At 42.4% G+C, this 72,089-nt stretch overlaps 1 protein-coding gene across 1 annotated transcript; it reads right to left on the bottom strand.

The window, feature by feature from the left end:
- Positions 1 to 4,080: 4,080 nt before the first annotated feature.
- On the bottom strand, positions 4,081 to 42,117 carry LOC126234723 (farnesol dehydrogenase-like). The gene is made up of 6 exons (XM_049943470.1): positions 41,934 to 42,117; positions 25,460 to 25,622; positions 15,229 to 15,358; positions 11,718 to 11,847; positions 7,614 to 7,760; positions 4,081 to 4,301 (listed from the first exon to the last, which is right to left on the bottom strand). The coding sequence occupies exons 1-6, from the start codon at positions 42,063 to 42,065 to the stop codon at positions 4,263 to 4,265; spliced, it is 741 nt and encodes a 246-aa protein (XP_049799427.1). The 5' UTR covers positions 42,066 to 42,117; the 3' UTR covers positions 4,081 to 4,262.
- Positions 42,118 to 72,089: the final 29,972 nt, after the last annotated feature.

Consider the following 72,089-nt stretch of genomic DNA (forward strand, 5'->3'; position numbering starts at 1 on the left):
TAGGACTTGCAGCTTAATCATATTTTAATTGCTGTTGCAAAAAAAAACACTACATCTAGAACTGATGATATGCTTGGTATGTAATGACAAAATAGCTAAATCTAATTAACACCGTCCGGGAGCAATAGTACCCGCTGGGGGGATACTATTCGTCCGCTACCAGCACCGCTGTCTAGTACAGAAGAAGTAAGAAGTCTTAACGGTGTTTTAAAAGTGAAAACAAATTATTTATTCGAGGGGCTGGTATTTATAGATTATTCATAATACAAGTCAGTTACCAAATCCATCAACTGTCTAGGCATTACATATAAATCAAGGCACACTGCCCCCTCAGATGTGGCGCCAGCCAATCACAGATCTTGTAGGATATACTATTGTGCAAGATTCAAACCGAGTCTCCGGAACCTGCCTGACTGTACTGTGCTCAAAACACTGAATGTCATCTTCCTATCACTTTGATGTCTTCATTAAAACGTTCATCTTGTTCCTCACTTCAGTCACCCACATTATCAGGAACAAAATAAAAGTGACTGTTCAAAAACTCTGTTCTGAGGCTCATTAAATAGCCAGGCTTGCTGAACTATACCAGCACGTTAGCTACAACAGACATATAACGTGGGTCCTCTTGATTGCCTAAGAACTCAATAACAACCTGATTTAATGATACCTGAGCGTCCACTCACTCACAATCACGTTTGCTTCAGAGGTGAAACATAACATCGTTTTTATTCTGATCACCAAATTTATTTCCAAAGTGTGAAAAGTATACTTTCTTTACTATGTGATGCTCTTCCTTCACTTCATAATCACATGCTCAACAAAGGATGAAACAAAAACTGTTACAGTTGTTCTTACAACGACGCCTAACAATTGTCCTAATCAAAAGCACTAAAAGGTGGAAAAGTCAAAGTACTTTGATTAAATCTTCTCGAGTTATCAGTCGACTCGTGGAGCCGCGTTGTCGCAACGTTTCGACGAGTTTTCCGCTAGTGATCGTCAGGTGAAGTGGCGGCTGAAGACGACGAGCGGGAAACTTGTCTAAAATGTTGTGACTACACGACACCAGGCCGCGACTGATAACTCGAAAAGATTTCATCGAAGACATTCACAGAGGAAGCCTGAGACGACATTATTACAAAATGAATATCGAATCGTCAAAGATCTTGTTGCAGTAGTTACTTACGTACTAACCAGTACATATTTTTTCCACTGATATTTCAACTTCATATTATTGAAACAGATTATGAAATGTACATCTATAAGTTGTTAAAATAGACATTTTAAATATAGATTGATAATTGTAAAAATGCCGTGGATGTATATACGACTTGTTTGTTATCATATTAGGCTTCATCTCACTAAAATACACAATAAAAACCGACTGTTATTTAACAGGTCTTTCATCGTTAGCCTGTGAGCTTTGTCAACATTGCTTCCGAGGATAATCGCAGGCACACATATGTTGTGACCTTACATTTGGTGCTGCCTGTATCATTCAAATGTTTTATATGACTCTGGCATTGAGGACCTCCGTTAGTAGCCAGCAGCAAGTCAGCATCTGCGAAGCCTAGGAAGCGGCAATCAGCCTTCATTGGCCAGCAACGGCGCTGAGTCACGCCATCTTGCTGTTTCCGCTGGTCTGTGAGCTGTCTGCTGCCTACTTACTCAGAGGTGATAAGTAAAGCTGGAGCGGCCTTCTTATCTGGAAAATGTTGCTTTTTTGGCCTCTGTAACAAATAAGATCACATTATGTCGCTATTTCGCGATACTCTCTCGCCATTGATTTTAGGAACGTTTCTCTTGACAAGAAACGTGAAACGACAAGCAAATGCTGCAAGTTCAAGTTGTTCAAATGGCTCTGAGCACTATGGGACTCAACATCTTAGGGCATAAGTCCCCTAGAACTTAGAACTACTTAAACCTAACTAACCTAAGGACATCACACACACCCATGCCCGAGGCAGGATTCGAACCTGCGACCGTAGCAGCCCCGCGGTTCCGGACTGCAGCGCCAGAACCGCACGGCCACCGCGGCCGGAATGCTGCAAGTCATCGTGTGTTGGTGAATATATAGCCCTTGCTGCAATTATGAGTATTGTGTCATCGTGGTGAAACATTGTGACAGATTGGAAAATTTTTCATAGCAGTTCAACAGTATGCACTCGGGATACTGACACAGTTAATAAAAACAATAGTACAGGGTGTGATGTAACAAAATAAAAGTGATGTTGTTATTCAATGGAAAAGTTGGAAATTGAGATTTCGCTTACTGTTTTATCAGTCACAACTAGCGTAAGAATCATGGATTGACCATTCTCATAAAATATTGCATTATGAAATGTGAATAGTCTTTACTTGCAGTTTCGCGTGGCTTGAAGCAGTCACAGCTAGCGTGCTATTGATTAAGAAATTGCATTATCGTCTTTCTAATTACTTCATGATCGTACCTACGATCATACCCGGTTGTGAAGTTATTGTTACGACAAAACAATTTCCTAAGGGACCAGGAACATCACACAAAAAGGAAATTCAATATTAAAGCTGATGCAAGAAGACGATAAAACAGTTTCCTTTTTGTCAATGTAACACGCACATTGGACTGCTGACCTTGGTGTCTGTAATCTTAGCAAAATGCATAATTAAAATGAAAATAATACTGAGGAGATGATAGGAATGAGCACTGCTAACTGATTCAATATTTCCAGAACAAATATTTATTATAACTAAAACATACATCGTACCTTATGCTTAGTACTACAATGATGGTAGATTTTTATGTCCGTTTCATGTCCATTGAGCGCTCTTTTATATAGCCACTGTCCTCTTGAGTCGCCCGTGTGTCGTCACGATAAGTTATAACAGTTCTTCTTTTTACACTTCACTCAAACTTAGACGGAACACATTTTTTATACATTTAGTAAAAAAATTATATCAGATCGCCACAAATCTGCGGCCGTCTTACTTAAGAAAAACAGTACAAGTGTTTAACTCTCAAGGCTTCATTTGTTCTCCAGCGAACAAAATAGTGAAGGATCGCATATCGATCCGTATTCTTCTGTTTATGTTGCCGCCCAAAGACGACGAATTACATTATTTAGGAAATTCCACCGTCATTACGCGACATCTTATTATGCATACATTAATCATTCTTTATAAACAAGTATTTGCCTTATGGTTGAAAGTGTTAACTATTTGCTGTTTAATGAAGCCAAAAATAGCGAATATCACAAGGGGTTGCACAAATATATGGAGCAAATTAAGAATAATTTTTGGTTGGTTATCTGGCAAAAGAAATAGTCTAACGAAATGGTGATGGTAAAGATGTTTTCTTCATGACATACTTTTCTTTCGTTTTTACCCCTCAGAAAACTCTTTTACCAACTTACAGGTAATCACACCTAGGTTGGTAAGCACTGCTTAAGACGCACAATAAATAGCCTCGTGTTGCGGGTAATCGCCGCTGTTTGGAGTCAGCCGTCAGCTGAAGGTTTATCAGTCTACCTATTTTTCAACATGCTTCTATTGCACCACATCTCAAACTCTTCGATTCCAGTTTACACCTAGATGAATTATGCTGTGACTTACGAGCCCCTAACGATAGCACTGGCCTGCCATATTAATCCTTTTCCGTAATATTGACGGGTTTGTAACGAGCCTCTGGGATGTGTTAGCAAGAAAGACGCTCTCGCCTGTGAACAGGACAGTGAACCACTGTTCTTGGGCGCATGAGGATGGACAAAACAACACGTTTGCCCATTTAGGAGCTCCATTCTTTTTAACCTTGAAGACATTTATATTACGTGTTTCAATATATGAAATATACTGACAGAATGTGAAGATGGAAATGGCATGGAAACAAACACATAAAAACACACTACTGTCTTTTTTAAATTTTTATTTGTACAAGGATCTGTTTCGCCTGTGATTTACAACCATCTGCAGATAAATTGTGTGCGATTTCATACAGTACGTGTACGTGACCGAGAACGTGGCTGTAGATCACAGATGAAGCCGGTCGTTGTAAAATTAAAAACTGTGCATGTTATGTCGTTTTTCACATAACTTATTTCGATGTTTTTGAGTTTAATCGGATTATTTATTGTTCATTTAATACAAAGCTTTACATTCCTGGAACACTTTATACTGTATAATTAATCAAACAAGCACCATTTTCGTACAGAAAAACATAGAAGTCCCGAGCAAGGTGTGATCCAGGTTGTCATTTCAGTACTGGAAGTCAACCACTGCAGCAAAAGTGGCCGCTATTCAGAACCCGTGGGGTACATCACGATATCATACACCTGAAAACATAATAATACATTTTTGTGTGTGTGAATTCCTAAGGGACCAAACTGCTGAGGTCATCGATCCCTAAATTTAAACGCTACTTAAACTAACTTATGCTAAGAACAACACACACACCCATGTCCGAGGGAGGACTCGAACCTCTGTCTGGAGGGGCCGCGCAATCCGTGACATGGCCCCTCAAACCTCGCGGCCTCTCCGCGCGGCAATAATACATTTTTGTAACATATGCGATTTGTCAGTGTCTACTTTGCTTTTAAACAAAATATGTTCCGCATTCTTTGAACCTCCAATTGTTTGCCTGAACTCTGGGCGTGTATTGGATCTTTCCCATAAATACATTATCCTTAAGTAGCCACTCTGAATAGAGAACTCAATCATTTTAAAGTAAGTAATTTTACTCAGTATCGATTCCTTAACGGTCATTTGCGTTCTCACGCCAGCTGCTTAACAAGAGACTACACTGCTCGTGCCATTTGCATCCACGTGATAGTAATTTACAATACAAGAAACATTAGCCATTAATCTCCATTACCGTATAGTCGCCGAGTTCTTGGTTTATTCTCTTAAAATGAATCGAAAAATTACTTTAATGTAAGTATTTTCGTTATCTACATCTACATACATACTCTGCAAGCCACCGTACGGTGTATGGCGAAGGGTACTTTGTACCAACGCCCGTCATTGACTTTCCTGTTCCACTCGCAAGTGGAGCGAGGGAAAAGCGACTGTCTTTATGCTTCTGTGCTTCTCGCGATTTTTCTTACCTTGCCTTCGCTGTCCTTACGCACATGACTGTTCTCTAAATTTTCTCAATACTGTTTCGCGAGAATGACCTCTTCATCCCTCCTGGGTATCCGTCTGAGTTTACGAAGGATTTCCGTAATACTCGTGTTGATCGAACTTACCGGTAACAAATGTACTGTAGCAGCACGCCTCCGAATTGCTTCGATGTCTTCCTTTAATCCCACCTGGTGGGAATCCTGAACACTCAAGCAGCAATCAAGATCGCGTCACCAAGTGTTCTGTACGTAGTCTCCTTTATAGATGAGCTACACTTTTCTGGAATTTTCCCAATAACTCGATGTTCACCTTCCCTACTATCCCATCGAGCGAGGTTGCGCAGTCGTCAGCACAATGGACTCGCGTTCAGGAAGACGACTATTCGGATCCCAGGCTGGTCTTCCAGATTTAGGTTTTCCCTGGTTTACCTAAATCGCTCCATAGAAATGTCGAGAAGGTACCTTTCAAGACGGCGCGGCCGATTTCCCTCCCCATCCTTGAAACAGTCCAAGTGTGCGCTTCGTCTCTAATGACCTTGTTGCCGACGGGACTTTAAAATCTTAATCTTCCTTCCTTTTCCCCTTGCAACCAACCTTACGAGCTAATTCTATATCATGTCGCTTTGCAGCGTTACGCCGAGATCTTCGAGATATTCAATCATAGTGGTTGAGTCAAGCAGCGCACCTCTGATACTGTTTCGCACCTTACAAGGTTGTTTTTCCCACTCATCTGAATTAATTTCATTTTCCCACATTTAGACAAGCTGCCATTCAACACACCACATATAAATTCTATCCAAATCGTCATGTATCATCCTGCAGTCTCAAAGATGGCAGTTTCCCATACACTACAGCATCATCAGCAAATAGTCGCAGATTGCTGCCCACCCTACCCGTCAAATCGTTTATGTGCTTACAGAACAAGAGCGATTCTGTCACATTTCTCTGGAGTATTCCAGACAATAACCTTGTCACCCATGAACACTCGCCTTCCAGGACAACGTACTCGTTTTATTACTTAAGAAGTCTTCGAGACACACACGTATCAGGGAACTTATTTCCTGTGCTCGGCCATTTGTTAACAGTCAGCAGTGTTGCACTGTGTAAAACAATTTCGGAAAATCTGGGAATATGGAATCTACCTATTGTCCTACGTGTGAGCAAAAGGCAACGTGGGTCTAGATTTGCGGATAGAATTTAAAATATGCTTAACAATTAGGCAGGAAACAATAATTAAGGATACTGGTCTGTAATTTTGCGGGATTGTTATTATATCGGGAGTCACCTACGCTTTTTCTGTCACTTGGTACTTTCCTCTGAGCTATTCTTCTGCCATTGATTTTGCTTCATATTTTGTTGAATCTGTTCCATAAAATTAACTACCATTTCCTCTAACCTAGTAATTCGTATTTTCAGAGTCACAGAAATTGTAATTTTTGTCTCATTCTGTGTCCAAGAAATTGTTTAGTCGAAATTATAGATTACGTTTCGCTCTTGAGCTGCACACGCTTACAATTATGATAGGGGAGGTAATGACTGTGTAGCCTCTGCGTGACCGTAAATCATGTGACAGGCACCACCAAAACAGTGTGAGAACCCCTGCGAACTCTTCCCTACACCTACCATACTGACATAACAAACGTGAAAGTTTTGCTGTTCTTTACGTCATTCATTGCTACTGTTGTTTATCGAATCCATTATTTTCCACTGAAATTCTTCTTACTACAAACTATGTCTTCTGATCAGTCATGATAAAGTGACAATATGCTGCTATTGTCGTCCAAGGATGTCATTCTCGCTTATTTCCAGATCGAGTGTTCGAGTTTGGGCTACAGAGATGAGGACTCCATCCTTCTTCTTGATATCTGATACAAGAAATGTATCGGTTTTAATAATTGGATGCACAATCAATTAAATGTACAATAAATTTACTAATATACTTCTTTATTATAACGCAAAAGAAACTGTAGTTTCTTTCTTTCTTTCTTGAGGTCTTATTCCCGCTGCAATGTAGGGTCGGCCTTATTACTATTGATTTGGCAGTGTTAGTTGCAGAGGATGGATGGATGCCGTTCCTGCCACCACTCCGAACCCCCCGGGACGGAATTAGTGTTCCCCAGCTGTCTGCATTGAGTGTAAGCCATGGAATAGTGCGAATGTGTTTCAAATGTCCGCGAGTAGTGTAACTGAGGTGGAACGTGGGGACCAGCCGGTATTCACCTAGCGGGATGTGGAAAACCGCCTAAAAACCACATCCAGGATGGCCGGCATACCGGCCCCCGTTGTTAGTCCGGTGGGCGGATTCGATCCGGGGCTGGTGTGCCTACCCGAGTCCAGGAAGCAGCGCATTAGTGCTCTCGGCTACCCTGGCGGGTAAATTTGTACTTTCTCTGACAGACAAATAATAGGAATGTCGAAAGCAATGGGGCTGCATCGAATAGTTTTTCCAATCTATGAAGCACCCTGTCTCTTACTTCGTTAGGGGAAGTCCGTCTTAGACACATTACAAATTTAAATTCAACTCACCTGCACACGTGGGTGTCGGGATAGCATGAACAGGAGGGCATCTGCTACATCTTCTGGTTCCATATGCGGCAGCTCCTCAAAAATATCTGGCGTCCAACTTGTAGAGTTTGTGATTATCTCAGTGTTGACTAGCCCTGGCGAAATTTCCTGCAAATTAATGTATAGGGTGATATATACGAACGTTAGCTTCATCATCTCCTATTTGCTACCATTTCATATAGAAATTTCACAAACTAAAATTATTAAATCTTAAAGTGCAATATTCGGTTTTTGTTATTTACGGAAAAGACAACAGTCAATAAGGAAATTCAATTTATTTCTCACCTAATCTATAAACTAATTGGATTTTATTTCACACGTTACATGACTGTGGAAACGTGCGACTGTGAAACTAGAGATCGGCACTAAGCACTATGGGACTTAACATCTGAGGTCATCCATCCCCTAGACTTACTACTACTTAAACCTAACTAACCTAAGGACATCACACACATCCATACCCGAGGCAGGATTCGAACCTGCGACCGTAGCGGCAGCGCGGTTCCGGACTGAAGCGCCTAGAACCGCTCGGTCACAACGGCCGGTTAACTATAGTTTATTTTCTCTTATCAGAACAAGTGCCGCTGCCAGTCGCGACTCTTTTCTCAAATTTATATTACCGGGGACGCGTTTTGGATAATTAATTCCTACTGTTGACACTATTTTATCTTTTACTCTTCATTTTATCATTACGTTTAACGACTTGAATGTAACATTTGTTTTTCGTGAGCTACTATAGCACGAGTCTTTAGGAACAATATAAACGAAATCCCTGAAGATCTCTGCCGGCTGAAGTGGTCGAGCGCTTCTAGGCGCTACAGTCTGGAACCGCGCGACCGCTATGGTCGCAGGTTCGAATCCTGCGTCGGGCATGGATGTGTGTAATGTCCTTAGGTTAGTTAGGTTTAAGTAGTTCTAAGTTCTAGGGGACTGATGACCTCAGTAGTTAAGTCCCATAGTGCTCAGAGCCATTTGAACCTGAAGATCTCTCATCAATGCAGCAGATCGCACACAGCAAAACTCGCGTGTAAGTTGTCAGCTGTCATACACAATTAAAAAAACATTCGACATTTCGGTTATCACCTGATATGTGTAACGAGCAAGTCTAATGCAGTAGTAGAATATTTAATGATAAACAAAGAACCTAAGCTTCTTACGAAGAAATGCTGAAATGTCACCTAAATGAAGGGACACCTTAATAAGTTAAATATAATGCAATAAAATTACATCCAAGTTGTAATAACAGTCATAAAATGATAGACATGCACCATTCAACCGTTTATAAGTACGCTGTTTCCATGTACAATATGTCACAGACTTCAGAGCTATATAACTCCCTCTTAAATAGTGTGTATATAGTTCGTTAGATAGTTCCCTAGGCGTATGCAACTCGACAAGAATTTAGCTTTCTGCGGTGACTACTTGAGTTACATGATTAGAATATCGGTGGTTAAACAGGTGCATGTATCTCGCCACCAGTACATTTGTTTTTAATGTCTTCTTCACCCTCTTTAACATAAACAGGGTTTGCATGATATACTATAGCTTCTTATCTATTGCTTGGATAGTTATTTTGTTGACTGATCACTGAGATCGATATCACATTTTGCTTATAAATAGCAAAAGTAAAGATAGCTAAATTCAGTGTGCCAAGTATATATTAGTAATAAATATCGCTGAACGTCAAGAATTCCATTTGGTAAATTGTATCACACAAAAACTATAGTCTATCATGAATTAATGAAGATGCAGTCAACATTTACAACACCAAAACAATGAACTATTGTACAACTTTATTTGCGATTAAATTATTTATAGTTGAATGAAAATTACTTGTAAAAATGGCATAACAAACTTCTTCAGAGAATCCCAGTTCCTCATCCTCTCTAAATCTCCTAGCACATTATAAAGGTAGAGGGGTACAGCCCAGTGGCACTTCACATAAAAAAAAAGTGCAACCATAGTCTTCGTCCCTTCGCGCCTTGTCGTAGAGTTTCTTGGCGTACTCTTAATATCTAGTGACCACAAGTTTCTCTTTCTGTGACTCTTGTAGATAGTAGGAGAAGTAGTTCCAGGGCACATGGTAAACTCTTCTAAGTGCCTTGTTTTGCTGTCGCTGAATATTGTCCATGTGGGACTTAGCTGCAGCTCCCCAAACTGGGCAGGGGTAATCCATTAGCGGGCGTTTGTAAGTGCGAACTAAATGCAGGCCTCATTCGATGGCGAGACCAGGCTTCTCATTGAGTAGTCAGTATCTGACCGTCGTGGAACTGGTGAGGATCCCACTGATATGGGCAAAAGATGGCGCCTGATTAGCTGGATTACGTCACGGTGCCACCACGGAAATAGTGCGGCCTGAGGTGGCGCTCTGTATCCAGCGTCGCTTGTAGCGCCATCAGTCATATCGGACAGTAAACTACGAGGTCTTCCGCTGTGCTCTTTCTCTCTCAAGTGCACTCTCCCACGCGTTGCTAAGAGCATAGCCAGTGTCTCTATCGATGTTTTATCACATAGTCTAATTTCCATTGCTTCTCTAAACTCAGGGTCCCAATAGTTCGAGGTGTGGTCTCGGCTTCTAGTTTGTTCAAACATAATCGTGCATTTATTTTTACAGGTTGTGCTCAGCACTCCAGGCCCCCTCCCAGATGATGCCCTCTCTCCCTCCATTTATCACTCCTATCAACTCTGGTCCTCAGCTCCCCCTCCCTTCCTCTGTCCTTTTCCCAGGCTCCCCCCCTTCCATCCTGTTTTCTCCCCGTCCACCCTCTCTCTGCCTCCCTTCTCCCTCCCCCCCCCCCCCGAGTCCTTTTGCATTCCCCTCCTCTGCCTTTCCCCACTTCCTCTCGCATCTACCCTACCCCCACTTATGAGTCCTCTCCCTCCGTCGGTTCTCGCCCCCCCCCACTTCGTTTATCCTCCCCTCCCTCCTTTTTTTCCCCTCATCTATCCTAGTCCCCCCCTCCCCCCCCCCATCTGCCGTTGGCTGTGGTGTTTCATCTACGTGTCAAATTTTTAGTGCAGTGTTTCAAGTGAGTGTCAAGTGTTGTCTGTCTTTTGCGAAGTGCTGCAAACGGAATTCATACTGTCGATGGATGTGATTTTTATATCTCTTGCGAACAGAAACCAGACTGTTACTGTGTTTTTTTAATTGTCTGTCTCCTATTTTACCTGTCTGCTTCCTGTGTATTTTATTAGCATCGCCAACCCTTTGTTATCTGTTTTAACTTCCACAATTTTCCGCCATTTTACAGGTTAAGACACTGTTATCATCGCCTGCTTTTATTGTTTATTATTTTCTTCTTATGTTTTAAAAGTTCTGTAAGCTGAAGAGCGGCGTGCTAAGCTGCTGCCAGCCCGCCCCCTTCGGGGGGAATCGAAACTCAGTAAAGGAAAAAAAAAAAAAAAACACTTCAGGTGACGCTGATGTTCGACCCAGCGATCGGCAACGGTCCATGTCGACTGCCCCAAGTAATTACTGTCACACTAGAAAGGAATTTTATAAATCAGGCCGGAATTAAGTTTAACAGGTCGTAGTATTTCCTTAATTTTCCTGGGTGGGTAAAACACCGGTCTGATTCCTTGCATGTTTAAGACTCTATCTTATTAGTTTTTCCACCGCAGAATGGAAGACGACGCGAAGCTAGACAGAGAGCACAAACATACTCTGTTGACGTAGATGGCACCATCTCATCAAGCACCATTTCCTTGATGTAATCATGACGTAATAGAGCCAATCAGATACCGTACTTTAGGTTGAAAAGTGGGAGTCTCGGCAGTTTCGCGACAATCGTATATAGTCACTGAGGACGTCGAAAGCCTGGGGTTTTTATCCGAATTTAATACTACAAGTTTACCGAGAACTTTTCATCCAAGGACTCCGTCGTGAAAGACTTCGTAGCCAAATGTCAATATTTTTCTCCTTTTTTTAGATTGCTTTGCCTATAAGTTTCACATGAAGCTATCAGAACTGACGTGTCCGAGAGGTGGTTTTAAAGTTAATACTCGTACAATGAAGGATCTTGCTTGTGCTTGCCATGGAACAGTATGAATAACGTGAAAAATTACCCCAACTCGAATTTTGCTCTTCTTGGCGACGAGGTCCTTCCGCAGTCCATCCAGCAGGACCCTGACTGCATGCTTGCTGGCAGAGTACATCGCAGAGGTGCCGTCATCTGGTGGGCAATGTCCCGCTACACTAGAAGCACAGACACACAATCAGACGTAATTTCTTTGGGTTGAATGAAACGATCTCTGGCTTCCAGTCACGACCTTTCGACCAAGCTCTCTTTGGCCATTGTCCAGTAAAATGACTGCTTATGGGCTGATAATACATGTACTCTAGCCGCCGGCTGCAAAATTACTGGGGCCAATGGTATCGCCTTGTAAGGCATAGTTAACTTTGCGTTCGATGCGCCCGATTCATCTTCGTAATAGCTGTATCCCACGCCGCGTTGAGCTGAAGTTTGCTGTGTCTGTTTCAATGGCTTCTGTAACTACAAACTTCCAGAAGCGTTAGTGCGAGCCGCGACAGAGGTTTTGTCAATTATTAGTCGGTAACTGTTTTCTAGAGCATACTCAGCTAAAAAGGATTTTTCGGGGTATCGTTGACTATAAAATCTCTGATGCTCCTTCCTGCGTTGTTCTGCAGTGCGCACTATTTTACGACGTAAGAATGGCGACACTATTAGGATATCTTGTAGACCCCAGGTGTTCTGAGACCTTCCGCACGCATAACTGGTCTCTGTAACTGTCGGATGTTTGACAAGGCCTGAATATCGATCTGATTTCTTCAGTAGGCGATCTTACCCGTTACGGAGCATCAGAACGGGAAAAAATAAGTTTATTTTCCTGCTCATTGTCGGTGGTCTTACTGTGATTCCTGCATGAGATAACCTCATTTGTTTGGTGATCGTTGTAGCCGTTGTTCCTGAAAACCATGCGTAGATGGTTCATCTTATGGGGCAGGTTATTGGCATATATCATTCTTGCACGATGTACCAATGTTCCTAACAGCATGCCCTTCTGAGTTGGGTGATGATGGCTCATGGCACGCAAGTACAAATTGGTGTGAGTAGGTTGTCTGCAGACGACGTGACCAAAGCATCCATATCATTTGCGAGGACGAGAAGTCGAGGAAGGGCATTACATCTCATTTTTCTACTCCCATACTGAGAGGGATGTTTCTGTTAATGCTGCTGAGATGAGATGTTCCGAGAGCACATCAAGTTTTTCATGTTCGTGGGGTCAAATACAAAAAATGCCTTGAGGGTATCACAAGAAACAACTAGGGACTGCGTGATTAAAGAACCCAATGAAATAAAAATCACTGACAACACAATTAGACTGCTTGACAATTTCTATGGAACAGAGACATTGCTGGACAGGAGATGGACGGCATGAAACACAATACATACGTACTAGAGGTGGAGTGGTACATTTATAACGAGAAGTGTACAGATTTCACCACATGGGAAAGCAGCATAATGGACAAAATAACGTTCACGTTTAACACAGGTCAGACTCCCACATAAAGGTCGATATTAGACTCTCAGTAAGCAATATGCCCTTCTCGGGCATTAATGTACATTTTGCATCTGTTATTCTTGCTAGCTACCAAACCGTTGAGCTGTCCTTGTGGGATATTGTCGCACTCCTCTCTAAACGCGGTTTTCAGTTCTTGCACGGCTCGAGGAGAAGATGTTCGTTGATAGACATGTCTGCCAAGAGCATTCTAGACATGTTCGTCACGTTTTAGGTCCGGACAGTACGCAGGCCATTCAATACGTTCAATATCATCACTTTCCAGTGTGTCCGACACTTCATCCGTCCCGTGTGGGTGGGCATAGTCGCCCACAAAAAGAGAGCAGGGATCTGCGGCACCCCTAATCAGATGGACAGGATCCAGACTAATCTTCCTACAATACCGCTGTGCTGCAACACTACCTCACGCAAAGATATGCAGTAATGTTCGGCCATTGCGCATAATGCATGCCCGCACCATAACGCCTAGGCCATACGTTCCGCTCTCTCTCCACACTAACACTAACTGGCGGCCAGAATCACTTCTCAATACAAGCAGGATTCGTCGAAGAACATGACTCTGGACCACTGTTGCTAACCCCAATCAACATGCTCCCTATACCAAAGAACCCTTTCTTTTATATATATATATATATATATATATATATATATATATATATATATATATATATATATATAGGTGTCTCTACTTTCGGAGTTGTGGCATTGTGGCAAGAAGGCATCATTTTGATCTAGCAGCCACTATGAATCAAGGCACAAATTTTTAACTTTTTTTAAATCAATGACCACTCGAAGGCAATGTTTGTAATTCCTTTGTGTCTTGAACTTTTTCTTGATGATGGCGTGGTTGAAGTGGAATTCATTTCACAGGCTTCTCACAGGGTTCCGAGCTAATTTAATCGCCGCGAAATAGTTCTGACAGAGACACGCGAGCCGGTGATGGTTTTAGGGTCAGCAACGATTTGCCTATCGGCTCTAGGGCTACCTATCGATCTTCTTGTGGTGTGATGACCCGTCTACGACCACCGGCATGGTTTAGCATAGCATTTGCACCTCCAGCGGCCTTTTTTAATCTCTGGATGACACATTTGGAAACATCCATTACTGTGGCCACAGGAGTGACACTGTGACTGGCTTCGAAACGTCCAGCTGCTCATCCATGGTCGTAAGCACTCAAATAATGCATTGCAGACAAGTTGTCATGCCACACGGAATGTCGCACTAATCGATTGCACAACAACCCTCGTCAAATACCGTACTGCATGAACTGCCGAAAGCCTACAGAAAATTCGTGACTAGGCTTCGCTGCTGTTAAGACGTTCCGCCCCCTCAACCTTTCCTTTTACTATTTTTACTATCGTGGGTCGGTGTTGCATAGCAGTTGTCGATTGTTCCATAACGATTGGGAATTTTTCCTTAGTAAATGTCAGTTGTGTCTTGGCAACTGTCAACCAGAGTAGAGAAGGCCGTCTAAAGCTCGGTGCGGCGTGGGATCCAGCGATGGCGAGGTTGAAGGGGAGCGCATCGAATGTGGAGTCAATATGCGCACACATATGGCGATGCTGCGAGCACCAGTGACATCACATTCGGCAGATAGAGTGTATAGGAATGTACCAGCAGCCTCAGCAGTCTAAAATGGTGCAAATGGCTCTAAACACAGTGGGACTTAACATCTGAGGTCATCAGTCCCCTAGACTTAGAACTACTTAAACCTAACTAACCTAAGGACTTCACAAACACTCATGCCCGAGGCAGGATTCGAACCTGCGTCCGTGGCGGCAGCGATGTTCCGGACTGAAGCGCCTAGAACCGCTCGGCCACTGCGGCCGGCCCTCAGCAGTCATTTAACATGACTATGGTCAAGGAGTATTTGGCATTGCAACCACTTGACGTGGCTGGAAGCCCGAGGTTTTATTCAATGTAACTGTTGTGTAACTCTGCATTCTTACATTTCTTTGTACTGTTAGAAAAAAACATACATGACACTACGATGCACATATCTGAGATTGATACACGATATAAAGTCCATTCACACCTGCCAATATGAACGATGAATCCATCGTCGACGCCTCTGCGAAACATGTCCTGCACCGCCTCTCTTGTGCAGATGCAGAGGCCCAGCACGTTCACTTCCAGGGTACGTCTCCAGGCTTCCGTATCGGATACTGCACATAAAAACCACTCTAGAGTTTCTCCGGAAACTGTACCGTGTATTATTCTGCAAAGGGCTACACAAATTTAGTCACAAAGCTCGGCATGATTTAATCACTCAGACTCTTAAACAATGTGACGTGGTTAATGTAAATAAAAATATAAATAACAACGTAAGAGGTACTAGAGCATGCGTTTTCAGTGCACAATGAAAAAATAGGTAATTAAGAAATTTTCAGTTCCAAAGAAAACAGGAAGAAACTACCAAATTTGGGTGAGAGGCGTACAAGGCAACAAATGGAAGTTTTAAAAGTTGGAAGTGGCATCAGACAAGAACGTGATGAAAAAGATGTGTTTCACCTAAATGGAAAAAAATATTGTAATTGAAAAAGAGCATTAGTGTCTATGTACACAGATGCATGAAATAATCGCTGTTACTGTGGTCTCAAGTATCAATACTACCCAATGTACGTCACGGTTGGCAACGAAATTACAAGTTTCCAACTGACGCTGATAGCGGTCACACAAGATCTGGTGGAGCCAATGGTGTGTGCCTGCTGAGCCATGCCTGCAGTGGCTCTGGACTATGGGCGGCCCTCTGCCACCACAATATACACTCCTGGAAATGGAAAAAAGAACACATTGACACCGGTGTGTCAGACCCACCATACTTGCTCCGGACACTGCGAGAGGGCTGTACAAGCAATGATCACACGCACGGCACAGCGGACACACCAGGAACCGCGGTGTTGGCCGTCGAATGGCGCTAGCTGCGCAGCATTTGTGCACCGCCGCCGTCAGTGTCAGCCAGTTTGCCGTGGCATACGGAGCTCCATCGCAGTCTTTAACACTGGTAGCATGCCGCAACAGCGTGGACGTGAACCGTATGTGCAGTTGACGGACTTTGAGCGAGGGCGTATAGTGGGCATGCGGGAGGCCGGGTGGACGTACCGCCGAATTGCTCAACACGTGGGGCGTGAGGTCTCCACAGTACATCGATGTTGTCGCCAGTGGTCGGCGGAAGGTGCACGTGCCCGTCGACCTGGGACCGGACCGCAGCGACGCACGGATGCACGCCAAGACCGTAGGATCCTACGCAGTGCCGTAGGGGACCGCACCGCCACTTCCCAGCAAATTAGGGACACTGTTGCTCCTGGGGTATCGGCGAGGACCATTCGCAACCGTCTCCATGAAGCTGGGCTACGGTCCCGCACACCGTTAGGCCGTCTTCCGCTCACGCCCCAACATCGTGCAGCCCGCCTCCAGTGGTGTCGCGACAGGCGTGAATGGAGGGACGAATGGAGACGTGTCGTCTTCAGCGATGAGAGTCGCTTCTGCCTTGGTGCCAATGATGGTCGTATGCGTGTTTGGCGCCGTGCAGGTGAGCGCCACAATCAGGACTGCATACGACCGAGGCACACAGGGCCAACACCCGGCATCATGGTGTGGGGAGCGATCTCCTACACTGGCCGTACACCACTGGTGATCGTCGAGGGGACACTGAATAGTGCACGGTACATCCAAACCGTCATCGAACCCATCGTTCTACCATTCCTAGACCGGCAAGGGAACTTGCTGTTCCAACAGGACAATGCACGTCCGCATGTATCCCGTGCCACCCAACGTGCTCTAGAAGGTGTAAGTCAACTACCCTGGCCAGCAAGATCTCCGGATCTGTCCCCCATTGAGCATGTTTGGGACTGGATGAAGCGTCGTCTCACGCGGTCTGCACGTCCAGCAGGAACGCTGGTCCAACTGAGGCGCCAGGTGGAAATGGCATGGCAAGCCGTTCCACAGGACTACATCCAGCATCTCTACGATCGTCTCCATGGGAGAATAGCAGCCTGCATTGCTGCGAAAGGTGGATATACACTGTACTAGTGCCGACATTGTGCATGCTCTGTTGCCTGTGTCTATGTGCCTGTGGTTCTGACAGTGTGATCATGTGATGTATCTGATCCCAGGAATGTGTCAATAAAGTTTCCCCTTCCTGGGACAATGAATTCACGGTGTTCTTATTTCAATTTCCAGGAGTGTATGATGGCTGGCAACAGCTACTCATCCCACTCGTGCTTGGGGCCACTTCGCTACGCAGACACTGCCTAGTCGCGGCTCAGACATCTTCGCTGGTGCTTTAGTTCAGAGAGCCTCTTTCTTCTTGACATTGAGAACTGAACTCTGTATCTTGCTGTACTGTTTGTAATGAGTTTTCTATCCTTGGAAAATGCAAGTTAGGTAGATCTCCTGTTTACTGTGGTAACTTATTCACTAATCATTTCTGCTCCTGTACAGCTTTCCTAAGAAAGCTTACCGCACCTTTCTGTAACCCACCTCTCCTTACCACTGTTTACGATGTCGTACGCAAGAGTTCCATTGTTTAAAACCATTCTAGCATTCGACTGAAGAGATATAGGGGAACCACGACACACGCAGCGAATTCTCGTCCACAGAAAGGTAGTGTCTTCATGACAAAAAATTTTAAAAAAATAGAACTAGTATCAAATGGACTATTACTTAGACTGTAAAAATTATTTCGGTAAGATTTCGTGTTGCTGGAATGAAAAAGAAGAAAATACAAAGGAAAGGAATAAATAAGGGGAACGATTAAAATTGGGAAATATACATGAAAAGGTCAAACAATACTAGAACCTAGGTAACTATGATTCCACAGGATGAACGAATCAAAGACGACATGGAAGAAAACCTGATAATAGGCCGGCCGTTGTGGCCGAGCGGCTCTAGGCGCTTCAGTATGGAACCGCGCGACCGCTACGGTCGAGGTTCGAATCCTGCCTCGGGCATGGATGGGTGTGATGTCCTTAGGTTAGTTAGGTTTAAGTAGTTCTAAGTTCTAGGGGACTAATGACCTCAGATGTTAAGTCCCATAGTGCTCAGAGATATACTGCTGAGATGTTCCGAGAGCTGGTCGTAGGTTGTGTTCCAAAAATGAAGAACATAGAGACGGAAGTGATGACACTTCCTGCAGGACCTGACCATCGTTTTGCAGGACAATCCTCAAGCACGTACAGTGCAAGCTGTTACTGATTTGTTTGACTGATGGGGATGCTAAGTGTTATACCACCTACTGCATTCCCTTGACTTAAGCCCTCGTAAGTTTAGCTCGATTTCTAATCTGGAGGACCTCATTCGCTTCAGAGCTGCTACAAATTTGTCCGGCAATAGTCCGCGCCGCTCGAACCGTCAACACAACTGGCACTGCTAAGAGTATCCTACGACTTACACATCGCTGGCAACGGATTATACATAATGCTGGTGGCTACTTTGAAGGTCAGTAAAACTTTGGAACACGTATCTATTTTGTACGAGCTGTAAATAAATGGTTGCCACTATAAAAGTTCCAACCCTTGTATATAGTTATGTATCAGCAGCGGCTTGCCACCAAAAATGCAGGTGGTGCACCTTACACACAATGAAATCCATTCAGAAAAGAGAAAGAATTAGCTCACTGCTCAAGTTTTTGTAGAGCATGATATAAACAGATCGCTCACTCATGTCACTGCAGCACATAGTCGTAATAACACCGAAAAGTGTACACAAATTAAAGTATTACTTTGCAGAATAAAAGAAATTAAGATGAATTGCAAAAAGTAGTACGGCTGTCTTACTGACATTTTTTCAGCAGGACTGATGTTAACGCTGTTCGATTGTAACTCTGCATTTCGATGTAGTGGTGGTCACTTGTACAGGAACTCCATTACTCTTTTCTTCATGTTTACAAATTTTTTAGTCACTCTTTGACGGAAGTCAGGAATCCCTAAAATGAGGTCTCGTTCAGTAGAGAGCATTGCGAGCGTTAATAGTCTTTCTTGGTCCATAGTATCCTGTATGAAGGTTCCGATGCTTTTCAGTGATGACAAACAACGTTCTGCTTCTGATGTGGTCACTGGAATCGTAATTATCGCATTCGGGAGTTTCAAGAATTCGTTCAATGTATCAGTAAGATTGTAACCTGTTACGTAATCCAGCAAGCTCAAAGCTCCATTCACACTTTTGAACTCCTCTCTTCCATAAATAACAGAGAATTCTGTTCGAAGTTTCTTTGCTTCCAAAAAAGAATAGCATTCAGTTGTAGCTCTGAAAGAAGTTTGTGGAAAACTGGAAGAATAAGGGGTGGATTTCTCTGGTGGAAAAAGAGAGGCTGGAACTAGATGCCCAGTGAATGTAATTCTTTCTTTTGCCTCGTAACTTATAACATCACATACTTCTTCTGCCTCTCGCCGTAGGCTGCACATCACTCCTCCATCTGCAGTTCTTCCTCTTTCGTGATGCTCACGGAAATCTGTTGAGTTTTCAGTCAATCCTCTAATTTTTGTAATTTCACGCTCAAAAGCTGTCAACTGATTTCGTGCATAAGTTGAGTTAATAACCCTTTTTTCAGTTGGTTATACAAAATATACACATAGATCATAAATTTATGAAAAAAAGAGAACAAGAAAATTAATCTATCATCCTTTAAAATCGTTACTAAACCAAAAGCTGCAGGATGGTGTTTTCATTACACAATGTTTCCCCATTGCTCATATTACTTATGCATTTGATAAAATCTTCCCTGTATTCGAAAATAGTATTGACAGTCCTTGACTGGAATTTCTATCGATTAGGTACTGAACATGGCAGTTGTTTTAGTACTATTTCGTCGAGAATAGCTGTTCGTTGTGGAGATATTGAAAAGCATCTGCAAAGTCTCTAAGGATTATTGAAAAATATTCGCACAGTTTTATTAATCGAACCGACTTTAAGCGTAATGAGATGCAGCTGGTGTGCATAGCGATGAATGTTTGAAGTACCGCTGTAATTTACCGTCGAGTAAGGTCATCCGAAGACCAGTATCAGTTGCAAAGCGATTTAGAAAAGATTGCTGTATGGTGTGGCAGGTGGCAGTTGACGCTAAATAACGAAAAGTGTGAGGTGATCCACATTAGTTCCAAAAGAAATCCGATTACTCGATAAATAGTACAATTCTCAATGCTGTCAATTCAACTAAGTACCTGGGTGTTAAAATTACGAACAACTTCAGTTGGAAAGACCACATAGATAATATTGTGGGGAAGGTGAGCCAAAGGTTGTGTTTCATTGGCAGGACACTTAGAAGATGCAACAAGTCCACTAAAGAGACAGCTTACACGACACTCGTTCGCCCTCTGTTAAAATGTTGCTGCGCTGTGTGGGATCTTTACCAGGTGGGATTGACGGAGGACATCCAAAGGGTGCAAAAAAGGGCAGCTCGTTTTGGATTATCACGTAATAGGGGAGAGAGTGTGGCAGATATGATACGCGAGTTGGGATGGAAGTCATTAAAGCAAAGACGTTTTTCGTCGCGGCGAGATCTATTTACGAAATTTCAGTCACCAACTTTCTCTTCCGAATGCGAAAATATTTTGTTGAGCCCAACCTACATAGGTAGGAATGATCATCAAAATAAAATAAGAGAAATCAGAGCTCGAACAGAAAGGTTTAGGTGTTCGTTTTTCCCGCGCGCTGTTCGGGAGTGGAATGGTAGGGAGATGGTATGATTGTGGTTCGACGAACCCTCTGCCAAGCACTTAAATGTGAATTGCAGAGTAATTATGTAGATGTAGATGTAGATGTAGATGTACTGGCAAATTTTTCCTTAACGATAGCCTATTCCCCACTTGATGAGCCACTCATGACTGCTGCACCATCATATATTTGTGCTATCAGTTTGTGTGGGCAGTTCTCCAAATGTTGATTCATCTGTTCTATGACGTACATTGCCAAAGACTAAGTATTATGCTTTTCTGGTGTTATGAAGTCCCAAACTCTTTCAACTGGTCTTCCATGAATGATGAACCTACTTACTGTAACGTAAGTTTTTCGAGAGCAAGGAAATTACTTAATCCTTTATTTCGCGTATCCACTTATTATTTGAGCCTCAAAATTCACTACAGTACATGCTGAAATAACGAAACCAGAGCACAGTAAATATTTACTTCATTTGCAGCTACTCTTGAACAGGTAAGGAACTGCCAGAATCGCACTTTTTTCGAAGATCTGACATTGCGCTTGTCTTTGGGAGAATTCGGATCCTGTTTCTGCTACTCAAAGTTTGTCTACACACACAAAGGCCGTACACGAAAACAAAGTTGCCAACCATCGCCTCCGCACCCCACACCTCCCCTCAGACGCCACTGAAATCCCAACTCGCCATTAGCACATTTCCGTCCCACTCGTCTGCGTTCAGCGCTTGGAGAAAGAGCCGAGGCATTTCAGAAGAGGTTAATGGTGTGTAACTTCTCCACTTTTAAAGATAGATCAAAAAACAAACACGGCTGAAGAAAATTATTCCGGGGGTAGTGCAAGCCTGCGAGGATCCGCACCTGGTATGTATCATGCTGAGCAAACAGTTTCAAGCTTGACGCAACTCCACAATCAGCAACAGTTTTAGCCGAGCGCACCAACCTTGGTCAAAAAGCAAGATAAGCAAGGTCCCGTGATCACAGTTTAAAGTAAACTGTCTTTAAAATGTCTTCGTGGTACAACAACGTTAATCGCCGTTCCGCAAGCTGTCGTCAGCTAATCATGGACCTGTCTGTGGTTAACTCCGTGGATTACAATGGAAGGCGATCTGGCGATGGAAAGATGTTAATAGAGACATGAATGTGTACACAGCTGCCTATGCACATAAGACTTCTAGACAGTCGCAGGTGAGTGACTTCATTGTCACATACTCTCACTCTCACCAACAAGAAGTGTGCTTGTATCTTACTACTAGACCGTTGGTTTGTTTGTCGAAACGAAAAACAAAAGAAGGACACCAAAGTTTTCGAAGTACGAGATGAATATACTTCTTGAATTGGTCGGTACAGATGTATAAGTTCTTGAAAATAAAAAAAACAGACAGCTGCAATACAAAAGCACAAATGCATAGTCTTTCAGTCAATTTTTTTCCTGTTTTCCATTCACTTTGAATACCTAAGTCATTTAAACATAAAATTCATCAAATATATGCTAATTAACACATACGAGGACTATCCACAAAGTACATTACGTTTTCGTTTGTGTCCGTTAGGGGCGGGGCTAGCGCGGCCATCTTGGTGTTAATGGCATTTCGCCGCTCAGTCGGCATCCTGCCGTGCTAGTGAGAGGTTCGTGCTGTACTCCGTTGAGTTACTGTGACAGTTTGAAATGTCAGTGTTAATTGAAAATGCCGCGAAGTGTGAAGTGCGTGCCGTAATAAGGTTTCTGACTGCAAGAAACTGTACACCGATAGTAATCTATCGGCAGCTTTGTGAAGTGTATGGGGACAACATAATCACTGAAGGTGGAGTGCGTCAATGGGTCATAAAATTTAAAAATGGCCGAACTAACGTTCACGACGAAGAGCGAAGTGGAAGACCCAGCATAGTGACTGCTGAACTTGTCGAAAAAGTCGATGCCGTGGTCCGTGAAAACCGCAATTTCACAATAACGGAACTCTCTATGAGTTTTCCACAAATTTCACGAAGTTTGTTGCACGAAATCATTACCGAAAAGCTTGGTTACCACAAGTTTTGTGCAAGATGGATACCAAAAATCTTGACAGAGATTCACAAAAATCAGCGAATGTCTGCAGCGTTAACGTTTTTGGACGCTTACTAGTAAGATGGCGACTCATTACTCGATCGCATCGTTACTGGTGACAAAACATGGATTAAGCATGTGAACTGCGAGACAAAATTGCAGTCAATGCAGTGGGGGCACACAAATTCCCCACAAAAACCCAAGAAATGCATGCAGACAATGTCGGCAAGGAAGCTGATGGCGACTGTCTTTTGGGTCAGAAAAGGTGTGATTTTTGTGGATTTCCTGGAAAGAGGCACTACAATAAACTCTCAAAGGTATTGCCAAACTCTGCACAACCTCAGAAGAGCAATACAAAACAAGCGCAGGGGAAAGTTGGGCTCAAAGATCTTGCCGATTCACGACAACGCCCGGGCCCACACGGCAAATGCCACTCGTGAAGTTCTCGAATCTTTTAAGTGGGAGTTGTTTCCTCATCCGCCGTACAGTCCCGACCTGGCACCGAGTGACTTCCACCTATTCCCAGCAATGAAGGAGTGGTTGGCTATGCAACGTTTTGATGACGACGCACAGCTTCAAGAAGAGGTAACCACGTGGTTGAAGGCGCAGGCGGCCGAATTTTACGACGAAGGAATTTCCAAGCTCGTCCATCGCTACGATAAGTGCCTTAATTTAAATGGCAACTATGTAGAAAAGTAGTATTTAAGTGTAGCTTTCATCTGTATATAATAAAAAAAAATTCCAATACTTTATTTATTTTTAATTTCAAAACGTAATGTAATTTGTGGATAGCCCTCGTATAATAGTCTCTAGTTTTACCTGCAAACAAAAATTCTTAATCACCAATCATTCATAACAGATTATTAACCAAAACTGTATAATCAAAAGAACTACAAATTAAATTGTTTTCTATCTTTTTGTTCTTTTCACTTCATTTAAATGCTCCTAGACCTTTGCTTAAAAACTTGAGTTTTCCAGGAATCAAATCCAGAATCCCACACAGCGAGCAATGATGCTACCATAGAGCCACACTGCTTGTCGAAAGTAAATCAATCTTATTTTAGTATATTAAATATGGTCAGAAAACTTAGAAGTCTATTTTTTCAAGAATTTTTGAGGACTGCTTTGAAATACTTTGGGAGAGGTACATTTGAGATTTGAACTTCACGTACTATAAATACAAAAAATTACAAAAATCTGATTGTGGTGTGATCCTCTTGTTAGAGAAAAACAGGCAATGTGGTTACATGTGAAGACACAATTTAATTCTACTCCCGGTAAGTCTGATTCATAAATTAATAAACTTTCTGGGAAGGGTAAGTTAGACAATGCCCAGAGTCTGTCTCAGTAGGCTACATAGAAACGCGCCACCCTCTCGAGGAAACCAGGCGTGAGCCACGGTCAAATTTAACTGTAGTTAACTCCCTCGTTTAACTTTTATAGAGGTCAGTGCAGCAGAACTTTGCATCGAACCGGATTAAACGACGAATTTACTACGACTAACTTTTAATCAAGGTTGTTGAAGTCAAACTGACTGCACCATGTACTGCATCACGTGAGGTGCCCATATGTGTCAGCTGCTGAAGGACGAATTCTGTGTGTTGTAAAGTGCATCTTAAAACTATACCCCGTCACGTGTGAATATCTTCCTGGTCTTTTCGTTTATGACGTAAAATTTTTAAACGTTTTTAGTCACAATTTGTTCCCACATTTCTTTAATTAAAGTCAACGACCACTTCTTTCCATGTTTGCTCATTGTTAGCTATACTTACTACATCAGTCTTTTCTTTTCTCCAGTTATTTCTTTATATTACCCCAAGACGATTTACAGTAATAAATATTTTTTCTGCAAGGTTAAGGTGTGAAGATATCTCTTTCTTCTGCTTATTTTCTTCTATGTTTACAACACGAAACTGTCAATAATAAATAATGTGTATCTATTACGTATGATTAAAGCAGTGCTCGAAGTGTGACCATCGTGTCACCATGTTTTTAACAATGTTCTCAAGTGTGTACCGTACCGATTTAGATCAGCAATGAACCTCATTCATTTTGTCCAGTTTCACTGTTACACAAGATAGCGAGGTTGTGAAGTAGGTACATCTTCTGAATTACGTCAAAACTGATCTATTCAGTGAAGTTAATAGAACTGGCTGTAAGTGAATAATTACTTATTAAACGTCTGTCACTGTTCTTCCACCAGTGCCTATTACCCGCTATTTAGGTATCACATATCACTTGAGTCTATGACTGCTCTGTGTAGCTTCTTTTTTAAGGGTAATTAGCTTACTCCTTACTATGTAGATGTAACAGATTCCTGTTTGCACTTCACAGATTTTGAAATACCTCTGTTTTCATTTTCCTCTTACAGATTCGATGATGTTTGCAAATTCGAAACCAGTTACGTTCAGATAAATTAAAACATGACCACTATTGTGATTTCTCCAACTCATTTAGTATGATACTGACACCACGATACATTTTTCTTGGACCAAGTGGCGCTAAAAGGTACTGAAGATTTGTCTCGAGTACCGTAAGAATAGTGACTGGAAATGAAACAAACATCAACTTACAGGTTAAGTCACCGTCATGGTAGACTCCAGCGTTGTTGACGAGGACGTCGACCCCGCCGAGGTTGTCGCTGATCCACTTGAAGGCGGACGTAATGCTCTCCTCTTTCGTCACGTCTCCTTCGACTGCGTATAGTTTGCCAGGAGCATCCTTCAATTCCAGTGCCTGGTTTGAAATAAAAAGAATGTTTGCGATACTCTCGGCATTTCAGCTATCTCGACGACCATATTTCTGGAACTAATCTGTGCTCACATATGTTATAGCACAGCATTCAGCCCGCTACACTACTTTGATAGATTTTGAAGTATTTTTGTTCTCACTGTGGATCATGAGATGAAAAATGTTTCAAACAGAAACTCTTTTATGTTAGTTACGTATCTTGCACAAGGAAAATTATCTAATAACAACAAAATGAACATCTGTTACTAATTGTCTACACTTACAAAGTTACACTAATTTACATATGATTTTTCAGTATTCATCCAGGTCAGTAAATACGTTTCACTCTGACAATGTCTTTCCAGTTTATGTCTGTTTTGCATGCACTGTGTTGAGGTAACTGAAGACGTTAACCTTTACAAAGTGATTAATAATTTCACTAAGAGTACTGGGAAAAGTGTGTAGATTTTAATAGTACTAATATTTTCATTTATCTATATTGCTTATGTACTGAGTTTTGGTTGCGCTATTTACTTTTACTGCAATGGTTTTATTTCTCATATTGGACTTTAGCTTTCCTAACAGCCCAGCTCATAAAGTTCTCTGAATGAACGCTTTAAGAAGGAAAGATCGGAAACCAACCAAACGTAGCAAAATATGTTCTCAGGATTTTCGGGAAGAGGACATAGACTGAGCATCAACTTCGTCAGTCCATATTAAGGAAGACACTGGATTATGAAAGCAGCGCTTTCACATCACATATTTCTCTTCTTGCTTATTCAAAACGCATAACAAAACGATAGTTACGTTAAAGAGGTCGAATGTGTCACATTACTGCATCATATATGCATTTAAGTCCAGACAAACGTCTAAAAATGTCTTCCTGACATTGTGTTATTCACGAAAGTAGTATAACATTTACACTTAAAACAACTGATGCATGTACACGTCTCAGATTAAGAACTAGAAGCAATCGTAAACAGTAGTCTGCTAATTAGTTGGGACGTCTAACATGGCGGCACCAGCTTCAAAGAAATGTCCAACGTAAGCCTCTAGCGCCATCTTCCCTTGTTATACCTCAACGGTTTTCGATAGCTGAATGGAATACAAGCTTTGGAGGCCAAATAAAACAAAAGCAAACAAACAACACTCTGCAAAAACAATCATTCTTAACTGATAGTGATGGGACAAACAGCCGTATGACTTCCTCTGTGTCCTTGGAGAATTTTGTTTTATGAGCACTAACCCGTGCTCCAAGGCATATTTGCTCTCCCTGATGTTTCGTCTCCCAAGTATCGAGACATCGTCAACGACTCAGATAGCAGTTTCACACTTACATAAGTTCAGCAAGCTGAATTATTTGTACCTATCCATGCAACGATTTTTTCGCGACGTTATCAGACCGCTGCCTAAGATAGCGGAGTCGCTCCAATGTATGTTTGGAGTTTGTAGGGTGGGAGGGGGGGGGGGCAGTGCTCTTTGCTTTATTTAGCGCTAAAGCCTGCAACTGGTCTGATTCCAGTCCTTTTCTGTCAAAGCTGTTTTTATGATTTTGCAGAGTAATGATAGAATCCGGATAAAATCATAGTTTCGGAAAAACGAATTTTGCGGTTCCCTTGAGACTGTGCATGATCTGCTGCTACCGATTTATCTGTGTTACCCAAACGACAATTGCTCTTGTGTTCCTTAAGTCGGGTGTTAATGCTTCTGCATCTGCAAGAAATTTTATATGCCCTTGCTGTGGCAAGCGGCGGCTGTAAGACCTTTGTGGTGTTCAGATATTCGCACACCTTTCTTGTTGGTAAAAGACTGTGTCAATACTGTGTCTCCTTAGTACTCTGCCGATCCTATCAGTGACAGTTATTACGAATGGCAGGAAAACTTTCTCTTTAGTTAGTTACTTCTTTTGCACTAGAAGCTCCAGATCTTTTAGGATGTACGGCCGCATTTACCTCACTGTCAGAGTAGCCGTTTCTTCTGGAAGTAGCTCAAATGATCGAACCCATCCTCCAAGTACTGTGGTTGACTGATTCTTTTGGCCCAGTCCCCCAATGTTTTGATCCTCCTCTTTTCTGCTTGAGATGGTGAAAGGCATTTTTGTGAGGGTACCTGTCCGAGTGAGTGGGGTTTCAGTAAAGTTTGTGTCCTGTAGTTCTGTCGGCTTTTCTTTGTACCTTTACATCTACAGCTGCTACTGAAAAAGAACCAACTAAAAGGAAAGTTTGCACCCTTTCGTAAAAAGAGTCACTTACTGCATCGGCAGAGCGCTAAGAACACACGTTATTGACACAGATCTGCTGCCAATACATTATCAAGTTATATGCGTGACAAGATCGGTATTCATTTCCTCAATGTTCGACAAAGGAAAAGTTGTCTACTTGATTCTTTCCGCACTCTTGGTTCAGTCAGGCACCAGCCCCGAAGGGATTCCCTGTGGACACTGATCGGCCGTTTTATTACTGCCATTCGGGACGTCCTGGGGCTATTCGAATCACGCCGGGGGTTAGCGACGCTTCTAAAGGCAAGGTGTTGACAAACCCGAAAAAAGGTCAGAGCTCAGAACTTCATGTGAGATGTAAGGCGGGTTGTTCATCAAATTTTACCACAATTCTGCCCAACGCCGTTGCGCACGTAGCAAAGTTCATCACCCCCCCCCTCCCCCCCCACCAATTTACCCTCTTTTCTTGACGCCTCTGTGACAGAGGTCAGAAAAATGAAGCCCAGCGTTGAAATCAGGTGGTTTTCTTATGGATGGCTGTGGCAAACATTTAAGTCACACCGCCGTTCAGAGTCTATACGAAAAGGCCTCAGGAGGTGTCATAAAGGGTGTGAATGAATGAAACCACCCCTTCCCTTGAACGTTCAGTTTCATACATTTCGTTGCCGAAAACGACCATTTGAAATGCGATGTGCAACATGACGGTGTCCTTCACGATCTTTGACGTTACTGACATTCCCCGGACGATTCAAACATTGTCTATGAACATCACTGAGATGCAGACACATTGAACGTGATCTCAGTCCTTTTTTAGTGTAGCGTAATAGCAATTTTTCTCTGGTATACAGGATGGAATCACTAGGGAACTATACCCGAAGCAGAATACGTGTTTATGCTTTCTCATGCTCCCTTTAACACTCCTTCCTGTGCCGCTGCAAGGGGAGTGCAACATTGGCACGTACGTGAATAAAATGGCAAAGGGTCTCTCTAGCGCCCAGAGATCGATAACACCCTCAGGCCACCCGCATGTTTTTCTCTGAGCACTTTAAAAATGAGACATCCATTTACCAATTCCTAGGCGACAGCAGGACAGGCAACACTTTTGAAGCCCCTCAGATTTCACACGTGGCCCATACGCCATAGACGCACGGAGTCGCCATTAACGACATGTTTATAGCTATCCGCCTCCAGCACTGTTTAAGAGTACACTTCCTCTGCGAGCTTCTGTAATTGAATTTAGACTCATTTAAGTGGTTTATCTAATGATTTACTATATTTAACATCAGTTAGTATCATAACGACTTGCACCCTAAGTATTAACTCTTATGCCATATAAGCTCGTGAATAACTCAGCAACTAGCTGTCACTACTCTCACTAATCAATTTTAGTTGAATTTTGTTCCGTTATTTATTAAACTGGAAATAATGTTCTTTAAATAAAGATCTGTTTGTATCTTGTGTTAGTTTTAGTACTGGTAGCGATGCGTAATTATGGAAATTACAATAACTAAGTGGATGAGTAGTTCACATTAGCACCATTAGATATACATAATGGTGTATGTAAAATAGCGGTTTTAATATACGCATAATCCTCTTTTATCTGCAGTTGTTCAATTTAACAGAAACCCTGTTTAATGTTTCTAGGTACGCGTATACACAATGTGCTCTTTTAACACAATAGGAATAGTAATTACATTCATATCAATGGCCATCTGCATGAAGTAGTTCACATTACTACCACTTTGATTGCCAATAATTTTTGGTGCTTTAAAATCACTCATCATTGTAGTCACTTCTATTGTATATCGATAAAAAAAGTGTTTCCTTAAAACTACCATTCTTGTGATAATATAAATAACCAACTACATATATATAGTGCAGTACTGCAATATCACGCATGTGTAGAGGGCACCATACTCACATACAAGATACACTGAGGCAAGCAGTGAGATAGCTGTAAACAGCAGCCTCAGCCTCAGTGCAATTTGAACTCCTGACATGCATATTTCTAAAGCGAGTATGGCAAATAATGGTTGAAATGTATTAACTCTTGTTGCTGTTAAGTACCATCCCCTTGAAATTTATACAAATGTGCTTTGGCATTAACATGTATGCGATTGTATTCTAATTGGTTCCTGTATTACAACGAGCAGTGAAGATGGTCACTTAGTGACTGAAATCTAGATTTGCTACAATAAACACAAACTGTGGCTGACTGCTGTACCTTCTTTCACCAACTGGAACCTATATGTTGGCAGGTGAATAAGACAGCTAACCAGTTGGTTTCAACAGATTTAAATGTCGTCTTCAGAAGGGCAAGAAACCTGTTTTTACTGTTTTCAATTTGATGTCCATATATTTAGAAACAGTCTTAGATACCTTGACATTCAGGAGCTTCAATTCTTTGAACATGGATGCACTTCAGCAACGATCAAAGAATAGCAGGTGAACCTGCAAGTTAGTGTAAATTGGTTAAAAGGATGCTAATAAATGTCGATTGTAATATGAAGAAATATCTGAATGAACAGGTTATGAATCTCGACTTTTCTGTACTTTTTGAATTTTTGTAACTGACAGTGACACCTGATTTACCGTGTTTTTATTGGGCCATGGCGCTTGATAATTATTGCAAAAAGCTGCTTTTTTAAATAAATATTGTGAAAGATAACATACATAATGAACCCAGCCCTTCCATTCACATGTCACTCTGCTACACAACGGTAGCAGAGTGTGATTACTTCAGGTTCTGTGGGTTATTATCATTTAGTAATCAAACTGTATCTAGATAATTTTGAAATAGACATACTGATTGAAATTAGGTTATTTTAGGATGGGTGACAAGAGGTATCTGGAGTGACTGACTTGAGAAACGACGAAGCAGAATACAAGCTTAGAATTAGGGGCTTTGAGCCTTGGGAAAAAATATTGCTCCGCCCTATTGTCATACCATCAGGGCACCTCAATGAGAAGAGTGAGAACCATTAAGTGAAATAAAGTCTGTTGTTCAATTCTTTCGTACAAGTAATTCATTTGAGGACCTAAATTTTGTGAATAGCTTGCACTATTTGCAGTGCATCAAAGGAAGGAATCAAATGAGTCATCAAGTAGACAGGTTACAAGAACAGCTTCTGTTCTCTCTGAATGCAATGATTAAATGTATGCTCAAAATATAGGAGAGAAAGTAGAAGCAAAGTGCTCTCCTTCCTAGTCCCAGTTAATTGATAATAATATCTCTCCGTTTTGACGATGATTTGTTGACTAATTAATAACCCTTAATTATTGGTGGATGAAGCTGAGAAAGTACAACAACCTAAGATCCAATAACCTTTGTAAACGAGAGATAGGAAATCAGAATAATGAAATCATGCCACGAGAGTCTAATAACGTGCATTCTGAAATGGGTCATTCTGGGACGACAATCCCTGCACTGACACTAACGTTAAACATTAATCGCGCACGTGGCCAGATACGGCACCTTTGTCTTAACGACAGGCCAAGGCTGAGCGACAACTGCTGCTCTGAACACCCAAAACGAGGAACCTCGCATCTGATTGTCGTAACCAGAGACGTTCAGGCAAACGTTGTTACAGCTGACAGACGCTTTATTTGTTCTCCTGGCGAAACAGACACAACAATGCTAACCCCGCAAAGATAAACTGAATATTGTAGTCAGATTGATAGGGGAGTTGTTGATGGGCAGCATAGGTGTTTTTGTTAAGCTATAAACTCCTTTACTTGGCTTGCTACAAGAGGCTAGTAGCATAGTTACAGCAGCTGCCGTGGTTCTTAGATGATTTACAGAAGCAAGCTGAAAACTGTAGCTTGAATGTCATCAGTTCTATTAAGCTGCAATACTCTAAATGTACAGGTCATTTAATACACTATGTTACCACAGAAAGGGTGACACAGTATAATCTCTCAATAATCAGTATTTGTGCAACGTATTGGTACCAAACTCAGGGTTTACAGGATGATCAAGTGGTAAATTGAACTTGTTGGGGGAATTAATGGTTCAGTTGTAGAACCAGAGATTCTCTTGGAAGTTGCTGGATTTGTTTACTGATGAATTAGAGATTGCTAAATTTGGTGAGTAGAAGACTGAGCTGAGCTGAACTGAGCTGCTCAGACAATAACCATACCACCTTTTTCTTCAAGCATGATATAACTCAGGGTGGTCATTGATAAAATATTTCGGGACAGAACTGTTAGACTTTCCTGCTCTCCATATTCTCCACTCATATTTTTGGTTACAAAAGAAAATGGATAAATTCGGCCTGTCAAAGAGACATTAAAAATAAGTTTACAATCCATTGGTTTTGCAAGGCTAAATACTTCACCACTCTGGATCTCAACCAGGCCTATTGACAGATTCTCTTGTCTGAAGATTCCAAGGCAATTACGTCATTTCGGCCGGAGTGGCCGAGCGGTTCTAGGCGCTACAGTCTGGAACCGCGCGACCGCTACGGTCGCAGGTTCGAATCCTGCCTCGGGCATGGATGTATGTGATGTCTTTAGGTTAGTTAGGTTTAAGTAGTTCTAAGTTCTAGGGGACTGATGACCTCAGATGTTAAGTCCCAGAGTGCTCAGAGCCGTTTGAACCATTTTTGAATTACGGCATTTGTTGCCAATTGGGATCTGCATAAATTGAATTGGGTTCCGTTTGAGCTCTCAACCGAAATGGTAGTCTTATTCTGTTTGTTAGCATTTTTCTCAGATTTCAAATTTAAGTTACCTCACTATCTAGATGACTTGGTTAGCTTCATCGAAAATTTCTCTGAGCATGTTAGGCCTGTTGAGCAGGTCTTGTGCCGGAAGGGCTCACAGTTTAGCTTTGTAAGGTAAATAATAAATGAAAAGTGCTAGTTTGCTTTTGTTCTACAATATTAATTTCATTGCGTTAACCGATTTTCGGCTTACAAGGCCATCTTCAGACATTTACTGACTATTTTGACCAAAGAAATTACAATGCTTGTAAACGACAATGGAAAAGAAGTTACACATCTAGAATGAAGCACAAATGCACAGTAAAACCGATTAACACAATTTAATTAATACTGTAGAACAAAATCAAACTATCGCTTTTCATTTTTTACAATATTGTTCTACCAAGAACCGACGGAAGATTCAGTTAATACTCTAAGGTAAAATTTACTCAGTTGCAAATGTCATTTTTGGGATATACGGATTCTCCCAAGGATATTAGTGTTGATCATAGCGGCACTATGGCTATTTACATCTGTCCACCAGTTAAGAATCCCAAAGCCACGCAAAGGTTCATAGGGCTGATTATCATTTTTATTTATTTATTTTTTTTTTTTTTGAGAAATTAATGCCTAGCTTTGTACTAACTGTAGGTCCGTTGAATGAATTAAGAAACAAAGTAAGGAGATTTGACTATAGTCCTTCCCAGCAAGCCACTATTTTAGGGCGTTAAGACCGTTTTAAGAACAGTACCCCTATTGGACACTCCGCACTTTTTAAAGGAATTTATAGCTCAAATCGGCCTCTCTATGTAGGGTGTAGCAGCTGTTACTTTACTGAAACACCCATGACAGACACCTGGTAGGGTATCTCTCTCATGCTCTGCCAATGTAAGAAGTAGTTTACAGATTGAAAGCTTTGGCGGAGCTTTCCACACTTCAGAAGTTTCGTATAAGCGTGGAGCATTGCCCATTTACTCTTGAAACGGATAAACAGACCCTCAATTGGGAGTTTAGAAGACCGAGGTAAACAGAATACGTTGCCAGATGAGCAGACAAGATCTCCACCTGACAATGGTATTACTGACAGTCTTAGCTGTATGTTTGGGGATGATGATAGCGAACAAAGTGGTGAGTAGACATCTAAAAGAAATGATCAGCAGCAACCTGAATACATTATTGCAATACTCACAGATCTTCTTGTGTTGTTTAGAGACACTGCTGTATATCAAGACTCTAATATCAAATAAAGGGGAATTAAAGGGAACACCAAGACTGGAGAAAAAGTTAAACCCTTGTCCAGTGAGAGGGAGTAGTTGGAATGAAGTAGTTTTGACCGCAAAATTAGTATCAATTATATGCAAGTATTACTATGAGTCAACAGTAGGTAGTTATTTATTTAAAACTCGTCTGAATGTGTGGGAGACTTTTATCTGAGATGGAATTGGTAAGGAAACCAAGGAGTGGGTCCAGACTTATAACGTGTGTACAATTAGTAATCCAACAACGAGTACCAGTAGGGAGTATTAGCTTTAGAAGTTATGTTATCACACCTTAGAGAGACTGCAGGTAGGTTTCAGAGGCCAGCTTCCACTGTCGCGAGACGGAAATACGATCATACTTGTGTGTGTGGATGCCTTGGCCCGCCTTTGTTGGTTGTTTCCGACGGGCAGTGCTACCATGCAAGGGACCATTCGTTGTCTGCAGTCCTTGTTTGGTACCTTTGGTCGTTGTCAGTACATAGACTCTGATAATGTCATAGCACATGACACATACCTCGAGATTTCTGTGTTGAAAGTGCTACTGCACATACTGCTACGACACCATATTATCCCTGCTTTTGTGTTCACAGAGCGGATTAGCGCAACTCTCGCTACGCCCTTGTACCTACCACCACCAAGTTCATTCCCTGTGGAACCAGTCCCTTCATCGGTTGGCTTTCGCCTTTATTACCTCAATACATGAACCCACAAGCAAACTCCCGCTATCCTTATAGCTGCTATAAGCCAATTCATTGTTAGCAAATTTGTAGTTGATCACTCAACTTTCGCCTGGAAAATCGATACGGCGCAGATTCGTGAAAATTGGAAGTGAGCAAGAGGTAATTTAAAGTTAAACCAGGAGAGAGAAATCTTCAAATATAACAAAGGGGGACGGCCTACAAGCTTCAAACTGGGTGACTAGGACTAGGTGAGTAACGGGGAGGCACAAACAAATGAGGAAGTTGCTACCCAGGTTTGCTGGGTCAGTCCAGATTATCAGGTTTATAGCTCCAGTCACCTTGCTAGTCAAGCGCAGTCAGACCAGGAGAATTTTTTGTCCAATTATCAAGAACCAAGCTGTGGACTGTTCAGTCTTATGAGTGAAAGAGTGTGTGTGGTATGAATGCCAATTAATTTTAAAGCTATATAAGTTTGTGAAAGATTGTAAATTTTACTATGGATATTTTTGTGTATTCTCGTTCTAAATGCCTTCACTGAAGAGATAAACTGAAGGTCATAAAGCTAGAGATTGTTGCTACTGGTGACGTATGTTCCAACATTCATACAACAGCAAAATTAATTTTGTTACTTTTTATTTTTGCTGTAATATTCCATTTCGACAGTAAGCCTGACCATGATAGCTTAAAAACACTAGTTAATTAATAATATGAATGGTTACAATCATAGTATGTAAACTATGCCTATGAAATGTATCTGTTCGATCATATTTTTCGTACTTTCGGACATCAGACGTAATAAAAGGGTTTCGGATAACGCTCATGTCTGCCCGGTTTGTTGAAAGTATATTCTTAGGAAAATAGACACGTCTACGCATTACTTTGTGTGGCCTCGCTTGTGTTCTGTGGCAAAACATGATTTCATTTAGGGTGAACCATTGTTCATTATGGTATATATAAAGTACTGGTAAGCATCTGACGAAAATTGTGAGACCCACTGAAACTCTTCTCCTGCACCCTACAGAGACGATTTAGTCAAACCTTGATGTTGGTTGTTTCTGTCTGCTGGATAAGCTAATTGAACTGATGCAGATATATATATTTTAATACTATCGTTTGGTTTCACAATGTTTGTAAAATATTACATAGCTTGTGCACTGAACTACTGGCTCATTTGGTAATCGACCTATGGTAACAAGGTGAGGATCTGTTTTATTTTTTCATTTTTTTTTCTTTATAATTGTGGGATGTACTAAATGTATGTTGCAGCTAGTTTTCCTCATACTATCTACATCTACATCTACATTTATACTCCGAAAGCCACCCAATGGTGTGTGGCGGAGGGCACTTTACGCGCCACTGTCATTATCTCCCCTTCCTGTTCCAGTCGCGTATGGTTCGCGGGAAGAACGACAGCCGGAAAGCCTCCGTGCGCGCTCGAATCTCTCTAATTTTACATTCGTGATCTCCTCGGGAGGTATAAGTAGGAGGATGCTTCCTCCTACTTATATTCGATACCTCATCCAGAAACGCACCCTCTCGAAACCTGGACAGCAAGCTACACCGCGATGCAGAGCGCCTCTCTTGCAGAGTCTGCCACTTGAGTTTGCTAATCATCTCCGAAACACTATCACGCTTACCAAATAACCCTGTGACGAAACGCGCCGCTCTTCTTTGGATCTTATCTATCTCCTCTGTCAACCCGACCTGGTACGGATCCCACACTGATGAGCAATACTCAAGTATAGGTCAAACGAGTGTTTTGTAAGCCACCTCCTTTGTTGATGGACTACATTTTCTAAGGACTCTCCCAATGAATCTCAACCTGGCACCCGCCTTACCAACAATTAATTTTATATGATCATTCCACTTCAAATCGTTCTGCACGCATACTCCCAGATATTTTACAGAAGTAACTGCTACCAGTGTTTGTCCCGCTATCATATAATCATACAATAAAGGATCCTTCTTTCTATGTATTCGCAATACATTACATTTGTCTATGTTAAGGGTTAGTTGCCACTCCCTGCACCAAGTGCCTATCCGCTGCATATCTTCCTGCATTTCACTGCAATTTTCCAATGCTGCAACTTCTCTGTATACTACAGCATCATCCGCGAAAAGCCGCATGGAACTTCCGACACTATCTACTAGGTCATTTATATATATTGTGAAAAGCAATGGTCCCATAACACTCCCCTGTGGCATGCCAGAGGCTACTTTAACGTCTGTAGACGTCTCTCTATTGAGAACAACATGCTGTGTTCTGTTTGCTAAAAACTCTTCAATCCAGTCACACAGCTGGTCTGATATTCCGTAGGCTCTTACTTTGTTTATCAGGCGACAGTGTAGAGCTGTATCGAACGCCTTCCGGAAGTCAAGGAAAATGGAATCTATCTGGGAGCCTGTATCTAATATTTTCTGGGTCTCACGAACAAATAAAGCGAGATGGGTCTCACACGATCGCTGTTTCAGGAATCCATGTTGATTCCTACAGAGTAGATTCTGTGTTTCCAGAAACTATCTTTAGGAAATGCATGGTATTTTCTGATGCAGTTGGAGAAATGTTACTAATAGTTTTAAAGCACAGTATTAATGTCCCACAGTTATTTATTTAACAGTTTTATGAACGGCTTTAGGCTTCGTAGGCCATCGTCAGATAACTTAATACTAAAATCCACACAACTTCAACTAAAATTCATAGCTGCACAAGAAGTGTTTTACCAAGATATGTGGCATTGTATGACTATATAGATTCTGAACACAAGCATAATGTAATACCTAAAGAAACTCTGAACAAATAAATCATATATTACAGTACATTCAAATATTAAAACTATGTGAATGTACAAGCCGATAATGTTGTACAAGTGAGTAATGGACACCTGCTACTACGTGTTATGGACAAACTGGTGAATGTGATGAACAGACATAAACAGAGGGGGTGGGGGTGGTATGGACGAGAAAGAAACCTGTGGAATGTGGGTGTGGAACAGTTATAACAAGGTTATTATCTAGTGGTGAGAAAAATAACAACTGGCTGCTGCGACTCTAACATGGGCGAGTAATGGAACTGTGTTTATTCGTGAAGGACCAAGTCAGGATTCCTTGATTGGAGTTTATCAAGGGCCTGAATGTCAAGTAATGTCAGTTTTCTGTGTTTAGTTCCTCTATGGAGAACATCACATTTCAAATCATGTGAATGACACCAATTCACTGAAGTAATGTGCTCTTGGCTGCTACTTCATATGCTACGTAGTACATTTTGGAGTGTTTTCAACGTCATCGCCACTTATTTTGAGTTAAGACGGTTGTGAAAAAAAACTGGGCTTTCAGCAATGTTCTTAAATAGTTTACGTACCAGAACTGCTCATTTATCAGTGATTGTCATAACTGTAACTTCATTGTCAAGTGGCGAACCTAGCATACTTTTGAGTTCTCCCCAGGGAACTCTGCCCATTGAGGTTGTTTTGTTTAGTTTTGGGGCGCAAAAACAACTAGGACCATACGTGCCCATATCAAAACTGTAGAACACGAAGACAAAGATAGGAGCTGAAAACGACTGCACGTCAATGCCAATCGACTGAAGAGAAGACAGTTAAAAACAGGGACTTGGAGAAAGGTCTGTAACCTGCGCCAAACTGCTACGATGGATAAAAAGTAAAACGCGGTCAACAGCCCGCGGGTCGTTCTCTAAAACGTCCGATAACTCAGACGGCTAACACAAACGAAAAAGTAAGCTGTTAAAAAAAGGGCATTCAGTCAGGAAATGGCGGACCGTCAAAAGTTGAGCGCAATGTGCACGAAGTGGTGGAGGAGCACCACTTAACAAATGGCAATGGCTAAAAAGACAGTGCCTGATAGCCAGCCTAGTTAAATTGATCTTCTCGAGGCGAGAAGGCCGAGAGGAGGTCGTCCAAGAGGCTGGGAGAAGCTTAATAACCCGGAGCTTGTCCCCACGAAGGGGAGATCAATGGTGATGCCAAAGTGACACCAACAGCTGATAGACGGCAACACGGAAGTCACCGGAGAGAATGTAAGAACTAGCGGGCTGAGGTACGAGGATTGCAGCCCTGGCAGAGGCATCACCAGCGTCGTTTTCTGTCAGACCGACATGACCAGGAACCCACATAAACATCACAGTGGCTCCCTCAAGCGTGAGCGAGTGGTAGCTTTCCTGGACGCGTTGCCCTAAGCCCTAAGGGATGGACGGCGTACAATATACAGAGGCTGTGAAGGGCACTAAGAGAGTCTGAGCAGATAACGCAATTGAAAAGCCTGTGTCGCCGATGGACTGAATGACCCATTGAGGAGTTTAAGGGGCGGGAGTATGAGCCACGGTCGAGGAGACACATTCCGGCGGTTGCGTCGAGCCCTATAGAGGAAGCAGTCGCTGCTGCTCGGTCGAAGGCAACAGGACGCACACGGCCGCTCAGTCCCTAGAGCCGGACAATACGGTACGATATGCCGAGCCTATGACTGCAGCTGAGCAAGAGTACCGACTTCAGTGTCATATGTGGCGTCTGTTCTTTCAGACAGTCTTCGGTAAACAAGATCATTAATGCACTACATGAACGTCAAGGGTCCCAACAGATTTCCCTATGCACACCTGAAGTTAATTCTACATCCTTCGGTGACGCTACATCCAATATAACATTTTGAGTCCTCATCCCAAGGAAACTTTAATCCAGTCAGAAATTTTGCTTGTTACCTCAAAGGGTAGTAATTAAAATAATAAGCATAGTCGGACAAGATGGATACGAAGCCTACGCCTACCACAGTAGTACAAGTTTATATGCCAACTAGCTCCGCAGATGAAAAAGAGATTGATGAAATGTATGATCAGATAAAAGAAATTATTCTGATAGTGAACGGAGGCGAAAATTTAATAGTCATGGGTGACTGGAATTCAATAGTAGGAAAAGGGAGAGAAGGAAACGTAGTAGGTGAATATGTATTGGGGGGAAGAAATGAAAGAGGAAGCCGCCTGCTAGAATTTTGCACAGAGCATAACTTAATCAGAGATAACACTTGGTTCAAGAATCATGAAAGACGGTTGTATACATGGAAGAAGCCTGGAGATACTAGAAGGTATCAGATAGATTATATAATGGTAAGACGGAGATTTAGGAACAAGGTTTTAAATTGTAAGACATTTCCAGAGGCAGATGTGGACTCTGACCACAATCTATTGGTTATGAACTGTAGATTAAAACTGAAGAAACTGCAAAAAGGTGGGACTTTGAGGAGATGGGACCTGGATAAACTGAAAGAACCAGAGGTTGTCGAGAGCTTCAGGAAGAGCATTAGCGAACGATTGAGAAGAATGGGGGAAAGAAATAACGTAGAAGAAGAATTGGTAGCTTTGAGAGACAAAATAGTGAAGGTAGCAGAGGATCAAGTAGGTCAAAAGACGAGGGCAAATAGAAATCCTTGGGTAACAGAAGAGATATTGAATTTAACTGATGAAAGGAGAAAATATAAAAATGCAGTTAATGAAGCAGGCAAAAAGGAATACAAACGTCTCAAAAATGAGGTCGACAGGAAGCGCAGAATGGCTAAGCAGGGATGGCTAGAGGACAAATGTAAGGATGTAGAGGCACATATCACTAGGGGTAAGATAAATACTGCCTACAGGAAAATTAAAGAGACCTTTGGAGAAAAGAGAACCACTTCTATGAATATCAAGAACTCAGATGGAAACCCAGTTCTAAGCAAACAAGGGAAAGCAGAAAGGTGGTAGGAGTATGTAGAGGGTCTATACAAGGGTGATGTTCTTGAGGACAATATTATAGAAATGGAAGAGAACGTAGATGAAGATGAAATAGGAGATATGATACTGCGTGAAGAGTTTGACAGAGCACTGAAAGACCTGAGTCGAAACAAGGCCCCCGGGATAGACAACATTCCATTAAGAACTACTGACAGCCTTGGGAGAGCCAGTCTTGACAAAACTCTACCATCTGGTGAGCAAGATGTATGAGACAGGCGAAATACCCTCAGACTTCAAGAAGAATATAATAATTCCAATGCCAAAGAAAGCAGGTGTTGACAGATGTGAAAATTACCGAACTATCAGTTTAATAAGCCACAGCTGCAAAATACTAACACGAATTCTTTACAGACGAATGGAAAAACTGGTAGAAGCCGACCTCGGGGAAGATCAGTTTGGATTCCGTAGAAATGTTGGAACACGTGAGGCAATACTGACTCTACGACTTATCTTAGAAAATAGATTAAGAAAGGCAAACCTATGTTTCTAGCATTTGTAGACTTAGAGAAAGCTTTTGACAATGTTGACTTGAATACTCTCTTTCAAATTCTGTAGGTGGCAGGGGTAAAATACAGGGAGCGAAAGGCTATTTACAATTTTTACAGAAAGCAGATGGCAGTTATAAGAGTCGAGGGGCATAAAAGAGAAGCAGTGGTTGGGAAGGGAGTGAGACAGGGTTGTAGCCTCTCCCCGATGTTATTCAATCTGTATGTTGAGCAAGCAGTAAAGGAAACAAAAGAAAAATTTGGAGTAGGAATTAAAAGCCATTCGCCGATGACATTGTAATTCTGTCAGAGACAGCAAAGGACATGGAAGAGCAGCTGAACGGAATGGAGATGGTCTTGAAAGGAGGATTTAAGATAAACATCAACAAAAGCAAAACGAGAATAATGGAATGTAGTCGAATTAAATCGGGCGATGCTGCGGGAATTAGATTAGGAAATGAGACTCTTAAGGTAGTAAATGAGTATTGCTATTTGGGGAGCAAAATAACTGATGATGGTCGAAGTAGAGAGGATATAAAATGTAGACTGGCAATGGCAAGGAAAGCATTTCTGAAGAAGAGAAATTAGTTAACATCGAGTATAGATTTAAGTGTCAGGAAGTCGTTTCTGAAAGTATTTGTATGGAGTGTAGCCATGTATGGAAGTGAAACATGGACGATAAATAGATTAGACAAGAGGAGAATAGAAGCTTTCGAAATGTGGTGCTACAGAAGAATGCTGAAGATGAGATTGGTAGATCACATAACTAATGAGGAGGTATTGAACAGAATTGGAGAGAAGAGAAATTTTTGGCACAGCTTGACCAGAAGAAGGGATCGGTTGGTTGGACATAGTCTGAGGCATCAAGGGATCACCAATTTAGTATTGGAGGGCAGCGTGAAGGGTAAAAATCGTAGAGGGAGACCAAGAGATGTAGGTGGCAGTAGGTACTGGGAGATGAAGAAGCTTGCACAGGATAGAGTAGCATGGAGAGCTGCATCAAACCAGTCTCTGGACTGAAGACCACAACAGCAACGGTCGATATACTGGATATAATGCTTTTTAGAAGTCAAGAAATACTGCCTTATCGATTGCTTTCAGGGGGTCACGTGAGAAAAGCGCGAGTTGAAATCTATGTGTAGACTGTGGATTGCAGAACGGCAATAAGCGAAGGTGAGCTGTTGGCAGTGCCGCCGACCTACCTTGATTCTGTCGACCCGCCTGGCCAGCCCTACGACGGTGAGCCCCTTCCTGAGCAGCGCCTGCACGACGGCGGCTCCTATGCCGGAGCTGGCGCCCGTCACCAGTGCGACGCGGCCCGCGTACGTCTCCATGGCAGTGCCGGCTGCTTTCCGCAGAGCCAGAAACTGGGCGTCCAGACCTCAGGGCGCCTACAGCGCACTGAGGCTCCCATAAAGCGCTACGCGTGGAATATCTGTGTCAATGACGCCGCCTCCCCCACCGCGTGTACCTGCTTTCCGTTCGCCGTCCAGTGAAACGAAGCCGTCAGCGTCTCGGCTGATTAGGCGCCCCTCCGTGTGGAACGTTGTCCTTCTTACCTCGTCTGTGTGAGTTGGGTTGCGCAGCCACGGACAAATAATAGCTGAAACGTAATGATTTCCGAGGAAACGGACCAATCCGTGCTCGACAAATGAAAAGAGCTGTGTAGCTGCCTTTGAAAATAGTAGTTGCCTGAAAAAAAAACTAGTTTTAGAAAGAACAGATCATGTCCAGGGCAGATTCTCAATAGTAATGTATCTAAAAATTTCGTAATCACTTTTGTTTACTTCAGGAAAGCCGGGTCAACTAAAGAAGAGGCTAAAACCCGTCGGCTTTGACCAATGACGTCATAGTTTACTCATGAACATTAATGTCTTTATTTCCGAGGCATAGATAATGAATCAGTTATCTTCTGTGGCGAGACGTCATCATTGTAAATTGAGATAAATGAAAGTGTTTTTAAAAGACAGGGCTAGACAAGGCGTACGATTTTTGGCGCTTGTAATAATTTATACCATTTGTTCCAATTCATTCGGTACTTATTTCCACTCTTAGTGAGTTAGAGATATTTCGGAAGAATTTTTTAATTCTGGACAGTTTTTGCTATTTGATTTTAATTTGTAGGTATGGATTTAACAGCTCGACTGAAGACTGAGATGCTGGTGCAAAAAAGAAAGGAAAAGGAAAAAGTGACAGAAGTAACGCTAGCATGGTTCAAATGGCTCTAAGCACTATGGGACTTAACATCTGAGGTCGTCAGTCCCCTAGACTTAGAACTACTTAAACCTGACTAACCTAAGGACATCACACACATCCAAGCCCGAGGCAGGATTCGATGCTGCAACCGTAGCAACAGCGCGGTTTCGGACTGAAGCGCCTAGAACCTCTCGCCCACAGCGGCCGGCAACGTTAGCATGGAATACCTCAGTTGACATATAAGAGTTCTATCTCAAACTTCAGTCGATCTGAACAGGTTAACTGCACTATGGGATACAAATTTAACGTATGTCGACTTTTCCGCTTTCGCTAGCGCTAGTATCCTATTCTTCAGCTCACCTATGTAGATGAAATGAAGTGCGGGATACAAACTTACAGGTGTTGCTTCTTTCGTCTCCGCTACTACAAGCATCCCAGACTTCAGTTGACCTATATAGGTCAACCGAAGCATGGGATACGAATTTGTTTTTCGCCTTCGATACTACACTCCTGGAAATGGAAAAAAGAACACATTGACACCGGTGTGTCAGACCCACCATACTTGCTCCGGACACTGCGAGAGGGCTGTACAAGCAATGATCACACGCACGGCACAGCGGACACACCAGGAACCGCGGTGTTGGCCGTCGAATGGCGCTAGCTGCGCAGCATTTGTGCACCGCCGCCGTCAGTGTCAGCCAGTTTGCCGTGGCATACGGAGCTCCATCGCAGTCTTTAACACTGGTAGCATGCCGCGACAGCATGGACGTGAACCGTATGTGCAGTTGACGGACTTTGAGCGAGGGCGTATAGTGGGCATGCGGGAGGCCGGGTGGACGTACCGCCGAATTGCTCAACACGTGGGGCGTGACGTCTCCACAGTACATCGATGTTGTCGCCAGTGGTCGGCGGAAGGTGCACGTGCCCGTCGACCTGGGACCGGACCGCAGCGACGCACGGATGCACGCCAAGACCGTAGGATCCTACGCAGTGCCGTAGGGGACCGCACCGCCACTTCCCAGCAAATTAGGGACACTGTTGCTCCTGGGGTATCAGCGAGGACCATTCGCAACCGTCTCCATGAAGCTGGGCTACGGTCCCGCACACCGTTAGGCCGTCTTCCGCTCACGCCCCAACATCGTGCAGCCCGCCTCCAGTGGTGTCGCGACAGGCGTGAATGGAGGGACGAATGGAGACGTGTCGTCTTCAGCGATGAGAGTCGCTTCTGCCTTGGTGCCAATGATGGTCGTATGCGTGTTTGGCGCCGTGCAGGTGAGCGCCACAATCAGGACTGCATACGACCGAGGCACACAGGGCCAACACCCGGCATCATGGTGTGGGGAGCGATCTCCTACACTGGCCGTACACCACTGGTGATCGTCGAGGGGACACTGAATAGTGCACGGTACATCCAAACCGTCATCGAACCCATCGTTCTACTATTCCTAGACCGGCAAGGGAACTTGCTGTTCCAACAGGACAATGCACGTCCGCATGTATCCCGTGCCACCCAACGTGCTCTAGAAGGTGTAAGTCAACTACCCTGGCCAGCAAGATCTCCGGATCTGTCCCCCATTGAGCATGTTTGGGACTGGATGAAGCGTCGTCTCACGCGGTCTGCACGTCCAGCAGGAACGCTGGTCCAACTGAGGCGCCAGGTGGAAATGGCATGGCAAGCCGTTCCACAGGACTACATCCAGCATCTCTACGATCGTCTCCATGGGAGAATAGCAGCCTGCATTGCTGCGGAAGGTGGATATACACTGTACTAGTGCCGACATTGTGCATGCTCTGTTGCCTGTGTCTATGTGCCTGTGGTTCTGTCAGTGTGATCATGTGATGTATCTTACCCCAGGAATGTGTCAATAAAGTTTCCCCTTCCTGGGACAATGAATTCACGGTGTTCTTATTTCAATTTCCAGGAGTGTAGTAGCATCGAGTGAAAATTATCATAGCGGTACTAGCGTCGGTGAAAAAAAACTAAAACAGTAAAATTTGTATCCCGTACTGCAGTTGACCTATATAGGTCAAATGAAGAACGAGATACTACCTTCGTAGTTAAACTGTGTTACAGGATTCCAACGTTACTATGCCAGTTTTTTTCGTCTTTGCTAGCGTTCTGTCGTATTCTTCAGTTGACCTATGTAGATCAACGGAAGTATGGAATACAAATATTTCATATGTCGGTCTTTTCGCCTCCGACAGTACTAGCATCTACATCTACATGGATACTGTGCAAATCACATTTAAGTGCCTGCCAGAGGTTTCATCGAACCACCTTCACAATTCTCTATTATTCCAATCTCGTGTAGCGCGCGGAAAGAATGAACACCTATATCTTTCCGTACAAGCTTTGGTTTCCCTATTTATCGTGGTGATCGTTCCTTCCTATGTAGGTCGCTGTCAACAAAATATTCTCGCATTCGGAGGAGAAAATTGGTGATTGGAATTTCGTGAGAAGATTCGGTCGCAACGAAAAATTCCTTTCTTTTAATGATGTCCAGCCCAAAGCCTGTATCATTTCTGTGGCACTCTCTCCCATATTTCGTGATAATACAAAACGTGCTGTCTTTCTTTAAACTTTTTCGATGAACTCCGTCAGTCCTATCTAGTAGGGATCCCACACCGCGCAGCAGTATTCTAAAAGAGGACGGACAATCGTAGTGTGGGCAGTCTCCTTAGTAGGTCTTTGGTTAGCCTTCTCCACAACATTTTCTATGTGGTGCTTCCAATATAAATTGTTCGTAATTGTAATACCTAGGTGTTTAGTTGAATTTACGACTTTTAGATTAGACTGATTTATCGTGTAACCGAAGTTTAACGAGTTCCTTTTAGCACTCATGTGGATGAGCTCACACTTTTCGTTATTTAGGGTCAGCTGCCACTTTTAGCACCATTCAGAGATCTTTTCTAAATCGTTTTGCAGTTTGTTTTGATTTTCTGATGACTTTATTAGTCGATAAACGACAGCGTCATCTGCAAACAATCGAAGACGGCTGCTCAGATTGTCTCCCAAATCGTTTATATAGATAAGGAACAGCATCGGGCCTATAACACTACCTTGGCGAACGCCAGAAATCACTTCTGTTTCACTCGATGACTTTCCGACGATTACTACGAACTGTGGCCTCTCTGACAGGACATCACAAATCTAGTCACATAACTGAGACGATATTCCATAAGCACACAATTTCACTATAAGCCGCTTGTGTGGTACAGTGTCAAAAGCCTTCCGGAAATCCAGAAATACGGAATCGATCTGAAATCCCTTGTCAATAGCTCTCAACACTTTATGTGAATAAAGAGCTACTTATGTTTCACAGGAACGATGTTTTCTAAACCCATGTTGACTGTGTGTCAATAGACCGTTTTCTTCGAGGTAATTCATAATGTTCTAACACAATAATAGTTCCAAAATCCTGCAGCATATCGGCGTTAACGATATGGGCCTGTAATTTAGTGGATTACTCCTACTGAATCAGTCGACTGATCAGTCGAATCAGTCGACTGAAAAATATCGTAGTAATACTAGTGCTAGCGAAGGTGAAAAAAAGCGACGGCTGTAAAATTTGTATTAGTACTGCAGTTGGGGAACACTGCTTCAAGTCTTGCATATTCATAGGAATAGACAAATCACGTCCATTGAATAATACGATAATAGGACTCAAAGAAGTGAAATACTTAAATTACGTTCGAAATTGAATGTACGTGCTATGTGTCTACCGTCTGTTTTCATTGTCCTAGATTCATTTGTTTCTCAGTACTCGTCTTTGCTGTTAAATCTGTGCAATACATCATCTTTGATAACATCTGACGTCATTGGTCAAAGCCGACGGGTTGTATTCCATTCATCAGTAACCCCGGAAAGCCTATGACTTAGTTGACAGGACGTTACCGTTTGAAATACACAGAAACTCTTGTGTAGTAAAATCAGGACTTTAATAAAGCAAACACTGACCGACATCATTCTAAAGCTAAATTTCTAGAAGTTTTGACACCAAAACTGGAGTGAGACAGGGAAATGGTCTCTCCTCGTTGCTCTTTAATTGTGTTCTAGAAAAAGTAATAAGGGGATGCAAAATGTCAGTTGAACAAAGCCAAATCAGTGAGGGACTTCGATTATTACAAAAGGGACAACCTACAAGTTGGATGTTTAGCGTTTGCGGACGATCTAGCTATTTTGTCAGATTCAACGGAAACAACCACTAGCCAAATAGATTTGCTTAAAGATCAAGCTGGAAAAACAGGTTTCAAATCTCCTTTCAGAAAACCATATTATTACAAAAATTAAGGCACCTCTAAACATATTGAAAACTAGATATGGGAAAATTGGGAAAACTAACAAGTTTAAATATCTAGAAGTAATTGAACGAGGAATTTCGGAGAAAGAAGCTATTGAAGCAAGAGTTAATAAAACGAAAGTGGCATGCCACCTCACTAACGACGTATACGATATGAAATCGATATCCATCGTTCTAAACTTACACACTACTCTACACTAATTCGTCCAGAAGCACTTTATGCAGCAGAACGTTTAACTCTGAACAAAAAGGCGATGACGGAAGCACTTGAAACTACAGAAAGAAAACTACTAAGGAAAATTCTAGGACCACTTATAGAGCAGACACGGTGCATAAGATATCAAAATAGTCAACTTTATAAACGTATTGAAAAATTACAAACCTGATTAGGAAAAGAGGAATAGCTTTCTAACGCCAAATCCAAAGTATAGATCCCAACAGACTGACAAAAAGACTGTTAGCTTACTTTGGTAAATTAAAAATGGGTAGTATGTGGCCCAAAGAAGTTGGAATGGACATGGACGAAATCCAGATTACTACACGAGATATTGAGGAGCGGCTGCCGCTCAGAGAGAAATTACAGGACCCCACTCCAAAGTTTTCCATGAGAAGTCCAAGATTCTTCTTGGATTTATGGAGCGATCTGAACAGAATTTAATTCAATATTATCTACGTTATCCAAGAATCTTTGCCTTTTTACTTTTTTGATCCCCTGCTGCTTTCACTATTTCATCTCGCAAAGCTCGTCTTCTAATGTATCCTCCTCCCCTGTTTTAGTCACATGTTGTTCCCTGCGAAACTCTCAATCTATGGTTCTTTCGATTTATCCACGTCCTAACTCCTTAATTTGATACCTTATTGCAGTTTCGTAAGTTTTTATCTACAGTTCGTAACCAATAAACTGTGGTCAGAGCCCACGTCTGCCCCTGGAAATGTCTTACAGTTTAAAACCTGGTTTCAAAATCTATGTGTTACCATTGCGTAATCAATCTGAAACCGTCCACTCTCTCCAGGTCCTTCTCGTCTACACAGCCTTCTTACATGTTTCACGATTATTAAACTGTTAGCAATGACTGAATCATGTTCTGTACAAGATTCTACGGGCGATTTCCTCTTTCATTCTTTACCGTCAGTCCATATTCTCCTATCATTTTTCCTTCTCTTCCTTTTCCTACTATCGAATTCTAGTCTTCCATAACATTTAAATTTTACTCTCTCCATAAAATTAAGGGATCTGACAGTCTAGTCTCCGACCTTTAGAATGCCAGTTTTGTTTTTACTGATGACGATATCCCCCTGAGTAGTCTCCGCCTGGAGATCCTAATAGGGGCCCATTTCACCTTCAGAGATCGTTACCCAAGATGATGCCAAATCATTTAACCGTACAGAAGAGCTGCGCGCCCTATGGAAAAATAACTACTGTAGCTTGTCTTCTCTTTCAGCCATTTGCAGTACCAGTATATCACCGCCACAGTGGCTAACGTTACAAGACCAGATCAGTCAATCATCCAGACTTTGGCCCTAACACTACTGAAAACGCTGCTGCCCCTCTTCAGGAACCACATGTTTGTCTGGCCTCTCCACAGATACCTTTCCTTTCGTGGCTGCACCTACGGTAGTGCTAGTTATGTGGCTGAAGCTCGAAACCCACCTCCCTACAGCTAGGTCCGGGGGCGATGGGAGAGAAGTTCCATCCAATTATGCATACCTAATCGAACAAGATGTGAGTAGGCTGTTTAGGTTTTTATGTTGGTAACGTCACCTAGCGCTCTGTATGTAAATCACTGGCTGTGCTGTGTGAAGTCTGTGGCTGGTTGGCATTGTTGGAATAGTTGCTATTGTAGTGTCGGGCAGTTGGCTGTTAACAGCGCGTAGCATTGCGCAGTTGGAGGTGAGCCGCCAGCAGTGGTGGACGTGGGGAGAGAGATGGCAGAATTTTAAGAGCGCATGATCTTGACGTGTGTCCGCCAGAAAGAGTAAATTTGTAATACTGGATATCATGAACTGATATATATATATATTATGACTTTTGAACACTATTAAGGTAAATACATTGTTTGTTCTCTATCAAAATCTTTCATTTGATAACTATGCCTATCAGTAGTTAGTGCCTTCAGTAGTTAGAATCTTTTATTCAGTTGGCAGTAGATAACTATGCCTATCAGTAGTTAGTGCCTTCAGTAGTTAGAATCTTTTATTCAGTTGGCAGTACTGGCGCACGATGTATTGCAGTAGTTTGAGTAACGAAGATTTTTGTGAGGTAAGTGATTCATGAAAGGTATAGGTTATTGTTAGTCATGGCCATTCTTTTGTAGGGATTTTTGAAAGTCAGATTGCGTTGCGTTAAAAATATTGTGTGTCAGTTTAACACAGTCATTAATAAATTTTTCTAAGGGGACGTTTCATAGATAACAACTATAAAATCAGATTCATTACTCATTTTTAAAGTATAAAGTTTTTGTTTCCATTTTCAATATAACGCTTTCCTTTGTAAAAACTCTCATTGGTCTATCATTAACATCTTTGTAAGTCTCTCGTTACTTTATCTGTGGTTACGATGGCCAACAAACCAAAAACTGGTTTGTGAGAAATTAAACATCACTAAGGAAGTGTCTCTTTTGTTGTTATTATTCTCATGCTGTGCCAGTTACGGACAGAGAACGCAGTCCTTTTCATTTATAGTATCGATAACTTTGGATGTTACTGCATATTCTTCCAACTGTTTCCAGTTTCTGACAAGATGCTCAACTACACAGTATAGAATATTTCCAGATGTTACGTATACGAAACCAGAAAAGTGTATTCACAGTGACTCCAAATATTTATTGATTATTATGATGAGGTCAATGTATATTCTTGCCTTTGCAATAATACTGCAGTAATTGTTTCCTTATGCGTCTAAACTTGGTGAGTTTCGTCTGCATTGTTTTCCACATTCCTGTTTTAGTTTGCACTTAATTCTGTACTTTCCCTTTGGAGTCCTAATAAGAAGTCAATTCATTACTCTTCAAGTAACTTGGTCCTTCTTCTTCTTTCTAAGTGTGTGTCCCTCTGTTTTCACTGTCGCCATTTCATTCGATCTTGTGCCTGATCATGGTACGTGCCTGAGATTTCGAAATCTTCGCGCGGGGTGTCAAGCCATCGCTGCCTACGTCGTCCTAATGGCAGTTTACTATTTACTCTCACACTAAAACCAACTTTTGCTACTGGTTGTATCTGCTCTAAGAACATGCTCGTACCACCGTAGACAGCTTTCTCTCATCTAGTCTAACAATGAAGCTACTCCATATAATTTACGAACTTCATCAGTTGTGGCATGATCGTGCTGTTTAAAACAGATGATCACTTGAGCATCTTTCTTCCATAACCGCAAGTGGTTGTTCTGCTTCTTTTGGTGAAGGCCAAAATTCAGCACCATACAGAGCAACTCAACAGATTACAGATCAGTATAGTTTCGACTTGAACCTGTCTGCAATCTTCTGATCACAGAGCACACCAGTCACAAAAAGCTGTTTGAGCCATTTGATGCTCAGATGCTTAGAGATTTCTGCACCGAGACTTCCATCAACATCAACTGTCGAGTCTGTAGTCAAGATGGTGAAAGAAGATCCCTGACAGCTCGCAAAATTGTTGCCAACTTTCAGCTGAGAGACGCTAACGGCTGCAGACGAAAACAATAGCCATCTACAAAGCTGTGACAACACTGAGGCGTTGCCATAGCGACATTTACAAACTCGCGTGATGTTATTGGTTGAGATAGGTTTGCAAAGCTGCTGAGCCCAGCCCACTACAACTGTCAACTAAAGGTACATGAAAGTCCTTGTTGTTGGGAAGTCAACACCACTGTATCTGACTGTCTCTGAGTCATTCAGATCTGTGGTAACGAAATGGGTGTTTTTCTGGGTCGCAGACCTACTTCTACAAGGCTGTTCTTCCAGGCTTGGACTTGACAGTGCAGGTCAGTCTTATCTTCAGAAGCCAATAGCACATCATCAGATACAGTATCGCCCAGGGTGTGGTTTGCTGCAGATCTCTTGTGACCATATCTATGATTGTGATGAAGAGGAGAGAACAGATCTTTGATATACTTTTAAAGAAACAGAAAAATCGCGCAATAGTTAGTGGTTTTTTGGGTCATGGTTGAGCAGTCTGGCCCATCTTACTAGTTCTTCAGATACTCAGTGCTCTCGAACGACAAGTCATATCAATTCCATAAACCCTTCAAGATCTAGGAAGGTAAAATTTTTTTCAGTAAGTAAGCACACCTTTTGTAGTGTAACGTTCTTTATTTGTTTAATGTAATTCAGTTTGTTATTGGAAATACAATGCGTAATAATTGTCTTGCGGAAATTTACTGTGTAGCGTGTTGTTGAGCAAATAGTGTGCTTAATCAGTTTTACTGTAATCCAAAGAAAAATTAAACCATTCGATCTGGAAAACCAGTATGTAATGCCTATGACGAAATCAATCCCTGTGAAGTTTTCCCAATTTCGTGAGCACCGAGTTCTATTGCCCTGTACAATAAACTGATGGCATTCCCTATGCAAAAAACAATGAAATACATTTTCCTTAGCTCTTGAGTCGCAACGGATGTGATCTTGGTATTCTGTTCTGTCCAAAGTATGCATACAAAATATTCAATTTTGGCTCAGCGAAGTGCAATGCCGGCCTTAAAATAGCCTCATACAAATAACGTCAGTTGATTAGTTGATAAATGAATAACCTTGCAAATGTTCAGTGATAATTTGGATATTGGCACAGCACTGTGCAATGCTGCCAGCATTGAAACTGTGGCAATCATTAATACTTTTATGATTCTTGCACATTAATATTTTTCTGTCTGATTGAAAAATCATTTCCTTTAAAAAATGCTCATTGGATTTAAACAGACACAACATGGAAGAGAATGAGACATTGATAAGGCAATAAGCTAAGACGGAATTCTTTAGTTCAAAGAATTGTATTAAAAATTAGTTTCTCCTTCACAAAAATCTGATATGAAACATTTTACGTTAACTTCAAAATCGGTGAACTTTTCAACTGTTCTACAATTCTCACTTACTGGCGTAATTAACAATACTTGGATAGTTACATGACAAAAGGTCTTACATCTTTTGACAAAATAGATTCAAAAATTAACTTGTGTGTATCAGGATTACAAAACACACAAAATATTACAAATCGGGTATACCTAATCAACTTACACATTAAATCTGATGGCAAACTCTTGGTTCCTACATTCAAGGGACAATACTGTTAGAATTATCAAAATCCACATTGCGTTCCTGCGTACTTAAAACTAAATACACGAAGTTTCATTACCTCACAAAACTGTATTATGCTGCGTCCATAGGCTAACAGCTAGCCACTAGCTTTAAGCCTTACATCCTACCTTTAACAGAGTGCAACGGATACTGCTGCTGCACTCCGCGCACCCCTGCTTGCGAGGGTTGACTGAAAATTAATGTCTCCACCTTCGTAACTCTTCAACAGTTGGCAGCATTGGTATGGGCACGTACTGGCTCGGTCAATACAATTTAAGCAACGTGCTGTCATTGAATTCTTGACTGCAGAAGGTGGCACCCCAAAGGAGATTCATCAGAGAATGAAAGTTTATGGTGATTGTGTTGATGTGAGTACTGTGCGCCGTTGGACGAGTAAGTTTAAAGATGTTGAAGTGGGAACATCTGACCTGCGTCACAAAGAGTTGACCGTCCTGTGACAGAAACCAACAAGTTTCACAAGAAAAATGTTGACAGATTGATACAGGACGATCGTCGTACCACTCAGAGAGAAATTGCGAGCACAATCGGCATTTCACAAGAACGTGTGGGTCACACTGTTGTATGATAATGCACACTTCACGTACCACCAAAGCAGAACTTCCAGAGACTGAATCTCACCAATGTACGGCATCCTCCATACAGTCCAGATTTAGCACCGTCTGACTTCCATCTGTTCCCAATAAAGAACGACGATCTGCGAGGACATCATTATGCTCCTGATGAAGACGTTGAGAGAACTCTGAGACTGTAGTTGCGGAAACAGAGTGTCGACTTCTTCCGTGACAGCCTCAGAAAACTTGTTCATCGTTGGCAGAAACGTATCCAGTTGGCTGGTGATTATGAGGAAAAGTTTATATTAGTAAATAAAGATATCATTCTATGGATTATTTCTGCGTTTGATTTATTAAAATCTTCCCATCCAAATCCAATTAACGAAGGTGGAGGCATTACTTTTCATTCAACCCTCGTACAATCGATTCTGCCACTCAGGCCACACCTTTGGTTCAGTGGTGTCAAAGATACAATCTCTTCTACATGTGATAACCATTACATGTCATTTTTCATTAAATATGTTAGAAAATCGGTCTCCATGTACAAGTGGATCCCTCACATAGCCCTCCAGCAGGGTTTGTTAAATCTGCCATATGGTCTGGATGTGCAATGGACACCAAACGTAGGGCAAATTTTTTACATAAGTATTTACAATATGAATAATAGTTATTACATAATCACCACAATATAATCGTAAATACAGTACAATTCTTTGAGCTCTTGAGCAAGCAGGTGCTCTGGTGCATAAGTAGTAAATATAAAGTCTGGTCATATCATATAAAAATTGTTCTAAAATCATGTTGTTAGAAGATGCATAACATTAGTGAAACTCGGAGTAAAATATATCCATAGTTGTCAAGAAAATAATGGGAAAATGGTTAAGGAGAGGTTCTTGCATGGCTGAAGCTTATATGCATGTAGATGTGGCTGCATTATAAAGTCCAGTTCTTTGCAGTTTCACATCAGAGCATTAGCCATAGTAGGTTGGTCCATCGTCCAAGAGCAGCTAAACAAGTCACCATAGTCTCACTCCAGTACAAAGGTACAGTTGGTACCTGGCACCATATTTACTGAAGGTCGGTTCTCTTGCCGTAAGTGTAGGCGTTGCTTATTTCTTGTTCTCTTTTTTTTTTGTTTTCATGCAGGTGTTCATGAAAACAACTGAAAGAGAACATTTATTTTGACCTGTGTCCAGCGGAACACATCCCTTGATTAGTCTGACCGCTACAAAGTGTAACTGAAACAATTTTTCATAATACGAATTTGTGTCCTTTAGTGTGTAGCCTCTATATATCTTATGATCATTTATTTCTGATGCTATTTTGTCTTTACTGATACCATGTAATGTACTACTTTTTATGATACTATGCTGAAATTTATGATATTGTCTGATGAATTATTATTACATTTCCTGTTAAGTTAATCACCCTTTGTAGTTTTTAATGTTGCCAAGTTTCATTTATGCCAATTATTGTGCTCTAAGATGCGGTATATCTCTTGTACTTGATTATGTCACCAGTTTACTTGCTTTCACCTACATAGATTTAAGAAATGAATGTACCCTGTACCTCATGTCCATTACATGTTCTCATCCAGTCTGTAAATTTTGCAAAACCAGTGTACCAAAGTCTCATTGTATTCAAACGAGACATTATGCACATAAATAGAAGTTCATGAAAGAGCAGGAAAATCAGTACATATAAAGCATGACATAAGCAACTGATATGGAATTAAACGTCATTGACACTTCTCACACTGTTTTCTGGCAGGCTTTTATAAACACTTTCCTCTTGGTGTACTAGGTAAATTAGGCATATTACCTGTAAAGATTTAGGATTAAGGATAATTTTTTTTGTATTTTTTATTAGGTATAAGGGTATTATTTAATGAGTGTTCATGCCATGAACTGCACCAATTTTATGGAATAATCATGGAATATTGATGTTTAATGAGTGTTATACCCTGAGCTACAATCCAATAATGAGGATTATATTGACATATTGATGATTCCTCGCAGTGATATTGTATGATGTTAATATATATTTCGTGTAAGTTGTGTCCTTTCTAGGAAAATCTGTCTTACCTTGTGCCACATAATTGGAGGTGTTTGTGGGAGACTGTCACAGAAGTTTTACACCTAAAAACATTTTTTTCACCATTACTTACGAGATTGGTTATGATACTGACTTCTTATATTAGCATGCATGACTGCGTGAGGGATCAACTTGTACATGGAGCCAGATTTTCTAACATATTTCATGAAAAATGTCATGTAATGGTTATCACATGTAGAAGAGATTGTATCTTCGACACACTGGACCAAAGACGTTGCCTGAGTGGCAGAATCGATTTTAAGTAGGGGCGCACAGAGTGTAATAGCACTTGCATTGCACTTTGTTAAAGGTAGGGTGTAAGACTTAAAGCTAGTGGCTAGCTGTGAGAATTTAGCTGTTGGCCTATGGATGCAGCATAGTACAGTTTTGTAAGGCAAGTAATTTGGATATATTTAGTTTTAAGTATGCAGGAACACAACGTGGATTATGCTAATTCTAACAGTATCGTCCCTTGAATGTAGGAACCAAGCATTTGCCATCAGATTTAATGCATATCTTGACTAGGTATACCTGATTTGTAATATTTTATATGTTTTGTAATTCTGATACAGACAAGTTAATTTTTGAATCTATTTTGTCAAACGATGTAAAACCTTTTGTCGTGAACTTATCCAAGAACTGTTAACTATGTCAGTAAGTGAGAATTGTAGAACTGTTGAGAGGGTCACTGATTTTGAAGTTAATGTAAAATGTTTCATATCAGATTTTTGTAAAGGAGAAACTTTATTTTGAATACAATTTTTTGAACTAAAGAATTCAGTCTTAGCATATTGCCTTATCAGTGTCTCATTCTCTTCCATGTTGTGTTTGTTTAAATCCAATGAGTATTTTTTAAAAGAAGTGATTTTTCAATCAGAGTCAGAAAAGTATTAATATGCAAGACTCAGAATAGCATTAGTGTTTGTAACAGTTTCAATTTAGGCAGCATTTTGTCAAACAATGTAAGACCTTTTATCATGTACCTATCCAAGTATTGTTAACTATGTCAGTAAGTGAGAATTGTAGAACAGTTGAGAAGTTCACTGATTTTGAAGTTAACGTAAAATGTTTCATATCAGATTTTCTGAAGGAGAAAGTTTATTTTGAATACAATTTTTTGAACTAGAAAGAAACGAGTGTAACATTCTATATTTGTTTAATATAATTCAGTTTGTTGTTGGATATGCAATTCATAATGTTTGTCTTGCGGAAATTTACTGTGTAATGTGTTGTTGAGCAAATGGTGTGCTTAATTAGTTTTACTGCAATACAAAGAAAAATTCTATCCATATCCGGATCCCCCTCCAGCTACTGCCAGTTCTGGGTGCTGACTAGTCCTCTCCATTTGGCTTGGTCCTCCCACCACATTTCTTCCTCCACTTGCTGCCAGGTCACACCTCTCCTTTCCACAGATATTCTCACTCCTGTTTTCCACCGTGTTCTTGTGTGCCCTCTAGGTCTTTTCCCATCCATCTTTAGTTCTTGCATAATTTTGGGGAGTCACTGCCCATGCATCCTCTTAACATGCCCATACTATCTTAGTAACTTTTTTCCAATTTCTTCTCTCATACTTTCTTGTTTAAGGTCCTTTCTAATCTCTACATTCTTTACTCTGTCCATTCTTGTGTTTCCTTTAAGTGCTTTGAGAAATTTCATTTCCCCTGCTTGCAGTCTGTTCCAGTCCCTTTCTGTCATTGTCCATGTTTATCCACCATAAGTGACAATAGGGAAATAATAATTCTTATACCTGAGGAGTTTTGCTTTTTCTGAAGCTTCCTTATTCCAAATCCAGTGTTTTATTGTTTGGAAGAAATTGCCTCCCTTCTGTAAACTATTAATTTCGTTAGTTATTCTTCCATTCCTAGATATTTCACTCCCTAAATAAGTGAAACTTTCTACCACTTTGAGGGGTTCTCCATTCAAGGTAATATTTCTGTTGATCCCTTTCTCTCTTCCAAATACCATTACTTCACTCTTATCTTTATTTATTTTTAATCCATACCTTTTCATTATTTCCTTCCACGCATCAAGTTGTAACTGTACATCTACCTCTTTCTCACCCCATATTACCATATCATCTACAAAAATCATCTTTTTCTCTTTTTCTTTTACTATATCTTTAACTGCCCTATTCATTCCCTCCATCACAACATTAAAAAATGCAGGAGATAGAATACGTCCTTGCTTAAATCCTTGTCTTATTTCTAAGTATTCAGAGCTCCCCAGTGGCGTTCTAATTCTACAATTGTGTCCTCTGTACAATGTCTTTATTACATGAATGTATCCATCTTCTATATCTATCTTCTTCATTTCTTCCCATAGTATTTCCCTGTTAACTGAGTCATATGCCTTTTCTATGTCTATAAAAACCATTATCAGCCTTTTGTTATACTCCCAACTTTTCTCCATCAGCTGATGGTTAGAAAATATCAGGTCGATCGTGCTTCTTCCTTTCCTAAACCCATGTTGTTATTCACTCAGCTCCTTTTCTATCCTTTCACTTATCCGATTTAGTAAAATTCTTTCAAAAATCTTGGCTGTATGACTCATAAGGGTTATTCGTCTGTCGTTTTTACGAAGTCTTTTATTGCCTTGTTTGAAGATGGGAACAATGTCTCCTCTTCTCCAATCGTCAGGTATTGTACAATTTCTCCACACACTTGATAATACTCTATACAGCCACAGCATTCCCACTGGACCTGCTGCTGTTATCATGTCCACTGATACTTCATCAGGTGCTGGGGCTTTCCCCCCATTCGTCTTCTTCTCAGCTATTTCCATTTCTTCCAGTGTAATTTGTCCTAATTCTGCTTCCCAACTTCTCTCAATTTCTCCGTTATTTGTTGTTTCCTCGTGTACCTGCTCCTCAGCGTTTAACAGTTTCTTAAAATGTTCCTTCCAGACATATTTTATATTCCCTGGATCTTCAATCACAGTACCGTCTTCTGTTTCCATCTTTACTGGTACTTAGAAGCCTTGCTTTTATTTTTCATCATTTTATAGAATATTTTCTTATTGCTCTTCACATCTTCTTCAAGTTTTTTGTGAACTCTTCCCATTCCTTTTTCTTTGCTGTTTCCACTATCTCTTTGCACTTCTCCTTTTCCTCTATATGTCTTTTATGGTCTTCGTTATTCTAAGTTTTCCACCACTTTCACCGTGCTCCATTTTTTCTTCTAACTGCTTGGATTGTGGTATCATCCCACCAACTTGTTTATCTTACTTTTTCCTTTCCAGATGATCTACCACATACTTTTTGCGCTGCTACAACTAAAGTGTCTTTGGATAAACTTCATTCTTTTTCTACATCGCAGAAAACATCTTTTGGAAATATTTGTGTGATTAATTCTCTGTACTTCTCAGCATTTTCACTCTCCTTCAGTTTCCAATCCCGTATCCTCATCACTTTTTTCTGTTTTCTATTTTTCACACACTGATTCATTTTCCGTTGTCCCACCAGTAAGCTATGGTCTTCATCTGCACTCACACTTGGAATTACCTTCACATTTGTTACTTTCTCTCCCCATTCCCTATCTACTAGAATATAATCAATTACACACTTGGTTCTTCCATCTCAACTGTATCTGGCGATAACATGACTTTCTCTCTTAATAAATCAGCTGTTTGCTATTTTCATTCCATTCCTCTGGCACAATTCCAGGAGTCTTTCCCCTTCTTCATTTCTGCCACTATATCCAAAACATCCCAGCACTTGCTCAAATCCCTTTCTGTCTTTGCCTACCTGTGCATTAAAATCTCCCATCAACATGTTACCACTCTCTATATGGTTTTCTAACTCATTTTCAAAGCCCATCTTCTCTTCTTCGCTACATCCCACTTGAGGTGCATAAATCTGGATTACTTTTAGTGTTTCTTTTTGGAATCTCAGGTTTAAGATTATGATCCTGTCTGATATATATCTCACACCTTCAATACAGCTATGTACATTTTTATTCAGCATCACTGCCACACCATTTCTTCCAAACCTGTTATTCCCACACCTGTACAGTTTTCTTCCTCCTCTCAAATTCTTCTCATCTTTTCCCTTCCACTTTGTTTCGCTTAATCCCAATATATCTAACTTTATCTCTGTTACTACATATGTCATTACTTCCATTTTTTCCATTGAGGGTTAATATATTAAGAGTGCCAGTATTCAGGTTATTTTTTAGTCCAGTTGGTTTCATCTTCTTGCACTCATGAATATCATCAGGGCTCCCATCATTCGCACCAGTACTTGAAGAAGCAGTGGGGTCAAATCCTGAGTGGGTCGTTCCGAGGCTCATCAATGTTTTGAAAGCAATATATGAAGACTTTCCAACTGGCTTGCTAGGCCTAACTCATGAAAGGATTTAGCCTTTGGAGTTTCTCCTCCGCCACAAGGCAGTGGTTCCCTTCTCATTATACCCCAGAAAGGAGGGTAGCCTCATCTGCCAGATACGCCGTTCCGAAGTCTTCCTTCTCCGCCGTCGCTGCCATTTTCACCTGTAACCCTGGGCATGGGTTCCGTGTTATACCCCACAGGATTGGGTCCCTGCCTGAACTCAGCCATCCTAGCACTTTGGCCTGTTGAAGTGTAGGACGCCCACCCCCACGACGTGGACGCGACAGACTGGAATTACCCCAGTGGAGGAATAGGGAAGGGGGCCCTACCTCCCAGGAGCCGCGTTAATGATTGTGTATGGTGCTACAATCAAAGCTCCAAAGAAAAAAATTAAACCACTTAATTCGGAAAACCAGAATGTAATGCCTGTAACGAATTTAATCTGTCTGAAGTTTACTCAGTTTCGTGAGCACTGAGTTCTATGGCCCTGTGCAATAAACTGATAAAATTCCCTGTACAAATAAACAACGAAGTACATTTTCCTTAGCTCTTTAGTCGCAACGGATGTAATCTTGGTATTTTGTTCTGTCCACAGCAGGTATACAAAATATTCAATCTTGACTCAGCGAAGTGCAATGCCGCCCGTACAATAGCTTCATACAAATAATGTCAGTAGATTAGCTGATAAACGAATAACTTTGCAGTGATAATTTTGGATACTGGCTCAGCGCTGTGCAATGCTGCCAGCATTGAAACTGTTACAATCATTAATACTTTTCTGATTCTTGCACATTAATTTTTTTCTGACTCTGATTGAAAAATCATTTCCTTTAAAAAATACTCATTGGATTTAAACAAACACAACATGGAAGAGGCTCAGGCACTGATAAAGCAATATGCTAAGACTGAATTCTTTAGTTCAAAAAATTGTATTCAAAATAAAGTTTTTCTTTCACAGAATATGATGTCAACCATTTTACACTAACTTCAAAATCGGTGAACTTCTCAACTGTTCTACAATTCTCACTTACTGACGTAGTTAACAATACTTGGATAGTTACATGACAAAAGGTATTACATCTTTTGACAAAATAGATTCAAAAATTAACTTTTCTGTATAAGGATTACAAAACACACAAAATATTACAAATCGGGTATATCTAATCAACTTATACATTAAATCTGATGGAAAACGCTTGATTCCTACATTCAAGGGACGATACTGTTAGATTTAGCATAATCCACATTGTGTTCCTGCATTCTTAAAACTAAATATACAAAATTTCATTACCTCACACAACAGTTAAATTCTCAGAGCTAGCCACTAGCTTTAAGTCTTAGATCCTACCTTTAACAGAGTGCAACAGCAAATGCTTCTGCGCTCCGTGTGCCCCTACTTACAATCGATTCTGCCACTCAGGCAACATCTTTGGTTCATTGGTGTCAAAGATACAATCTCTTCTACATATGATAACCATTACATGTCATTTTTCATGAAATATGCTAGAAAATCGGGCTCCACGTACAAGTGAATCACCCACACCACGTCAGTCTCTTTAATTGTTAATATGTATAGTATACCATGCGTAGATATTGCGATGTAGCATTCCGCATTGACTGTAGTCTATGTTTGCTGGAATTTGGATAGATTTATTTTGAAAAACGGGTAGTAATACAGCAAGCAAGACATTGACATCGTTTTAATTCATAGCTCAAGCTAAATAGTTGTTTCGATGCCCAGATGCCCTGCTCCGCGTCATACGATTCAGTGGGCATTCAAACGCTTTTTGTAATTCCTTCTTTTGGACATTACGCTAGATGTATTTCATTATCACCACAGTTCTCTTTCCTTGATTGAACTGCACTTGAACAATCTTTAACACCTAGAAGATATTTCGTTGGTCTGCTTTCTAGGAGTTTCGTTTTTCGTAACTGGCAATATTTTCTTCCCATACAAAAAACGGCCATTATTTCATAGTACTTCAACATTTCCTTCCTTGTTTTAATTTTTAGAACTTTTTAATGTGCCCCAAATCAAGTTCGAAGTTATGGTTTTGTTTTCATGGCGTCATTATCTCTCTTGAGAAGGTGTGTCCAATAAGACACCAATAAATCCTTATTCTTTAAGGAACAGAATTCCCGTGATTAAAACATATCCACATAATGTTTACAGTTTGTTGAAAGTCACTGAGAGCTGACATTATCAAACACTGCATGAGCGCAGATCGGGCAATTTGCGCTTCTTTTCAAGAAAAGCTAGTTTCTCACTCTTCTCAATGTTTAGTATGTCATTTCCTCTAAACTGTGCTGTACATTGATATAATTTGCCAAGTACATTCAGTGGTATACACTGAGGTGAAAAAAATCATGGGATACCTGCTAATTCGGACATTTGGTTCACGCACTCGGCCGAGCGGCCGGTGGTGCGAAGCTATCATCCGTGGGATTAAGCCTGAACGCCTCTAAGGCCGAATCCCGTCTAGCCATCGTGGCAACGATATCGTTAAGAAGTCCCGAGGGACGAAAGGCTCGAAAATACGTGATTTTACTAGGCGCGGTCGACCCACGTGGAGCCGCGCCGTACGGGCCCCACTCGGGCGGCGCTGTCTGGGATCTGTACCCGGCGCCGCCCTGCCCCTACCGGTCGACCATGGATGTCTATATTTCGATGTCGGGACTCGGAATCGTTTGTAGACCGACTTAGGTACCGGGCGGGGTGTTGTACTCGGTAGAGCAGTTGCCACGCTGCGATCTGTTGAGACTCAGCCCTAGCTTGGGGGATTCGTTTCCCCCCCCCCCATGAACCATGGATCTTGCCGTTGGTGGGGAGGCTTGCGTGCTTCAGCGATACAGGTAGCCGTACCGTAGGTGCAACCACAACAGAGGGGTATCTGTTGAGAGGCCAGACAAACGCGTGGTTCCTGAAGAGGGGCAGCAGCCTTTTCAGTAGTTGCAGAGGCAACAGTCTGGATGATTGACTGATCTGGCCTTGTAACACTAACCAAAACGGCCTTGCTGTGCTGGTACTACGAACAGCTGAAAGCAAGGGGAATCTACAGCCGTAATTTTTCCCGAGGGCATGCAGCTTTACTGTATGGTTAAATGGTGATGGCGTCCTCTTGGGTAAAATATTCCGGAGGTAAAATAGTTCCCCATTCGGATCTCCGGGCGGGGACTACTCAAGGGGACGTCGTTATCAGGAGAAAGAAAACTGGCGTTCTACGGATCGGAGCGTGGAATGTCAGATCCCTTAATCGGGCAGGTAGGTTAGAAAATTTAAAAAGGGAAATGGATAGGTTAAAGTTAGATATAGTGGGAATTAGTGAAGTTCGGTGGTAGGACGAACAAGACTTTTGGTCAGGCGAATACAGGGTTATAAATACAAAGTCAAATAGGGGTAAAGCAGGAGTTGGTTTAATAATGAATAAAAAAATAGGAATGCAGGTAAGCTACTACAAACAGCATAGTGAACGCATTATTGTAGCCAAGATAGACACGAAGCCCACGCCTACTACAGTGGTACAAGTTTATATGCCAACTAGCTCTGCAGATGACAAGGAAATTGAAGAAATGTATGATGAAATAAAAGAAATTATTCAGATAGTGAAGGGAGACGAAAATTTAAGTCATGGGTGACTGGAATTCGGTAGTAGGAAAAGGGAGAGAAGGAAACGTAGTAGGTGAATATGGATTGGGGGTAAGAAATGAAAGAGGAAGCCCCCTTGTAGAATTTTGCACAGAGCATAACTTAATCATAGCTAACACTTGGTTCAAGAATCATAAAAGATGGTTGTATACATGGAAGAAGCCTGGAGATACTAAAAGGTATCAGATAGATTATATAATGGTAAGACAGAGATTTAGGAACCAGGTTTTAAATTGTAAGACATTTCCAGGGGCAGATGTGGATTCTGACCACAATCTATTGGTTATGAACTGCAGATTGAAACTGAAGAAACTGCAAAAAGGTGGGAATTTAAGGAGATGGGACCTGGATAAACTGAAAGAACCAGAGGTTGTAGACAGTTTCAGGGAGAGCATAAGGGAACAATTGACAGGAATGGGGGAAAGAAATACAGTAGAAGAAGAATGGGTAGTTCTGAGGGATGAAGTAGTGAAGGCAGCAGAGGATCAAGTAGGTAAAAAGACGAGGGCTAATAGAAATCCTTGGGTAACAGAAGAAATATTGAATTTAATTGATGAAAGGAGAAAATATAAAAATGCAGTAAATGAAGCAGGCAAAAAGAAATACAAACGTCTCAAAAATGAGATCGACAGGAAGTGCAAAATGGCTAAGCAGGGATGGCTAGAGGATAAATGTAAGGATGTAGAGGCTTATCTCACTAGGGGTAAGATAGATACTGCCTACAGGAAATCTAAAGAGACCTCTGGAGGAAAGAGAACCACTTGTATGAATATCTAGAGCTCAGATGGAAACCCAGTTCTAAGCAAAGAAGGGAAAGCAGAAAGGTGGAAGGAGTATATAGAGGGTCTATACAAGGGCGATGTACTTGAGGACAATATTATGGAAATGGAAGAGTATGTAGATGAAGATGAAATGGGAGATATGACACTGCGTGAAGAGTTTGACAGAGCACTGAAAGACCTGAGTCGAAACAAGGCCCCGGGAGTGGACAACATTCCATTAGAACTACTGATGGCCTTGGGAGAGCCAGTCCTGACAAAACTCTACCACCTGGTGAGCAAGATGTATGAGACAGGCAAAATACCCTCAATCTTCAAGAATAATATAATAATTCCAATCCCAAAGAAAGCAGGTGTTGACAGATGTGAAAATTACCGAACTATCAGTTTAATACGTCACGGCTGCAAAATACTAACGAGAATTCTTTACAGACGATTGGAAAAAGTAGTAGAAGCCGACGTTGGGGAAGATCAGTTTGGATTCTGTAGAAATGCTGGCCCTACAGCTTATCTTAGAAGCAAGATTAAGGAAAGGCAAACCTACGTTTCTAGCATTTGTAGACTTAGAGACTTAGAGAAAGCTTTTGACAATGTTGACTGGAATACTCTCTTTCAAATTCTGAAGGTGGCAGGGGTAAAATACAGGGAGCGAAAGGCTATTTACAATTTGTACAGAAACCAGATGGCAGTTATAAGAGTCGAGGGACATGAAAGGGAAGCAGTGGTTGGGAAGGGAGTAAGACAGGGTTGTAGCCTCTCCCCGATGTTATTCAATCTGTATATTGAGCAAGCAGTGAAGAAACCAAAAGTAAAGTTCGGAGTAGGTATTAAAATCCATGGAGAAGAAATAAAAACTTTTAGGTTCGCCGATGACATTGTAATTCTTTTGTGACGGCCTTCGTAGCGACAACACTTCGCTGTAGAAACGGCCTACGAAGTCACCGCCACACTTTTAATAGCGGGACGACCGGTCCGCTGGAACAGTGAACAGAAAGATGAAAACCCAAACACTCGGATTAAATGAAAGTCGGTACTTATCTTTATTAACGACGATACAGAACACAGTGGTGAACATGGTCTACAGAAATCTGTCTAGTTCGAGTCGGAGCGGCTTGGTCAGCGTTGGCTGACGACAGACAACAACTCTGCTGCGATGAACACTCAACTGACTAGCTGGTACACAAATCGGTGGCGAGTATACAACTGAGCGGCGAATACAGAACTGTCCTAGCGCTCGCGACTCCAGCGCTTAAGAAGCCAGAAGCCAGTGGTGGCGCGCGCAGACTTGGCGGCGATTTCCTGTCTCGCTGGCGCTGCTTATGCGGACGGCGTCCGGACTTTGATGCTGCCAACCTTTTGGCAGCGGGCTCGGGTGGCATTACTGGCTAGGATATAACACTCCTCCCCCCCAAATCGCCGCACCGTCGTTGAATAATGACGTGGCGAGCGTCGACGGCGGGGGAGGGGTCTGGCCGCAGACGTAGCAGAAGAGACCGGGGCGGAGACTGTTGTCGGTGGCAGTCCCCGGTCCGCACCCCAGCATTGGCTGCGCGGGGCCTCGGGAAACACCGACTGAAAACCGAGGTCAGGGTGCACGCCTGTGACCACGGGCGCAGCTTCTGGTACTGGACGCGACGGGGCGTCGGGACCCACGAAGAGAGGCAGCGTCTCCTGACGCTGCGTCGACGGCTGCTGAGTGGGCGCCGGACAAGGCGCTGCGGTGTCAGACTCCTTGGGGGTGCCCAAGGAAAGCGGCTGCAGTACAGGCTGCACAGCCACCGCTTGGGAAGGCGGCCCGGCTGAGGGGTCGACGTCCATCAGCTCCGAAGGCGGTGGCGACTGAAGAGGGACCGCAGGCGCCGGAGCGACCACCCGGGGCGCTCCCGTATGAAGCTGCGCGGGAGGCATCAACGGGACGGGCTGTCGGCGTGGTAGCGGCGACGGCTGCTGCTGCTGCCCTGGGGGCGGCAGCGAAGTCGGAAGGCGCGGCTGGAACCCGCCGCGGACCAAATCTGTGGACAAAGAACGAGCGGCAGAATCCGGGCGGCCAGCGCGGCGCAACTGGTTCTGATGCCTCCTGTGCACCCCAGTAGCACCTTGAACAGTATAAAAACCGCGACCCTGGACACTTATCACGGTACCACGTTCCCAACGACGGCGACCGTGATAAACTCTGAAAAAAACGGCGTCGTTGCGCTGAAAACGCGTGCGATGCTCAGAAGCGGCGGGTCGATCCGGGGGGTGCAACAACCGTAGTAGGGTGCGATGACGACGGCCGTGGAGAAGCTCCGCAGGCGAAGGGCCGTCGCGTGGCGTGGTCCGGTACGACGACAGGAACGTGATTAGGGCCTGCTGACGAGAGTGCGTAGCACGAAGGCGGTCCATATGATCCTTGAATGTGCGTACAAAACGTTCCGCCGCACTATTCGATTGAGGGTGGAACGGCGGAGTAAGAACATGGCGAATGCCATTGGCAGAACAAAAACTTTCAAATTCAGCAGAGGTAAATTGTGGACCATTGTCAGACACTAAAACTTCTGGAAGACCCTCAATACAAAAAATTGAAGTCAACGCCTGTATAGTTTGTGCAGACGTTGTAGACTGCATGGGCACAACAAACGGAAAATTACTAAATGCATCTATCACGATGAGCTAACGAGAATGCCAATATGGACCAGCGAAATCAATATGTACTCGCTGCCAGGGACCGGCAGGCCGTGCCCACTCAAAGTAGCGTTGAGGCGGAGCAGCTTGGTGTTCAGCATACGTCGAACAATCTGTAGACATCTGCGCAATCTGCTTATCAATGCCGATCCATGTACAATGACGGCGGGCAAGCTGCTTGGTGCGGACCACTCCCCAATGACCTTGATGCAACAAGTCGAGGACCTTGGATTGGAGCACTTGGGGAACCACTACACGAAGCTGGTCATTCTCGGTACGTAACAGCAAAACTCCGTGCGAAACAGACAACAGATGACGTTGCGGATAATAGCGACGAACCACAGGATCCGATATGTCCTTTGTCTTGGACGGCCAACCACGTTGAACAAAACGTAATAGTAAACTCAGATGAGGATCCGTAGCTGTCTCACGTGCCACCTGACGATAATCAATCGGAAAATCCCGGAGGGATTGATGCTCATCGGCGTCAATCTGATGGCAAGAGTCGTCAGAGGAATCGAAGACCTCATCCGCAGCAATCTGCAATCGAGAAAGCGCGTCAGCGTTTGCATGCTGAGCTGTAGGGCGATACAGTATCTCATACTGGTATTGTGATAACAAAAGAGCCCAACGTTGTAGTCTCTGAGCTGTCCGCTGAGGAACTGGTTTAGACGGATGAAACAGTGACGTCAGGGGCTTGTGATCTGTTACTAAATAGAATGGTCTACCATAGAGGTAGTGATGGAATTTTGTGACACCGAACACAATAGCCAACGCTTCCTTGTCCAATTGGCTATAATTACACTGAGCTTTGTTTAGCAATTTAGATGCGAACGCAATAGGACGTTCGGTGTTACCGACTCGGTGAGACAACACAGCACCGAGGCCGAAAGAAGAGGCAACACAAGCTAACACCAGAGGCTTGTTAGGGTCGTAATGGACCAGACAACGATCATTCAATAAAGCCTCTTTGAGCTGCTGAAAGGCTGATTGGCAATCAGCTGACCACACAAACGGAACATTCTTACGGCGGAGACGATGCAACGGTGCAGCAATCTGTGATGCATTAGGTATAAACCTAATATAATATGTCAATTTGCCAAGAACTGCTTGCAATTCATGCAGATTGCGAGGGGCGGGCAAATCACGAATAGCTGCTAAATGTGACTGGGAGGGATGAATGCCTTGAGCATTAATAACATGTCCCAGATACTCCATCTCCGTAAGGAAAAATGAACATTTATCGATGTTGCAACGTAGGCCTGCCTGAGACAACACTGTAAACAAACACTCCAAATTACGGAAATGTTCAGCAGGCGTCCGACCGGACACAACAATATCGTCTAAATAGTTGCAACACGATAGCACATTAGCCAGAAGTTGTGACAAAAAACGTTGAAAAACAGCTGGAGCTGACGCACAACCAAAAGGCAAACGCAGAAAACGGAACAACCCCAACGACGTGTTTATGACAAAATACTGTTGTGATTGCTCGTCGAGGGGCAATTGCAAATATGCTTCACGGAGATCAATTTTGGAAAAGAAACGAGCTTCCCCTAACTTATCCATCAGCTCGTCCGGTCTAGGCAAAGGAAAAGAATCAATGACAGTCTGAGGATTAACTGTCGACTTAAAATCAGCACACAAACGTAACTTGCCAGACGGTTTCTTTATAGTAACTAAGGGAGAAGCCCACTGGCTCGCTGAAACGGGTTGAATAACACCGTCGTTTTGCCAACGACGAAGTTCATCTTCTACAGGTGCCCGGAGGGCGTGAGGCACTGGACGAGCACGAAAAAATCGAGGCTGAGCATTATCTTTTAACGTAATATGAGCGGCAAAGTTCGCAGCACAACCGAGTTCGTCTTTAAATATGTCACTGTATCGTTTACACAAATCGGTGATGCTGTCTTGAGGAACAACAACAGAATTAAGTTGCAACACATTGTCTTGGATAGACAGGCCAAACATGTCAAAACAGTCTAATCCGAAAATGTTTACACTGTCTGTAGCGCGGAGCACTGTGAATGAAACTGTTTTTGTGTTGCCCCGGAATGTGGCTGGCACGCTACATACACCTAACACAGGAATTTGTTCTCCACTATAAGTAGCCAAAGAATGTTTTGCCGCTGAAAGTTTAGGGCGGCCGATAGCCGCATACGTAGCACTATTTATGAGAGTCACAGACGCACCAGTGTCTAATTGAAAATTGAAGGTCTCATCCTGGATGCGTAGCTTCACAAATAGTTTATTACACTGTCTCTGGATCGGTGCAGCGGAGGCGGAAGACACAAAATCAGCGCGTTTAGCGCGTGTTCGCTGCTTACGACAGCTCGTGGGTTGGGCGGGTGGAACAACAACTCCCGCTTCACTTGCAGTCTGTACATTACTTTTTACAGCGTTTGAATTACGCTTGGGTCGCATAGCAGAGGGCCGGGTGGGTGGCTTATTGCGATCAAGTTTATTACCCACACGAACCGTGGAAGAGTCTTTAAACGCGACCTTCTGGGCGGGCTGGCTTTGAAGAACATGAATATCCATGGGCTGGGCAGCACTAGAATTGTTCTTGCGTTTACGCAAACAAACAGTCTGGATGTGTCCTTTCCTTTGACAAAAGTGACAAACCGCGTTTCTTAACGGGCAACGTTCACGAGGATGAGCAAGAACACACTTAGGGCAAGACTTAACTCTCTCATTTTGCACACGTGGCTGACGAATGTGTTTAACATGACGCGGCCGGCTAGTGTTTACAGTCTGACTCTGCCGGTGGGGCCGCGGGCGTGACATAACTTGCTTAGCACAGGCAATTTGAGAAATACATGGCTGATCTAACTCGCACTCAGCATAGTCAAAAGTATCTTGGGCTTCAATAATGTTCATCACAGTCTCTAATGACGGGTCAGGCAACTTTAAGATAGCAGCACGAATACGAGAATCTGCAATGTTTTGAGTAATAGCGTCTCTTAACATGACATCACTGTAGGGAGCTCCACACACACAATTAAATCGGCACTGACGGGTGAGGCCCCGTAAATCTGTTAACCACTGTTTATTAGATTGATGTGGCAGTTTCTTTAATCTGAAGAACTTGAATCTGGATGCTGCCACATGAACTCGCGACTCGAAATACTCAGCAAGCTTGTTAACAACAACGTCATAGTCTAAAGCTTCTGGCTTGGATTCCGGGAACAACTTACAAAGTAGTCTATAGACTTCCAGGCCTGCAGTGGAAATTAAATAAAGCTGCCGCTCATTACCTGTGATTTTGTAGACTGACATGTGCGCCTGCAACTGCGCGAAATATTCTTGCCATTCTTCTCGTGATGCCTCAAAAGCACGAAAAGGCGGTGCTGCCTGTGCTTGTTCCTTGTGTGGTGGTGGATTAGCCGCTTGTTTGGCGATTGCTTCCACCAGACTTTGTATTTGCTGACTCTGTAACAAGATCAACTGTTGTAATTCGGCAGACATAGTGAACACAAATTAAACCAGCCCCCAAAATTCTATCTCAAGAAACAAGTTGAACCAGCCCTGCACACGAGTTCGGAAGGCCTCGTCGCCAGTTTTGTGACGGCCTTCGTAGCGACAACACTTCGCTGTAGAAACGGCCTACGAAGTCACCGCCACACTTTTAATAGCGGGACGACCGGTCCGCTGGAACAGTGAACAGAAAGATGAAAACCCAAACACTCGGATTAAATGAAAGTCGGTACTTATCTTTATTAACGACGATACAGAACACAGTGGTGAACATGGTCTACAGAAATCTGTCTAGTTCGAGTCGGAGCGGCTTGGTCAGCGTCGGCTGACGACAAACAACAACTCTGCTGCGATGAACACACAACTGACTAGCAGGTACACAATTCGGTGGCGAGTATACAACTGAGCGGCGAATACAGAACTGTCCTAGCGCTCGCGACTCCAGCGCTTAAGAAGCCAGAAGCCAGCGGTGGCGCGCGCAGACTTGGCGGCGATTTCCTGTCTCGCTGGCGCTGCTTATGCGGATGGCGTCCGGACTTTGATGCTGCCAACCTTTTGGCAGCGGGCTCGGGTGGCATTACTGGCTAGGATATAACAAATTCTGTCAGAGACAGCAAAGGACTTGGAAGAGCAGTTGAACGCAATGGATAGTGTCTTCAAGGGAGGATATAAGATGAACATCAACAAAATCAAAACGAAGATAATGGAATGTAGTCGAATTAAGTCGGGTGATGTTGAGGGTATTAGATTAGTAAATGAGACACTTCAAGTAGTGAAGGAGTTTTGCTATTTGGGGAGCAAAATAACTGATGATGGTCGTATTAGAGAGGATATAAAATGTAGACTGGCAATGGGAAGGAAAGCGTTTCTGAAGAAGAGAAATTTGTTAACATCGAGTATAGATTTAAGTGTCAGGAAGTCTTTTCTGAAAGTATTTGTATGGAGTGTAGCCATGTATGGAAGTGAAACATGGACGATAAATAGTTTAGAATAGAAGTTTTCACCGAGCGAGGTGGCGCAGTGGTTAGCACACTGGACTCGCATTCGGGAGGACGACGGTTCAATCCCGTCTCCAGCCATCCTGATTTAGGTTTTCCGTGATTTCCCTAAATCGTTTCAGGCAAACGCCGGGATGGTTCCTTTGAAAGGGCACGGCCGGTTTCCTTCCCAATCCTTCCCTAACCCGAGCTTGCGCTCCGTCTCTAATGACCTCGTTGTCGACGGGACGTTAAACACTAACCACCACCAATAGAAGTTTTCGAAATGTGGTGCTACAGAAGAATGCTGAAGATTAGATGGGTAGATCACGTAACTAATGAGGAGGTGTTGAATAGGTTTGGGGAGAAGGGAAGTTTGTGGCACAACTTGACTACAAGAAGGGATCGGTTGGTAGGACATGTTCTGAGACATCAAGGTATCACCAATTTAGTATTGGAGGGCAGCGTGGAGGGTAAAAATCGTAGAGGGAGAGCAAGAGATGGGTACACCAAGCAGATTCAGAAGGATGTAGGTTGCAGTAGGTACTGGGAGATGAAGAAGCTTGCGCAGGATAGAGTAGCATGGAGAGCTGCATCAAACCAGTCTCAGGACTGAAGGCCGCAACAACAACAACAGCCTGCTAATACCGTGTCTGACGACCTTTTCCACGACATGGTGCAGCAAGTCGAATTGGCATGGACTCAACAAGTCGTTGGAAGCCCCTGCAGAAATACTGACAAGGGGAAGGCCTCAGACACGGCCAACCGATTCGGCTCAAATTTGGCAGGTCACTTGTGTACAACCTAAAACGAAGGAATCTATGATATTTTGGGTCAACACCCCCGCGTTTTTGAGAAAATCACCCCTAAAGGTTATGACGAGTAATCCACTCAAAATTGGAAGGATCGATAGATAATTGTAAATAGAGCATTTTTCTTCATCAGGTACAGGGTCCGAAAACGCATACTTTTCCAGAAATCGAGGAATGAAACTTTTACAACTGTCTCTTCTGTACCCACATTGTAAACGCTCGTCGCCGACAGCACCGACAGCGCAACAGCCC

This window comes from Schistocerca nitens, chromosome 2, assembly GCF_023898315.1.
Source record: "Schistocerca nitens isolate TAMUIC-IGC-003100 chromosome 2, iqSchNite1.1, whole genome shotgun sequence".
NCBI classification, from domain to species: Eukaryota; Metazoa; Arthropoda; class Insecta; order Orthoptera; family Acrididae; genus Schistocerca; species Schistocerca nitens.

What these genes read in the sequence shown, in the direction of transcription:
- LOC126234723 (XM_049943470.1), bottom strand. Translation starts at nt 42,065, where the DNA reads ATGGAGACGTACGCGGGCCGCGTCGCACTGGTGACGGGCGCCAGCTCC. An exon ending in CCATGACGGTGACTTAACCT is followed by an intron (nt 15,359 to 25,459) that starts GTAAGTTGATGT and finishes TTTTATGTGCAG; the next exon opens with TATCCGATACGGAAGCCTGG. An exon ending in TTCATCGTTCATATTGGCAG is followed by an intron (nt 11,848 to 15,228) that starts GTGTGAATGGAC and finishes CTGTGCTTCTAG; the next exon opens with TGTAGCGGGACATTGCCCAC.